Genomic DNA, 70,550 nt, shown 5'->3' with positions numbered 1-70,550 from the left:
ACAGGAAACAATCCCAGACACAGCCAGATGAAGGAAATTCAGTTCAGAATCAGCCACATTAAGGAAGGTTAGGAGACACCCAGCTGTCATTTCCTCAGAGCCTGTAGGGTTTGTCCCTGTTCTTACAGATATTTCTCACTGAATACATACCCAATCCTAAAGTAAATAAGTAACTTTATTTCAAATGGCATGCTGATTTTGATCAGCAGAGTCTCTGTTTCTTGCGGGTAAGAGGAATGTCGTATGCCCATGTTCTCACCTTAAATATTGAACATTTTCACATCCCTGCTCCTGACCTGGGGCTCTCTGTTGAAGCCATGCAGAGAAAGACTCCACAGAGCAATGCCATGCCAACCATGTTAGGGACCTGTGACAGAGCCTACTGTTCATACAAGGACCCAAAATGTCACCCCAAAACTCCTTTCTGTCCAGTTCCACCTGCTGCCCTGCAGCTGAGATCACACTTGCCACATCCTTTATGCTAGATTCTCCAAGCTTTTCTTCCACAGATACACTGGTCCTTCCACTCACTGGGACAACCTCTCCTGGTTCTGCCTCATTGTTTCCTCCCACTTTATCTTTTCTTTCTTTGAATAAAGCTCTCTTCTCCAGGGAATCCATGATGCTGAAGAAAAGGGCTGGCTGAACCTAAAGGAAATGTCTCCCCTAACACCATCAATGGGATGATGGGAAAGATGACATCATAGGAGGAAGGGACCTGCCACTGTCAGAGGACAGACCCACTTGCTCATCTTTCATGGCACTGCAGAAAGAAGTCAGACAAAGAATGTAAGTTTTTTTCCAGTCCCTTCAGGCCTGAAAACCTGGGATCTATAACACTCTGATCTCGCCTCTGCGTAGATCCAGCTCTGTGATTTCTATCAGCATCAGTATCTGACAACAATGGGTGAGAGGAAATGTCCTCGAGATGCACTAGGGGAGGTTTAGATTGGATATTAGGAAAAATTTCTTCACTGAAAGGATTATCAAGCATTGGAACAGGCTGCCCAGGGAAGTGGTGGACTTGTCAGTGTTAGGCTTATGGTTGGACTCAATGATCTTAAAGGACTTTTCCAACCTAAGTGATTCCATGATTCTATTCTATCCACAGTTCTGTACGGAGATCGTCCTCTATCCAGTTCAATGAGAAGAGGTGAGCTAGCTCACCACCTCTGATGCTGCCTGGGATCTAGGGCTGGGATTCTTCTCAGCTACTTTTCGGGCACAACTGAGTTACCTAAAAATAAGCTTCTGATAATATTTTGGAGGACCTGAAGTATTCTCTACTGCTAACACTCCTGTAGGACATGGGTCTCCTGTACCTTACCTGCCAGCTCCCATGTGACCATGTCTTATCCAATGACACAAGATGCTCGTATTTAAGCAATTCAGCCCAAACCTAAAGAGAGGGAATAATTAACTCACCCAGCTTTATGATTCTAAGGACTACAAAACGAAGTCAACCTAGAGCACTTATACTCTCACTTGAGCCAGGGCAGCAAGGCAGGCAGGGTCCATCCACTTGGCAGTCACATAACACCAACATTTCTGGACAGAAGTGTTAGAGAAAGGAAACAATTCTCTCCGGATGTCCATTTCTCTACACTGCACATCAGGGAGGAAAGGTTCCAGGTTGACTACTGGCATTTAGAAATAATATTTTTAGCTTTTCTAGTTATACACAGATCTGAGGTCAGCCTCACTGCAAAACTGAAGGTGTTAATTACAGACAGTTATCAGGATAGGCAATCACCTCTTATTGTGGGCAGTCACAGCCTGGCTCTGGAGCAATGGGATCCACCTGCTACTCATGTTCTCCTCATCAGCGCAGCTGAACTCTGCAGTGCTCCTGGAGAAAGTCTGTGGGATCCTGAGCACACAGGTTCTCCCAGCCCTCATCCCTGTCTCAGTGAGGCAGATTCAAAGCACTGAAGTGCCTCAAGTCAGCATCTCTCCATAGCTGCTGAGCGGTACCCCAAAGGACCCAAGGATGAACAGCGGATGGGCTCCTTTTCCCACCACACTTGAGAGGTGTCACTCACAGCAGTGGAAAGGGAGAACTGAAACAAGAAGCGAAAGGGTTGTCAAAGAGAACTGGAAAGCAGTGAACTTGGTGGGCACCTCACAACAAGCAAAGGCCACATTTCTCACCTTTCTTTTTGAAGAAAAAGGCTCAATTTCATCCCATTGCAGTGAAAGTTTTGTGTTTCATTCATCGTCAAAGGAATCATTGTGAAACCTCTTTTTCTCTCTTATTTAATGTGAATACAGGCTTTGCAGAAGACTGCATATTTCGCAATGCTTACCACCTTCTCAGGTCAGGGGACAGGGTGGCAATGTCTATGAAACAAATGAGAAAGCCCACAAACTAACCCTTCTGAATTTTTTTATGGGAACTCCTCCTTTTCCTCTTGGGAATTATTCCTATTCCAGTCTCCTTCTCTTTTAGAGTCCGAACTAGGTATTACAAAAGATGAGTAGACTTTATTTCTTTGTTCCACCCATATTGTTAGAGTTTTTTATAATATCATCTCTGGTACATAAGCTGAGAACTTTTTACTTCATGCCATCTGGAACGATTGCTTTGTGTTTATGTCTGAACTTCTCAAGGATCAAAAATTAGAGACTTTTTGACTGGTGAGCCTGGCACAGTAATAGACAAGTTGTTTAGTTATATAACAAATGAGTTATGCCCAGGAATTTCTCCTTGGTTTTTTATTGCATTAGTTAAGTTCAGCCTTGGACCAGAGCTGCCTATCTTCCTATTCAGTCCTCATTCACCTGTGTTGATGTATTTAATTAAAGAACAACTAAAATTTTGTGAATTACCTGAAACCTTACTCTTGATTTCAACTTTTAGGAAAGAAAGAGCATTTGGAAATAAAAGTGCTCTCCACGAGCCAAGTCAGATTGCCCACTCTAAAGAATCACAGAATCATTCAGGTTGGAAAAGACCCTTGGGATGATCGACTCCAACCATGAGCCCTACTCTACAAAGTTCTCCCCTACACCATATCCCCCAACATCTCATCTAAATGACCCTTAAACACATCCAGGGATGGTGAGTCCACCACCTCCCTGGGCAGCCTATTCCACTCTCTGACCACTCTTTCTGTGAAAAACTTTTTCCTAATGTCCAGTCTAAACCTCCCCTGTCTCAGTTTAAAGCCATTCCCTCTTGTTCTGTCACTAATCTCCTGTGAGAAGAGACCAGCACCAACCTCTCTACAATGTCCTTTCAGGTAGTTGTAGAGAGTGATGAGGTCTCCCCTCAGCCTTCTCCTCCTCAAACTAAACAGTCCCAGCTCCTTCAATCTCTCCTCACAGGATTTATTCTCCAGGCCCTTCATCAGCTTCGTTGCCCTCCTCTGCACTCACTCAGCACCTCGAGATCTCTCTTGTATTGAGGTGCCCAAAACTGGACACAACACTCCAGGTGTGGCCTCACCCGTGCAGAGTATAGGGGGACTATCACCTCCCTACTCCTGCTGGTCACACTATTTCTAATACAAGCCAGGATGCCGTTGGCTTTCTTGGCCACCCGGGCACACTGCCAGCTCATGTTCAGATGCTTGTGAATTAGAACCCCCAGATCCTTCTCTTCCAGACAGCTCCAGCCACACCTCCCCAAGCCTGTAGCCATGCAGGGGGTTGTTGTGGCCCAAGGGCGGGACCTGGCACTTGGCCTTGTTGAAGCTCATCCTGTTCACGTTGGCCCATCGATCCAAGTCTCTCTGTAGAGCCTCCCTATCCTCATGCAGATCGACAGTCCCGCTTAACTTGGTGTCATCTGTGAACTTACTGATGATACACTCTATGTCCTTATCAAGATCATCATTAAAATGCTGAACAGAAATGGTCCCAACACTGAGCCCTGAGGAACACCACTTGTGACTGGCCACCAGCTGGATTTAGCTCCACTGACCACCACTCTCTGGGACCATCCATCCTGCTTGACCCAGCAGACCATTCACTCATCCAGGCCATGGGCAGCCAGTTTTTCTATGAGAATTCTATGGGGAACTGTGTCAAATGGTTTTTGAAAATCCAGGTAGACAATATCCACAGCTTTTCCCTCATCCAATAGTCCGGTCATCTTGTCATAGAAGGAGATCAGCTTTGTCAGGCAGGACCTGCCTTTCATTAACCCATGCTGACTAGGCCTGATCCCCTGGTTGTCCCTTATATGACTTGTAAAGGCACTCGAGATGACCTGCTCCATGACCTTCCCTGGCACCGAGGTCACACTGACAGGTCTGTAGTTTCCTGGATCTCCTTTCTGCCTTTCTTGTACATGGGTGTCACATTTGCCACCCTCCAGTCCAATGGGACTCCCCAGTTAGCCATGACTTCAGGTAAATCATGGAAAGTGACTTGGCGAGCACATCTGCCAACTCCCTCAGCACCCTTGGGTGTAACCCATCCGGTCCCACAGACTTGTGTGCAGCCAAGCGGTGTAGCAGGTCTCTGACCATTTCCTCTGTAATTGTGATGACCTCATTCTGCTTCCCCTCCCCATCCTCTAGCTCATGAGGCTGGGTGTCCAGGGAACAGCCAGTTCCACTGCTAAAGACTGAGGCAAAGTAGGCGTTGAGCACCTCAGCCTTTTCCTCATTCTTAGTTACCATGTTTCCCTCTGCATCCAGTAAAGGAGGGAGATTTTCCCTAATCCTCCTTTTGCTGTTAATGAATTTATAGAAACATTTTTTATTATCTTTAACAGCTGCAGGCAGGTTGAGCTCTAGCTGTGCTTTGGCTCTCCTAATGCTCTCCCTGCATAACTTCACTTCATCTTTATAGTCTTCATGAAAGATCTGCCCCCTCTTCAAAAGGTCAAAGATTTTCCTTTTGTTCTTGAGATCCAGCCAAAGGTCCCTGTTTAGCCAGGCCGGTCTCCTTCCCCGCCTCCTTGTTTTCCGGCACACAGGAACAGCCCGCTCCTGTGCCTTTAAGACTTCTCTCTTGAAGTATGTCCAGCCTTCCTGGACTCCCATTTCCTTCAGGGCAGCCTCCCAAGGGATTTTGTTAATCAGTCTTTTGAACAGGTCAAAGTCTGTCCTGCAGAAGTCTAAGGTGGCAGTTTTACTAACCCCTCTCTTTGTTTCTCCAAGGATCCAAAACTCAATCATCTCATGATCAGTGCACCCCAGACGGCCTCCAACCTTTACCTCCCCCACAAGCTCTTCCCTGTTCACAAGAAGCAGGTCCAGGAGGGCACCTTCCCTGCTCGGCTCACTCACCAGCTGTGTGAGGAAGTTATCCTCCACACATTCCAGGAACCTCCTGGATTGTTGCCTCTCTGCTGTGTTGTGATCCCAGCAGATACCCAGGAGGTTAAAGTCCCCCACAAGAACAATGGCAGGTGACCGCAAGATTTCTCCCAACTGTTTGTAGAAAGCTTCATCCCCCTCACTGCTTTGGTTGGGGGGTCTATAGCAGACTCCCGCCGCAAGATCTGCTTTACTGGCCCTTAACCTAATCCAAACACTCTCAACCCCGTTATCACTATACTTGATTTCTGAGCTCTCATAGCATTCTCTAACATGCAGGGCCACACCACCACCTCTCCTTCCCTGTCTATCCCTCCTGAAGAGCTTGTAACCATCGATTGCAGCACTCCAGTTGTGTGAGGCATCCCACCACGTTTCTGTGGTAGCTACGATGTCATAGTTCTCGTGCTGTATCATGGCTTCAGGGTCCCCCCTGTTTGTTGCTCATACTGCGTGCATGAAAGAGACACAAGATGCTCGTGTGTGATTTTGTCTCCTTTTCATTTCATTTCATTTGCTGGGTGAAACACTGTCTTTTGCAGCACATATTAAAGGGTTCTGATGAAGAAACACTAAAGAAAGCTGAAACTGTAACTTGCTCAGTTCCCTCATCTACATTTGACTTCAGTAGCTAGAAATAATGCAGATAATATCTGTGACTCAAGACAGACCTAACCATAAACTTCTGACCTCACCCATACTGCAAAATACTCCTCTCCCTAACCATCCTCACTGATATTGAGCTTAACCACAAGTGAACAAGATGTTTAATGGGAAGAAACTGTAAAGCCCACTTCTGCTGCAATACTGTTGCACTCTGCTCTAGGACATCGTGTAGAAGGTGAAGGTACAGGATGCTTAAACTGGAATGATGGCTTCAAACCATGGATGGAACAGACCTCTGAAGGTCTAGCTCCCACTCATGGCTGGGCCAACTTCAAATATCCAACAGGTTGTTCATGGCTTTGATCAGACAGGCTGGTTTTGAACTATCATCACCAAGATTGTTTTTCCTCATATCTACTCAGAATGAAAAATAAACAAATTATTATTTCCAGGGTGATTCCTGTGATCCAGATCATCTCCCACTGTGATGCCAGTTCATCTCTCTTCCCCTGTGATGGCAGCACAGGGGTAGGTGGACAACTCAGTTTGAAGTGTCTAAAATGATATTAGGAGCTCAGACTTGGATGAAGAGCTTTATTTTTAAGGACAATGCAGATTAAACACACCTAGCTGAAGTACCGATAAACACACGCAGCTCAGCATGTGTAAACCAGTCTCTCAGACTGACTGACTGGCAGACTGGTGATGTCCATAACCTCAGTAGGGCCTGGACCACTATTCCACCTATATTCTGATAATATGCCCAGGCGAATTCTCCCACAATGCTGGGAGCAGGCAGCAGCATTGTAAGGTCAGGGATGCATCCATGCATGGGACCACTCCCTGTGGTGCTGATTTTGGATCCAAAATTCCCAGGTCTGAGAAAGCCTGCAAGCCTGATGTAATGAAGTTGCATTGCACTGGCCTACAAGTGTCCCAGATGAAACTGGGGAATACCCTGCCCAGCTGCTCTGGACAGGGAATTCACTGGGGAGCGCTGGTGGAAGGAATCTGAAGCAGGAGCAAAGCAGATCAAGTAGTAATCCATGAAAAGTCAGTGATGACAGCTAAGGTGAGATGAGGGGAGGAGTAAATGGAAGACTTCATGCAATGCCCAATTTACTGTCACTTCTGAATGGATGCCCAAAGTTTGTTTCCTCTCATGCCAAAGCAGAGGGAGCTTCTGGAGGTGGCAGTGTCTGAAGGGCTGGTGACCCAGAGGGTACCTTGCTGTAAGGTCTGAACTGGGCTCTATGGGAAGCAGCTACAGCAGCTCCCACCAGATCTCCCTGGTGTGGCTGAGACCTTCCAGGCACACACAAATGTGCACCCCAGGCACAACTGCATATACACACCAGGGACATGGATGAAGGCAGATAGATAGAAACACCCTGCACGCACACCAGCACCCACACCTAGGCACAGGGGTCCCCCAGCAGCACTAAGACACTCAGCCTTAGACACTCTGTCGACTCAGGAGCCACCCTGGATCCCAGGTCTCCCAGTTGCTGGCATCTGTGCAGGCAAGTCCCTGAGGCCCCCAACTCCACGCCAGCTGCTGGGACACAGACCCACTTGCACAGACAGACACATCAACAGACATTCATGTGTGATGTGTTCCCCCAGTAACCAGCCTTAGACACTCAGCGTACACAACAGATGGCCCTTGGATCCTCCCATCTCCACTTGTCTCACACATGCAGTCACACACACAGACGGATCTCTCAGGTGACGGCCAGACCTCGTGGTCTCTGCAGTGGTTGGCTTGGTCCTGCTGGTCCCTCCAGTAGCCAGCTCTTGAACTCTGGGTATGTCTGGTACCCACCCCAAACTTATGACCACTTCAACACCTGGTTTACAAGTCTCTTACCCTACTCAGGCTGGCTGGCTGGCCTCTCCAGTTCCTGGCACACCAGCCACAGGGGGACTGGGACTCATGGTCCCCACTTTCAGACAAGACTTTAATCTTTTTAATCTTCCCCACTCAGACAAGACTTTAATCTTTAACCAATCTTTAACCAATCTTCCACCTCTGAGCAGTCGGGTCTTCCTGTAGGGTTTCAATAATTAAAGCACACCCTGCTGCAGCCAGGCAATGGTAAAAAGGCACTGGCAAACCAAACAGCTTCCTGTGAAAGACCCATGCTCAGTTGACAAGGTTGGGCTTTATCTTCAAGATAAGGCAGGTATTTCTATTCTCATGCTAAGTTGTGTCTGGAGGAGTTCTCAAGTTTTACATTTTGTGACCAGGACAAACAACCCTTGTGTCTTTCCTGGATGGAGCCGTACATTGTAAGAAAGTGGCACAAACCCAAAATGGCATTTTTTCCACCTTCAGGTTGATCCAGCCTTTCCATATTTTTTCTATCCTTTCAGCCTTCTTTTGGTTGTAGAGATTGAATCAGCATGTTCTTCCCCTTGTGCCCTGTAGGAATGATTGTGCTTCAAGTTTCACACTGAATTTGTGCCTTCTTGTTTTCTTATCCAGGCAGAAATCATAAAAACGTTAAAATCAACATAGAGCTTGATCTCTCACTTTGGGTTCAAACACCATAAGAGTGTGAAAAGCTGTGGAAATCATTGCAAATGATGAAAGGAAGAGGCTGACATTCTTTCAGGAAAAGTAAATATGTCTGAGGTAAAGAAGATGCCTGTCTGAATAAACCTTGTGGTCTAGTGATGGGGAAGGGAGGGGCAGAAGAAAGTCTCATGTAGCACGTATATGTGCTCTGTCAGTTCGCACAGCGCTGTGACAGAAGCACGGTTCGTGTTCTTCTCATGGGCTTGGGGCTTAGACAACTCATTCTTAAAATCATTAGAGATGGAGTTTCATGAGAAGACATAGCCAGACAGTTGCACTGACAGCCACCTGTTTATACACAACCAGCTCCTTTTATCCCCCTTTCCCACAAATGTTTCTCCTTAGGCCATCGTAGTCCCATCCCTTTGCCCACCTTTGACCATTGCTTTAAACATCCCATAGTATCTTTTCTACAATTCCAAAATTCTGCTCCTGGCATCCCATAGCAGGTCCCTTCAGCCTGCAGGCAGTAAGGTTCCTCAGCCTTCAAGGGGCCTAAATTAAAGAGAAAGTCATGTGAGACAAACCACAGGTCAGAGCTGGCTTCTCAGCTTAGCCATTGGTTGTGTTGCTGCTGAAAGACAGAGTCTCCCCCTTCTCAGACAGAGTGCAAAGCCAAGCACAGAGACATAGTGGAGGGACCCTTCTCTCTCCTCCATGTAGCCCCAATCCTACCAGTTAGTGTGGTGTGGAAACCTGGGAGGCCACCTGGCCAAGCTCTCACACTGTAGAAGGAATGAGAGTCGAACACGTGTCCTAATTTTCTGGCTCCTGTGGTTTCCTTAAATGAAGGTATCGTTGCAGCTCTGTGACTCTGAAGTTTGAATTCAATGTTCCAGTGAAGGGTTTGTTGTGGGCACAACTGGATGCACATCCTCGTCCTGAGTAGGGCAGCCAGACCCCTTGCAGCCCCTGGAAAGGCAGAGGCCTGGACAATTTAGAATTGTGAACAAACTGGTAGAGTTTCAGTGATTAAAAGGCACTGTGCTGCAGCCAGGAGAGGGTAAAACGGTATGTGAAAAGCCAGGAGGGCTACTTGCCCAAGAGAAGCAGGACCAGGAATCCCATTCAGAGCTCTGTCTTCTCAGCCTCTCACCTCCACCCTCTGCCAAAGCTACTGACTGCTCCACCACTCAGGCATTAGGAGTGAGACTTTCCCTTCCGATCACAACCAGGGGAGGACGCCTCTGCCTCTGCTGTGTATCAGCTGCAGTGCTTTGAAGGTGCCTTGTCCTCAGTCAGTACTTCCAATGACCACTTGCCTTTCATTTCATTTGCAGCAGTGGAAGGATGTGCCTGGATTCGCCTTGCTGAACTTCAGTCTTTTAAACGCCATCTACCTCTGGTACACTCTACTCCATTCACGGCAAAGGAGAGAGGATTTGTCTTCATTTTCATGAAAGTTAACTTCCACTTCATGCCCAGGTTCTGGTCCTCTGAGCACCCACAAAGCATGGGTGCATGCTCAGCCTGTGCTTTACAGCAACTCAACCAGGTACCTCCAAGCTGGGATTTCCCTGTGATTCTTGGAACAGTCAGCTCCAGGGATGCCTCCAGGTAGTTGGTGCAAATGGAGCAGCTCAGGTTTGTGTCTCTCAGTCCTCTGTGAGTGTCTGAGCAGGTACTGAGGTCTCAATCACCTCCCATATGCCTCCTGACACATCCCAAGAGGGGCAGTACGCATGCTCAGTGTTCACCTTCAGAAACATTGCCCTGGTAAGCTGCAACACAAACATGTCCACTCTGACCCTTCTGATATTTTGAACAGAAAAATTCTTGGGTGCACAGAAATATACTTGTATAATGGCACCACCGTGCAGGGCCCGGACACGCCCCAGCCCATGTGCCCAGTAGTGTGGTTGCACAGGCCCATTCAAGAGGTCACAAGCCTTGCAGCATATCTTCCTGCTTGGGAAGACAATCTCTTACTTTACAGTTGTTTGAGTTACCAGCCAAGAGAGGAATTGCGGAGAACATCAGCACTTTGCTGGAAATGTCAGAATACTGAAGAGGGTATGAGTTTGCTCAAGTGTTTCTTATCATTCAGTGCTGCAGCTTGGTCTTGTCTGGAATGTCTCCTCAGTTTGGGTCTGTGCTCATCTGATAACACAATCACACATATCACGGAAACCAAAGTGGTTTGCAGCTTTCTGCTTTATCTCTCTGTGGGACGGAAACTGGACTGTTAAAAAGTTTCCAGGAAACAGATTAACCCTGATTAGATGTCATGCTGGCACGTTCTGGAAGAATGAAAAGGTGGAAGTGAAAGCTGGCAACAGGAGAAGCAGACCTTTCCTAAGAAGTCTGGAAAAAGTCTTGAAGCACGTCTTGGAGCAAGTCTTCTTCTTATAATGCACGTTAGGGCATATGGGGGAGAGGAAGGGGACTGAACAGTTAATAAGCATTTACCAAGGGTAAAACAGGCCTGACCAACACGATTGCCTTCTCTAATTATGGCATTATGGATGGGGGAGAGCAGTGGATGTCATTTACCCTGACTTTAGCAAGGCTTTTGACACTGTCTCCCAGGATATTCTTCTGTCTAGCTTAGGATGTTACGATCTGAGTGGGTGGACAACTGGATGGGTATAAACAGATTGGATGATCGCGCTGAGAGAGTGGTGGTGGTGCTTAATAGGCCATACTCTCCCTGGACGCCTGTAAGAAGTGCAGTACCTTAGGGGTCTACACCGAGGAGAGGTTGAGGGACCTGGACTTGTTCAGACAGAAGGGGAGGGCTTGTGGGGGACCTAAGAGCAGCTTTCTGATACCTGCAAGCAACCACCAGGAAGATGGAACCTGGCTTTTCTCAGCAGCAAATGGTGGGAGCATGAGACAGGAAGATAACAGGTAGGCATTAATAACTAAATAATGAAATAAAAGAGGTTCAGGCTGTGTGTAAGAAAAAACATTTTCACCATGAGAACTGTGAAGCAAAGGAGTCAGTGGCCCAGAGAGGCTGTCCAGTCTCCATCCTCAGTGTCAGTGCCTTAAGTGCATTCCCCATCCTGGAGGTTTGACTGGCTGGGCTCATGGTCAACCTAGAGCCAGGGCAACTGAGGGCTGTGTCCCTTCCCCCTGGTAACACTGGGGCCAGCGTCCCAGGGGGGACTTCAGAGAGGCCTCAGCCAGGGCTGCTCCCCTTCGCATGGGATCTGCTTTGAAGAGGAGACTCTGACTCTGGTCCCCACCTGAGCTCCAGCTCCAGCTGTGTCTCAGCCGTGCCTGTGCCCGGCCATGTAACCTGCTGACCTGGACCTGGGCCCATGGACTGACTTCCCAGCATGACCTCAGACTTCCCTCATCACCATGGACTTGTCTGATGATCTAGAACACTAGTGCGAGGCTGTGAGTCTCCAGTAGGTCATGCGCCTTAGCTACTCCGACAGGTGATTTCTGATATCCCAAGGGCACCTCTGATGGTGTCAGCTGCTCTGATAAGAACCAGGACCTCTGCCTGACCCTGTTCAGCTCTCACTGTTCCTATCAGGGGACAGGGAAAAAAAGAAAAAAAATCCAAACAAAAACAACCCACATCTAGGATCCAAGGAGGCTCTTGCCAAGGGTCTCCAATGAGATATGCACTCAACAGGAGATTTCCCACTCCTCTCACTGCTGCCTGGGTACCAAGTACTCTGGGTACTCTGTACAAGCCTAGGGCTATCCAGATTTTGGAGGAGATGGTGACAAAAAACAGAGAATGTGACATGAACCCCTCACCAAACCACAGTCTGAGGTTTCCAAGAATAGAAGCAGCAGATGACACAAGCTGATGAGGTTTCCTGTTTCAGCCCAAAACTTCATATATATAGATTGCCATTCTGTACCTGTCTCCTGCCCGGCCATCACAACGGTTTTGGCTCTCCAGGGCAGTGGTGGAAGATGCTGCTTCTCCTTCTGCTCGCAAGTGCTTCTCTCCTTCTCCCATGGGCTGGGGCTGGTGAGTACAGAGAGATGGGATTTAGACAAGGACAGACAAGGGCAGAAATGGGCACTGAGTAGGCAATCTGCCTTGCCTACTCATATCTCTACTCTCTGCTCTACTCATATCTCTCAGCTCAGACTGCCTGAAACCAGTGATGCATTAAAGGTACTAGTGTAGTGCCCTTTGAGAGCATTTTAGACATCCAGAGGAGGTGTGGTCAGCCATCCCCAGGAAGTGTTGTGCGCTTTTCTCTCCATTGGGCATAAGCAATGCTTTGGACAGCCCAGGGAAGGAGAGTTATTGGCATCACTGGCCTATGATGCCGGAGGATGACCCTCTCTCCTCATGCAGCTCCAAATTTGATGGGAAATAGTGGCATGTGCGATATTAACACTTCTCATCTCTCTTCCAGGAAGGATCATTGGCGGATGGGAAGCTAAGCCCCACTCCAGGCCCTACATGGCTTATTTATCAATTAGAAGTGTGTCAGGGAACTATCAGTGTGGAGGGTTCCTGATTCGCCCAGATGCAGTGCTCTCAGCAGCTCACTGTGTGGCTGGTGAAACGTAAGGCTCTGTCTTTCTTGTACATGTGATTTTTTTGAGTCTCACACATTCACAAAGAGCCGCAGTCCTGGTCTGTGCTGAAAGAGTACTCTGTGTCTCCTCAGGCACAGCAGGGCTCTCTGTGAGCTGAGCCATGCCCTGTGAGTTGCAGGAATTGTCTGCCAGGGGCAGTGTTCCCCTGGGAACAGGACACCTCCGCAGTGGTCTCCTGATCTGTGGTTCCTCCCATGGGTCAGAGCTGCTGTTGGAGAAGAGAGGCTGGTGTCTCTCATTCCCTCCTCCCCTTTTGTCTGCAGAATGGGACACCTCAGAGCTATGTCAGCATGGGGTAAGGAACCCTCAGCTGAATGTGGAAGGAGCCCAGGCTACAGAGGGCAACTTGCTGAGAACTAATTTCTGGGGAGGCATATCCCACCACCACCTCCCTCAAACCACCTGCCATGGGGGCTGTGTCGCTGTGGTCAGTGTTGCTGGAATATGTTGGTGTTTCCTGGCAGGAAAGTGAATATCGCTGTGACCCTGGGAGCTCACAACATAAGTCAGAATGAACGGAGCCAGCAGAAATTCCACGTTGACCACTGGGTCATCCATCCCAACTATTCAAAAAAAACCCATGTAAATGACATCATGCTGCTGAAGGTATACCCACACACATCCTTGCTGCCTGAGAGATCTCCCCCTGCTCACTTCCCCAGCTCCATGAACTTGTTCCCATTCCTTTCCCTGCTCTAACCCTGTGTTCTCTCTACTTGGCAGCTGAACCCAAGGGCCAAGCTCACTAAGGAAGTGAGTTATATCCCTTTGCCCAGTCACAATGAGAGTGTGGGTCCAGGAACTACATGCGAAGTGGCTGGCTGGGGCTGGACATCACAGACACAGAATGAGACTAGTGTGCTGATGGAGGTGAACCTGAAGGTGCAGAGTAATGAAGAGTGTGAGAAATATTTTAAAAGCAGCTACGACCATCAGTCTATGGTCTGTGTTGGTGATGATGATCGCAAAAAATCAACTTGGAAGGTAAGTGTTAATTTGGGCTCCAAGCTTGGGATGAGGTTGGGACTAGACAGACAGGTTGCTTCTCAGCTGGGGATGCAGGGGATTACAATGTAGCAGATGCTTCAGGATGATGTGCTGAGGCTCCTCACAGGAGGTCTGAAGCTGACGTGCTGACCACCATGCAGTTGCCCCAACTGTCAGCATCATGTTCCTTTTCACATATCTGGCAATATTCTATCCATCCTAGCCACTGCTCCCGCAGGCTGCAGATCTCGTGCAAACCCTTTGTTATTTCCTCCCAACACAGTGGGATGGTTCAGATATTCCCACGTGTCTAAAGTAGGACTAGATTCTTCTTTTCAGGGATGTGAAGGCAGTTTTTGAATCTCAGATGGCCTCTAGGCCTGAATTGCTTCACAGATTGGCTTAGAGGAGTAGTAAGGCAGCTACAAGCCTTGAGGAGCTGGGCCTGGAGGGAGATGGTCCAAAGAGGAGGTTCTTCACACAGAGGGAGGCAAGAGGGCCAGTTTCTCCCTCAGGGCAGGGGGAGCTGTGCTCTGACATGTCTGACCCCTCCCACTCCTTTTACCTCACAGGGTGATTCTGGAGGCCCATTAGTCTGCAATGGCAAGGCTCATGGCATTGTTTCTTATGGACGGAAATGCTGCATCTTCCCTACAGTATTTACCAGAGTCCTCTATTTTGGGCCCTGGATACATGAAGAGCTGAGAAAGTTTGCGCTTCAAGACCTACCTGACTCTCCCTCCTCCGACTAAAATGCTCAGTGTCCCATTTCCACAATGTATCAAACATCTGCTGATGCTCAGAGGCTTCCAGGGGCAGCTGAAATGAAGTCAGGGATGCTCTCATGGCATATGCACAGGCTTCTGCCCTAAGGAATGTCTCCATGGCAAGGTAAAAACACAGATCCCAAGTACACACAGTTTCACATTACCCCTCCTCCCACTGCTGCGTGCTACCTCCTGCTTTGCTTTCTGGCCACCAATAAAAGCATGTTCACACCTGCTTGTGTGTGCAGCCTTCTTGGGAACAGATGGAACTCCTGAGGGTGAGAATGAGGAGGCTCAATGCAATGTGTTAGGACTGGTAGTGAGCCGATACCAGGAGGATATTGTGTTCTTTAATGTACAGAATGCCAAACAAAAGAAAGCTATTCTGTGTTATTTCCCTTAGCTGCTGTTAATGACAAAGTATAATCAGTAAATCCAAGGGACAAGAGTCCACTGAAAGTTACTGAACAGAAGGGAGAGAGGAATTAATTTTGCCAGTTCTAGACAAGTGGTCTAAGCTGTCTTTGGCATCACAGGGACACCAAAAGGGGGAGATGCAGACATTTCTGACATCCTGTTGCCAATTCTATGACATGAATCCCTACATGCTAAGCAGAATATCTTTCAGATGAAAAATGCCTTGAGCATGCTTACTTCTCCTTATTACTCAGAAAGTATATTGGGGCAATAATGTTTCCTGGGAATTTAGGGTCTTGTTACATGTCCCAGGCTATTCCATCTTGTCTGCAGCTGCTGCTCCTGAAGGTCTATGGTACATCCTGTGTTGTATCACCCAAACCATGACAATGACTCTGATAGCCTAAAACACTTCTATTTCAGCCATTTTTGAAACTCAGAAGGACAATTCCATGAGATGTTCTGGTATGTTCAGCTTGGCTTGCAGCACCTACTGTACAGAAGCTGCATCTTGTGGAGCCCCTAAACCATATCTACTAGCCCTGTTCATGTTGTAGTCCAGAGCATCTCAGGTACCACAGGATGCCAGCAGAAGAGAGTTCTTCACTAGGAAGTCAGAATGCCTTTCCGGTCCCCTAGGTGTTCCCTCAACAAATCCAAGGAAAAGACACCAGGTCTCTCAACCATGAAGGTGTCAGACACAAGTATGATTATGACAGCAACAGGTTTCTTCTCCTGTTCCAAACTCCACTGATCAGGAGCAGGGTTGTTTGACAGGTGTGCTGAACAACCCCCAACACATGAGTTGTTTCACCTGATATTCATCTCCCCTCCCACGTTCTTCCCCTTTACCACTAGCTACCTCTCCCAAATAAAAAGCCCACCCCTGCTTACCCCTTCCTCATTGGCCCAGTTTTTCTACATTTAAAGGCTTCTTTGACAGCATGTTTCCCACCTTCACTCACTGGATTATAGAGGTAGCTGACACTTTATCTGCTGAGGCTCAAACTGAACTATGTATACATCAGAGAAAGGTCTATCACATACCACTGAGGCTTGTGAGAATGGAAGGGTCAGGCATTTATTCACTGATAGCTGATGACATGTTTTTCCCACCGTCCCATCCCTTTCCATACTCTCTGATTCCATTCCATGGAAGGAAGAAACTGTTCTGTGTGTACAAATGGCTCCTTAAATGACACAGTGATGTTGTTCACATAAAGCCCTTCTCTTTGTTCTTCATGGGGACTTGGACTATCTGGTAAGAGAGTGATTTGTGGACTAGCCACCACTGTCCTAAATCATTCAACATGGAGAAAAGAAAATCAAGAAAGCTTGTGGGAAGAAAAAGGGAGGAGAAAGAACGGAAAGAACAGGTTTCAATAATTTACAAGATTATTGACAATTGTTTGTGGATGGATTGATGAATGGATGAATGCATGGGTGCATGGATGTGTAGGAATAGGTATGTCAGTGAATGGATGGATGTCTAAGGAGAGACAGAAATGTTATTAAATTATTTTCTTGCACATTCTCCATTGCATCCACATTCATCACCACCTCAGATTTCTGGGTGTTTAGAAATTACTATACTCTGATGCTCTCCCTTAAGGCCTCCTGAAACTGTGTGTTCCTCAAGCTATGGATGAATGAATTGAGCAGATGAGTGTCCTGGTTCCAGCTGCAATAAAGTTAATTTTCTTCCTAGTAACTGGTGTAGTGCTGTGCTTTGGATTTAAAGGGATAAAAATGTTTTGAGGGAAGTGCACAAAAAACAAATAGTGAGAGTCTCCAGAACCTTGTTCCTGAGATCAGTCAGTGTTTCCTTTTTACTGGGTGTTCTTCCAAAGAACAGGATTCATCAAGGCTCAGTAATATCTCCCTTCTGCATTGCCTGCTACTCCTCCTCACTGGTTTCTAAGATGATGTCTACACTGCCTTTCTGAGCAATACTCAAATTCAGTGCTAAGCATGTAAAGGCAAATGAATCCACGCTGTAGCAGAAACTCTGGAGTATGAAGCAGTGATCCTTCCTTCTTCTCCTTCTGTGTCTGATCTTCAGAGCCTAAAGAGATAGTTAAACAAAAATGGGACATGTGGAGTGGGAGTGGACAGTTGAAGGACTGGAGCTTTATGGTAGGTGACCCTGATATACCATGTAAGCATAGGCATACCCAAGGGGAGCTCTTAAAAGGAGCATCACTGATTGAACGTAGCCTTTATAAACACTTCCACTACCAAGGTTTAACTGAACCTTCCAACATTACTCCTTGCCCTTGTTGTCAGATTCTTAGTTAAATTCATCTTGCACAACTCTGCCTTACTAAAGATAAGGTGCTAAATCTAAGTAGGCTCCTAGTATCCAGTACTTTCAGAGACAAATTTGTTCCCTGATGAAGTGAACATGATTATTAGCCCCTGGATTTGCTGAGGAGTGATTCAAAGAACAGAGGAGTCTTTCACCAGAAAAAAAACCAACCAAACAAACAAACAAAAAAACCCCCAACCTAAAAACAATAGAAGGCAAGAGTCTGCTCATCCACCTTCAAGCATCTTTCCTTGTAGAGAGCTACATGATAAATTCATCTATAAACCCTTTTTGAACAATGGATATAAAAGGCATTTGTAGGAAATTATTTATCTCACACTAATGTAGATACCTTATTTACATGAGCAGAATTGGTTTCCTGGATTGCCTGTAACTATCCCTTAACCAAAAAAGGCAGAGATGTAGATTTCAGTTGAAGTGAGAAAAATCCCACCTGTGGTGAGTAACTTGCACCTGGGCAACTGGAATGGAACTCAGCTGCTTAAACATAGATGTCTAATTACATCTTAAGTACCACTGAGCATTCAGAACATTGATACAGTGCTGGCAGATTAGATATTTATTTATTGGTTTCTGCAACCTGGAGATGAAATGGGACATCATAAGGCACGTAAAATGCTACTGAGTTACTCTGCTGACTTTTACACATTGTCAGAAGGATCCATTTGAATTCCTAGACTAATGAGACATCTGCAGAGGAGTGGCAGACCCTGTGGAGGACCATTGTCCCTGGGGGACACAACTGAAGGCTGGTCAGGTAACCCTGAGACATTTCAAAAGAAATTAGACACCTGTATATATGCAACCAAATCAAGCATTTAATGCTGTCAAATACCCTAAATGAGGGGCCTAAAACATGTGCAAGTTTTGAGTCAGTTGCCGCAGGTTTTTCTAATTAAGCTGGATGGGAGAAGAATTAAAGAGAAGGACTCTCTCTAGTGAGTGGGACTCCATGCTTGAGCAGGGGAAGAGTGTGAGGAGGAAGCAGTGGCAGAGACAATGTGTTATGAACTGACCACAACCCCCATTCCCTGTCCCCTTGCACTGCTCAGGGGGAAGAGGTAGAGAATTCAGGAATGAAGTTGAGCCTGGGAAGAAAGGAGGGGTGGGGGGAAGGTGTTTTTAAACTTGTTCTTATTTATCATTATCCTTCTTTGATTTGATTGGCAATAAATGAAATTAATTTCCCCAAGCTGAGTCTGTTTTGCCCATGATGGTAACTGCTGAGTGATCTCCCTGTCCTTACCTCAATCCATGAGCCTTTTGTTATATTTTTTCTCTCTGTCCAGTTGAGAAAGGGGAGTGTTACAGTGGCGGCTTGTTGGGTACCTGGCAGCTAGCCAAGGTCATTCTATCACACACTGGTGATGGACCAAATGGACTGGTGATTCCTGACCCCCTGATGAGTTTGACTTGCATGCCTCCTTCTTTTTTTTTTAGATTTTAGACCTTCTGTGCAGTTTTTGTGTTGTTTTGAATCCTTCGGTTAGCAATGATCACATCTCCAGGATTCCACTTCTGTCCATAATCACACAGTACTCCTTTCTTCTCTACAGACTTCCTCACAGATCCTTTGTAGCTGTCTGAGTGATGACTACACAGCTGAGCCGTAACACAGCCATGCCTTAGATCCTTGGTACACAGGTAGCTGAATCCTGGCAAGGGTAGGGGCTTACAGAGATGAAATGGGAAATTACTTGATGAAAATCAGTTATCTTGGACCCTAGAGATCACAGCAGGCTGTGACCAGCATCTCCCCTGAGTTGGGACACCCCTCAGGCTCAGACTTCTCAAAGTTTGACGACTGTCTGCCCACAAAGCTGATGGAAGGCCAGAGTGAAGTTGGACTTCTTCCTGACTCTCAATTATCACCCGCTGAGGAAAACTGATGCATTGGGAGTATTTACTAAACTCAAGAAGAGGCAAATTTTAACTTTGAGCTAGCTTCTCTTTTACCCACTCTCTGCTTACCGATGTGTCTGGGTATTCACAGGTGTTTTCACGAGTGTAGGGACATGCAAAGTTTACTGGATCAAGATAATTTTGTCTGTCTGTGTGTTTGTACATTTTGTATTTGTGAATGTGCATGTATATATGTACAGATTTAACGTACCATATAATAAGTTAGTGCGAATCTTGTCATCTTGGAATCCGTAGTTAAATTGCTATTTTAATCATAGCATATTTTACTGAATTATTTTGTAAATCTTTAAATTAGTTAATGATTAAGTGCTGCTAGTCAATAATAAATACTGATTTGCTGCTAAATCATTACCATGTTAATACTTTCATCCACGACACCTTGGTGTTCACAAGATTGTTTCTCACAATTTGTTTTTCCTCACTCCTCACTGGCATGCAGGATTTTGCCCTTTTAGAAATATTTTTTCAGGGACATGCCACCACTTTTGCTGATTGGCTTGACCCTGGTCTGAGGTGAGTCCACTGTCAAGCTGGCTGGAGCTGTCTGTGTCTAACATGAGGGCAGCACGAAGGCAGCCCCTGGTCTCTTCTCATGGAGGCCACCCTGCTGAACACCACCTCCCTGCTGAACACCACTTCCATTTCCTACCCTGGTTGTATGACCCAAACCTTTGTTTTCTGTGCCGCAACCAGCTTAGCCTTTCTCACCATGATGACCTATGACTGTTAGGTCACTATCTGCAAACCACTGAACTATGAGTCATGAACAGGAAAGCTTGCATGCAGATAGATGGTCACCAGAGCATGGATTACAGCTGTTTTCTACTCTGTGTTGCACACTGACAATACCCTAGAATCACAGAATCACAGAATGGTTGAGGTGGGAAGGGACCTCCAGTGGTCATCTCATCCAACCCCCCTGCTCAAGCAGGGCCACCTACAGCCAGTTGCTCAGGACCGATTCCAGATAGTTTTTTTGAATATCTCCAGGCATCAAGACTACACAATGTCTCTGGACAACCTGTACCAGTGCTCGGTCACCCTCACAGTAAAACAAGTTTCCTGATGTTCAGACAGACCCTCTCATGTTTCAGTTTGTGCCCATTGCCTCTTGTCATCTCACTGCACACCACTGAAAAGAACCTAGCTCTGTCCCCTTTACAACCGACCTTCAGGTATTTATATACATGGATAAGATCCCACCAAAGCCTTCTCTTCTCCAGGGTAAACAGTCACAACTCTCAGCCATTCCTCACATGGGACATGTTCCAGTCCCTTCATCACCTCTATGCCACTTTGAGGGACTCTTCCCACTACGTCTATGAGTCTCTTTTACTGGGGAGCCCATAACGGCTCACAGTACTCCAGGTGTGGCCTCACCGGGGCTGAGTAGAGAGGAAGGATCACCTCCCTCAACCTGCTGGAAACACTCATAGAATCATAGAATAGTTTGTGTTGGAAGGGACCTATAAACGTCATCTAGTCCAACCCCCTCTGCAATGAGCAGGGACATCTTCAACTAGATCAGGTTCCTCAGAACCCCGTCCAACCTAACCTTGAATGTTTCCAGGAATGGGGCATCTACCACCTCTCTCTGGTTCCACCACGTCATCATAAAAAATTTCTTCCTTTTATCTAGTCTAAATCCATCCTCTTTTAGTTTAAAACATTACTGCTTATCCTATTGCTACAGGCCCTACTAAAAAGTCTGTCCCCATCTTTCTTATAAGCCCCCTTTAAGCACTGGGAGGCTGCAATAAGGTCTTCCCTGAACCTTCTTTTCTCCAGGCTGAGCAATGCCAACTCTCTCAGCCTTTCCTCAAGCAGAGGTGTTCCATCCCTCTGATCATCTTTGTGGCCCTCCTCTGGACTCGCCTCAACAGGTCTGTGTCTTTCCTGTACTGAGGACCCCAGATCAGTATTCCAGGTGGGGTCTCACCAGACCAGAGTAGAAGGGCAGAATCACCTCCTTGACCTGCTGGACACGCTTCTTTTAATGCAGCCCAGGACACGGTTGGCTTTCTGGGCTGCAAGCGCACATTGCCAGCTCATGTCCAGTTTTTTATCCACGAGTATTCCCAAGTCCTTCCCCACCGGGCTGCTCTCAATCCCTTCAGCCCCCACCCTGTATTACTACTGGGGGTTGCTCTGACCCATGGGCAGGACCTTGCACTTGGCCTTGCTGAACCTCATGAGATTCATTTAGGCTCACTTCTTGAGCTTGCCCAGGTCCCTCTGAATGGCATCCTGCCCCTCAGGTGTGTCAACCGCACCACTCAACTAGCTGTCATCATCAAATTTGCTGAGGGTGCGCTCGATCCCACTGTCTTTGTCATTGATTAATATATTAAAAGTACTGGTCCCAGTACAGACCCCTTAGGGACACCATTTGTCACTGATCTCCAGCTGGACACTGAGCCGTTGACCACTACCCTCTGGATGTGACCATCCAGCCAATTCCTTATCGACCAAATAGTCCACCCATCAAATCCATATCTCTCCAATTTAGAGAGAGGGATGTTGTGAGGGACCCTGTCAAAGGCCTCACGGAAGTCCAGATAGATGACATCCATAGCTCTTCCTTGTCCACTGATGTAGTCACTCCCTCATAGGAGGCCACTAGCTTGGCCAGGCAAGACTTGCCCTTGGTGAAGCCATGCTGGCTGTCCAAATCACCTCCCTGTCCTTCATGTGCCCAAATACAGCTTCTAGGAGGATCCGTTCCATGATCTTCCCAGGTACAGAGGTGAGGCTGACAGGTCAGTAGTTCCCAGAGCCCTCCTTTCTACCCTTCTTAAAAATGGGTGCAATGTTTCCCTTTTTCCAGTCACTGAGGACTTCACCTGACTGCCATGACTTTTCCAATATCATGGAAAGTGGCTTGGCAACTACATGAGCCAATTCCCTCAGGGTTCTGGGATGTATCTCAGCAGGTCCCATAGACTTACACATGTTCAGGTTCCTCAGGTGGTCTTGAGTCTCATCTTCTCTTACAGGGGGAGGGACTTTGTTCTCCCAGTCCCTGTCTTGCAGTCCATTCACTCAAGAGGTGTGGGAGGAGAGGTTGCCAGTGAAGACTGAGGCAAAAGGCCTTTTCCTTGGCTGTTGTTACCAGTTTACCAGCCAAGTTCATCGGGGGGATACACTTTCCTTGACCTTCTTTTTCTGGCTGACATACCTGTAGAAGCCCTTATTCTCTGTGTCCCTTGCCAAGTTCAGCTCCAGCCTCTCCTTGGCCTTCCTGACCCCATTCAACACAAGTCGGAAGTGTCCCTATACTTGTCCCTCCTTCTACTGCCTGTGCGTTTCCTTCTTGTCCTTTAGTGTGACTACGAGATCTTGACTCATCCATGCTGGTCTCTTGCCTTCCTTTCCTGATTTCTTACACCTGGGGACTGAGAGCTCTTGTGCTCTATGGAACTCCTCCTAATGCAGCCCAGGACACCATTAGCTGCCTTCGTTGCAAGGCCACATTATGATTTTGTTCATTAATTTCACGTGTGGAAATAATTTCATGACTTTAAGGATGCATCTCACTTATGGCTGGGTTTTGTAATATTGCTGTCTCCATGTGAGTTATGCCTCTACGCTTCAAATATACTCACTGGATAACAAGAAAATGAAAGGACTTGAGAGAAACATTCAGATTCCCATAGCAAGAAAACCTGTATTGACAGGTGAAGCATTTATCTGGCTCCACTGATTGTTCTGACCATCAGATGCCTGACTCACAAATAAATACCAGGATTTGGGAGCCCAGACGCAGGTCTATTAATGTCTCCTTGGGTCAGCTAGGAGGAGTCCCACCCAAGAACACCCACATAAGGTCAGGCTGAAGCCTCGCCTTGCTCAGTAACTTAATTCACCAGAAGAATAACTCAGTGTATACTGCTAGGGCTACAGAATATTTTGCTAGTCTCCAGAAACTGGTGCAGTATCACTGAATCACAGAATCCTCTCGGTTGGAAAAGGCCTTGAAGATCATCTAGTTCAACCATTAACCTCACACCAGATCCCTCAGTGTTATTTCAACACGAGTCTTAAACCCCTCTAGGGATGGGGACTCCCCGCCCTGCCCTGGGCAGACCATTCCAACGCCCAACAACCCCTTCTGGAAAGAAATACTTCCTAAGAGACAGTCTGACCCTGCCCTGGCGCAGCTTAAGGCCATTCCCTCTTGTCCTGTTGTTTGTTACTTGGTTAAAGAGGCTCATCCCCAGCTCTCTGCAACCTCCTTTCAGGTAGCTGTAGAGGGCCAGGAGGTCTCCCCTCAGCCTCCTGTTCTCCAGACTAAACCCCCCCAGTTCCCTCAGCCGCTCCCCATCAAACCTGTGCTCCAGACCCTGCACCAGCTCCGTTGCCCTTCTCTGGACATGCACGAGTCATTCAATGGCCTTTTTGGAGTGAGGGGCACAAAACTGAACACAATCATCGAGGTGCGGCCTCACCAGAGCTGAACACAGGGGTAAGATCCCTTCCCTGTCCCTGCTGGCCACACTATTTCTGATACAAGCCAGGATGCCATTGGCCTTCTTGGCAACCTGGGCACACTGCTCGCTCATGTTCAGCCGGCTGACAATCAACCCCCCCAGGTCCCTCTCTGACTGGCAGCTCTCCAGCCACTCCTCCCCAAGCCTGTAGCGCTGCTGGGGGTTGTTGTGGCCCAAGTGCAGCACCTGGCATTTGGCCTTATTGAAGCTCCTCCAGTTGGCCTCAGCCCATCGCTCCAGCCTGTCCAGAGCTCTCTGCAGAGCCTCCCTACCCTCGAGCAGATCAACACTCCCACCCATCTTGGTGTCGTCTGCAAACTGACTGAGGGTGCACTCGATCCCCTCGTCTAGATCATCAATAAAGATGTTAAACAGGAGTGGCCCCAAAACTGAGCCCTGGGGGACTTGTGACCAGCCGCCAACTGGATTTAACTCCATTCACCACAACTCTTTGGGCCCGGCCATCCAGCCAGTTTTTTACCCAACGAAGCGTGTGCCCATCCAAGCCACGAGCAGCCAGTATCACCAGGAGAATGCTGTGGGAAACAGTGTCAAAGGCCTTACTGAAGTCGAGGTAAACTACATCCACAGCCTTTCCCTCATCCAATAAGCAGGTCGCCCTGTCATAGAAGGAGATCAGGTTTGTCAAGCAGGACCTGCCTTTCATAAACCCATGCTGACTGGGCCTGATCATCTGGTTGTCCCACATGTGTTGTGTGATGGTGCTCAGGATGAGCTGCTCCATCAGCTTCCCAGGCACTGACGTTAAGCTGACAGGCCTGTAATTTCCTGGATCATCCTTCCAACCCTTCTTATAGATGGGCGTCACATTGGCCAGTTTCCAATCTGTTGGGACCTCCCTGGTCAGCCAGGACTGCTGGGAAATGATGGAAAGTGGCTTGGTGAGCACTCCAGCCAGCTCCTCCAGCACCCTTGTGTGTATCCCATCCAGTCCCATAGACTTGTGTGTGTCTATCTGATGCTGTAGGTCACTGACCTCCTGGGGGGTGGTGGGGTCATTCTCCCAGTCTCTGTCTTCTGGCTGAGGAGGTTGGATTCCCTCAATACAACTAGTCTTGTTATTAAAGACTGAGGCAAAGAAGCCATTAAGCACCTCAGCCTTCTCCTCATCACTTGTTACCATGTTTCCTCCTGCATCTAGCAGGGGATGGAGGCTCTCCCTGGTCGTTCTTTTGCTGTTGACATACTTATAGAAACATTTCTTGTTGTCCTTGATTGCTGAAGCCAGATTGATTTCTAGCTGGGCTTTAGACCTCCTGATTTCTGCCCTGCACAGCCTCATAGCATCTTTGTAATCATTGTGAGTGGCTAGCCCCTTCTTCCAAAGTCCAAGCATCTTTTCTGTGTACAAAGATAGAAATAAAGTTGTGAGAGCACTGAAATAAGTGAGTGCAACAGAGGTGTTGGAGCTGAAGTTTATCCGCTTCTTCAGCTGTATAAACACAACACGGTTTCCTGCACAACAAGAAAAGGACAGTTATTAACCATTCTGGCCATTGACAAGATAGGAATCTGGGTTGCAGTAGGAGAATGAGTCAGGTGACAAAATTTAGGTATCTAGGGCCACTGGACTTGCCTTGGGATAGCCAAGTGGGCCTCTACACATCACTCCAGAAGGACAAAAGTCCTCTTTCTGCTCCTTCTTGCCCAGCCCCACTGGGTTGTCTTCAGCTATCCTGAGACATCACAAAGGGCATCAGACATCTCACTGTAGGAAACCGAAACCTCATGTAGAACCCAGAGAGCTGTCTCTGAAGTAGAAATCTTTCTGCCAGTCAGACAAACCATGCCTGGAACTCAGATGGCTGCATTGGCTGGACCTCCAACCACTATCGGGAAATGTGCCTATAAATGCCTTAATGCAGATTTCTTAAATCCTGCCCATGAAGTTCTAATCTGATGAATTCCACCCCTTCTGAACTTCAAAACATGCTGTAGGTCCCCAAGTGCAGTTTCAACATTGTGCCTGTCAAAGACACCAGCATAGGCCCTAAGAAACGAGCAGTGGGTCCAAAACAGAAACCCAGAAAATGGGAAAAACAACTTCCCTGCTTCTCCCCAAACAATCCACAGGAGGCATTTCAGCACAAAGCCAGCAGTTTCTAATTATTTTGTACAATATGCAGTCGGCCTTCATCATCTGCAGGGCAGACTGCTGAGACAGGTTCAACACCCTGCTCACCAGCCTCCAGCCTGTCCTCTGGAGGGGGCTTATTTTGTCCCAGGTGCGAGACTTTGCAAGTGGCTGAAATTACCACAGGCTCTTCTATTATGTAAACACTGTAAGAAAGGCTTTTGGTGGATTTCGGCTAAATCCACTAAGTTCACTCAAAATACACCCTCAAGTCCAAGCTGCCTCTGTGGGCTGTCTCAAAAGTCAGTGCTGACAACATCAACTGCAGTCTTGTGCACTTTTCTAGAAAGGTCAGAACATGCAAGGCATGGAGAAGAAAGCTGCTTCAGTCCATCCCTGAAATAAGTACTGATACACAAAAGCAAAATGTTATGAACACTTTAATAACAAAAGCAAGAAAGAAACAGTTTCAGAAGGAAATACTACTTCACAAGATTTCTTCTACAATCCATACATTTTTAACTGTAGAAAATGTTGCTATTTTCCTCTTTCCCATCTGTCTGTTCTTTTGCTCATAATTGTATTTTTGTTTTGCTTTGCTGACAGTGGTTCTTGTGGCTATAAATAGTATATGAATTTTAAATGAACGGTTCCAACAATTACTTTGACATTTTAAAAAAATGCATCCCTCTGTTCCAGATGAATCCACTGTTCACATCTGAAATTTCTTTGTTATAACTTCCCATGGTCCTATCATGGAAGTGTTACAAAATGATGTTAACTTTAGAGAAAAAAAATCCATCCCAAGTGAGTGCTTCTATCTGTAGCTCTGCCTCATTAACTCTGTAATTCCTGAACCAGTCAAGTCAATAGATACCCAGTTGTCCTGCACATCTGCTAAATTATCTGACAAGTCAGTGACATTCTCTTCTGTATGTGCATTCAGTTTTTCTTAATTTACTTCTCTTTATTCCACTGTTTAAAAATTCCTTAGTCTGATTAACTCTGCAAATTTCTATCACCTGTCCATCTCTCCACTGAGCCAGCTCTTTTCAGGGTTCATGTCCTGAGGAAACTGGAGTTCAGGGGGACCAGAGTAAAAGATATGACTTTTTTAAAATTAAGATTTTTCCTTTCTTTCATTCAAAAAGGCCTTGAAATTCTTTTGCGATGGTGATGAATATTCCTTGTGTTTCTGTGCATGGTGAGTACAACAGGTAAAGACACTGCTATTAGAGCAGACCAAGGCTTTGCAAATAAAGCCCTTGACACTGCCGTGGGCTGCAGTGGCAGGAGAACAGACTGTAACAAGGACTGTCTTACTCCCAGCACACGAATCAAAGTTTGACTCTGGCCACTTGTTGCTTGATCACAAAGATACTTTCCCTCTCTCTGCCTGATCCCCATCAGGGTATAAGCTGGACTAATTTCCTTTGAGAATTTCTTCGTTTCCATTCTTCTTGTTATACATAATTAAAACAAATGACAAACGAAAATTATGCTGTAGGTATTCACTGAAACACATCTGGGAGCTCCCTAATTAGCACAATGCTTACAGCTCTATGGGGAGTTGCAGAAAACCAAACACAGAGCTCATTATGGCTGTCAGCATTTTAATGAGCCCCTTGAGGCTACCTCCCTGCTGCTTTGTGGCTGTGGCAAAATCTGGCAAGCTGCCCCGAGGAAATGACAGGCAGAAGCAGAAAGAAAAGTTACTTGGAGTTTTAATGGAGCCCAGCATGAGCTGTGAGACCAGAAACTTAGTTGGACAATGTGTTCCCACCAGGGCTCATTAGAGCAGAAACTCACAGACTTTGATTGCAGGCCGCAGACAAAGCCATAGACTTCTCCCGCATCAAACTTCCCTTGCAGAAGGCAAACAGCAATCCCCAGTGCCGGGAAGGTGCTCCTTTCAGCCAGCAATCTGCACACACAGCGCGTGGAAAGGAAATGCCATGGACCCACCTTTCCACACCCGCTCTTCCAGGACACTGGCAGATGCACAGGTCCTGCTCTCCAGGCTTCAGTTACAGTGATCAGCCAAGACACTGTGACTGCAACACTCACCGCTGACACCTGCATGAACCACAAGCCATCCCAACTCACAGCTCCCTCCTTCCACCCCGATCTGGGTCATCTCTGGATTCAAACACACACAGGCCTAAATGTTGCACCTCAGCCCCCATCCTCTGTTACATTAGGCCTTGAACACCTCCTTCTCTGCTCCCTGAGATCAAAACCATGAGCTTAACGGCTTCTCTTGATGTCCATGTATCCCACTACCTCTTGCCAGAGCTCTGGTAATGCTCCAAGTAAGGAACTACAATAGTCTACCCTATGACTGATGTAAGAACAGATCCCAGCAATGTCCATTATCTCCTTGTTACAATGCAGATAAAACAGACTGAACAAAGGACCCCTTGGCACTGCCCCACTGCTTCCCAAGTTCTGCTCCCTGACGCTCACGGAATACACCCACACATGATCGTCACCTGTCACCATCGCTGAATCAGCATTTGTTTGCTCCTTTGCAGTAAACCTCAAGTCAACCTCACAACAAAAGCAGAATATGGCCTTGCAAATAGTTTGAGACGCCCTGGAGTACCCCACCTAACATCCAACTGCCCATTCAGAAGAGTGTGGTTTTCTTATGGTTTCTACATCACATTTAGTGGATTGATGAGAATGACCAGGTACCCCAGGGCACCTCAAATGTTTGGACAGGTGAACTGAGCTCTGTACAGCTTGCTTAGGCAACCCAAAGATGGGTGGAATGATTTGCATGAATTTCAGAAGCTAAACAGAGTTCTTTCCATCCTGGCTGCTGTAATGGTCACAACTAGATCACCAGAACCGGCCTGAGAATTATCTTTTCAATCTATGATATAGCAAAGGTGATATATGAGTCTGGAGTAGTCATGTTGGCTCTAGCTAGAGAGAGAGGAACATCTCCAGAAGACAGCTCTTTCCACGTGTCCTTGAGACATCCCCTGCCACTATACGCATCAGGCACCCTTTTCTCTGCTCCATGTCTAGATTTGATGCATTGTTATTTTTTAGCTGTACTGTGGCTGACCTTTACTTGTCACGTTACAGGGTCCCTCTAGATGCACGGGGCGCAACCAGGGTGTGAATCACGTAAGTTTTCACTCCATACCTGAATTCCAAGTTCAGACTGTCCACAACGAGGCAAACTTCATTCAGTCCTGGGATCCAATAAATCCACAAATTCCCTCTGTGTTGTGGTGGGACGCTCCAGCTTGTTCCAGGGACCACAGACAACAGGAACACAACCGAGTCACTTGGCTCCCTCTACAGTTCTCTATCAGTACTGCAGAAAGTCTTGCAAATCCATACACTGCTGGTTGCCTTTACACATACCATAATTGTTAAAACAGTTCCTCACATTTTCCTTGTTCATCCTTTTACAACTAATGTAGCAATAGAAGTTCTTCTTGTGCCCTTGACATTCCTTGCAAAGATGAACTTGAGGTGAGCACGGGCTTTCCTAACACTGTGCCTACATGCCCTGGCAATGTTTCTAAATCTTATTTCGTAGTCTGTTCCTGCTGGCCACACCCATTTGATCAAACTCTTCTAGCTGCCAAAATTGAGATGCCCCACCCAAATTGCCTGCTGGGAGTACACTTTTGCAGGTGCTAAATCCTGACTCATTCCTGGGGGTTTCCCTGGACTGATGACCAGTCCCAGGAACATGCTGACAGTTTAGGAGTGCAGACCCTTGTGTGCCAGTGCCTGCGGGTGTGGAATTACTACTGCAGCAGCAACTTCCAAGCAGAGTTCTTTTTCACCCTGGTCCTAGGGCTAGCATTAAGACCTTGCCTGAATTACTTCTATTAACACCAGTGAAAATCTGGGTCTTAAATATGCAGTGGGAAAGACAGGAAAGCAAGAGAAAAAGCAAAGAATTCAGGCAGCGCTCATGTGGCCTACAGCTACCACTCCAGAAGGGCACATTTCCTCTAGATCATATCTCATAGCTTCCAGCCCCATGCAGATGTCTTCAATAGCCTAAAATCTTGTTCAAGACCGATGTTTAGGGACTAGAGTGGCACTCTAGGTATGCCTAATGTGGTGTGGGTGCCTAAACTCTCTTCCTGGCCATGGGGAACTTCAAAACACAGTCACTGCAGTGAGTTGTTCAGCACTGCCCTAGCAGACAATGTCTGGCTGGATGAACCATCCTTTGAATCCAGCCATGGCAGTGACTAAATCCCCACTGATGACACTGTGAATTCAGATTCCGTGGCTGCCATGGAGATTCTCTCATGAAATGTGCACATTTGGATGTCCTCATCCAGTGCTAAACGCTACCAAAGTGTCTTTGTTGGAATGAACCTTGGGATTGTGACTCACTCAATAGCTATGAGATGGAAAAGGTTTCCTGCTGAGGGCAACTGGGTTCCCTCCGGTACTCTTAGGTTCTCTGGGTGTTGTAGAGATGGTCCTGATTCTTGATGCAAGGTTGTATGGTTCCTTCCCAAAGTCCTTCTGGAACTCTGGGTATCCCCCAATGGTCCTATGTGTCCCTAGTTATAGGATTGGGTAGAGAACACCTTTCTGATGAGTAGTCCATTCCAATTGCACTGTCATTTTTTGATTTGCTGTCACTAGTTTTGACACTCCCAATGACAGGTGTGGACAGGTGTGCTGGTTTTGGCTGGGTTAGAGTTAATTTTCTCCATAGTAGCTAGTATATGGGTCTATGTTTCGGATTTGTGCTGAAAACAGTGTTGATAACACAGGGATACTTCAGTTACTGCTGAGCAGGGCTTACACAGAGTCAAGGCCTTCTCTGCTTCTCACACCACCCCACCAGCGAGTAGGGTGGAGGTACACAAGAAGCTGGGAGGGGACACAGCTAGGACACAAGTGACCAAAGGGATATTCCATATTGCACGATGTCATGCTCAGCATATAAAGCTGGGGGGAAGAGGAAGGAAGGGGGCATGTTTGGAGTGATGGCATTTGTCTTCCCAAGTAACATGATGGAGCCCTGCTCTCATGGAGATGGCTGAACGCCTGCCTGCCCATGGGAAGTGGTGAATAAATACTCTGTGTTGCTTTTGCTTGCATGAGCAGCTTTTCCTTTACCTGTTAAACTGTCTTTATCTCAACCCACAGGTTTTCTCACTTTTACTCCACTGATTGTCCCCCCCATCCCACTGAGGGGAGGTGAGGGAGTGGCTGTGTGGGGCTTAGTTGCTGGCTGGGGTTAAACCACAACAATAGGGAACACTGAATTATGGAGCTTCTTGGGGCATTTTAGACACAGGGAGAGATTATTGTGGGGTTTTTTTAATTTTCTTTTATGCAAATTTTTTAACAAAATGGTTTCCTTGGCTTTGCAAACCATCACACAGAACTACATTGGGATGTTTTGATAACTTACACTACACCAGACCAGTACAACCAGTAAGATGCATTTTCAAGGAACCGGACAGACTGATGAGTGTTTGTGGATACTGAACTTGACAAAAAACTGAAATATGCAGAAAAATGTTGAGGAAAATATTGAAAGGTATCGTTTATCTCACTTGGCAATATTTTTTGAAACCTGCGGGGTCAGAAAGTGATATTCCATCTGTCCTGGTTTCAGCCAGGATAGAGTTAACTTTCCTTGGGCTGGGAGGGAGCACAGCTGGAGGGCCGGGCCACATTGATCATTGGAGCATTCCATATCATGTGACGTCATGCTCAGTATACAGGCAGACGGTGCTCTCTCGTTTTCCATTTTGGTTTTGGTTTCCCAGTCGGTGGCGGGATTTCTGGTGCGGTCGGGTCGCTGCGGGGGGCGGGCTGTGTACCAGTCGCCGGTCAGTGAGCCACTGCTGTATTTTACCCATTTGGACTTACTATTGTTACAGTTGTTTCGTCACTATTACTAAATTATTTTTTTTTTATTTAACCTACAAATTTCATTTTTTTGTCCCTCCCCTATTTCACTGGGGGGGGGAGGGGGGGGGAAGCAAATGACTGGCCACGTGGTGATTGGCTACTGGTCGAGTTCAAACCACGACACCAGCCAACAGAAACGAGCTATGATTTAGAAACCTTCAGCCAGATGAAGAAAGGAAAAGAGGCATTCTTGGGTGGGTGACCATTTCATCACCTAAGATGACAAATACCAACGTAGGAAATAGATACTGAAGGAAATCACGAGAAGAAATGGATTTTTGATTTTAATGCACTGACAGTTATTAAAACGGTGAATTTATCTTCTTTCTCTCCCTCCCTTATCTCCTTTTTTCCTTTATTTCTAAGTGTTGGGGATTGGTTTTGATCTTTTTTGTTGTTTGTTTTTTTCAGGTTCTTTCTGTTAAAGCATTCCTCCAGAAGCTAAAAGAACACAAGGCTGAGGAACAAGAAAGTGTTCCTCACTCACAAGAAATCTGCCAGGGAACTGGTGTTACTTGTTAAACTAAATCTTGTGGCACACACAATTAACCTCAGTGCAGACACACATATCTGGACATACTAATCCCACCGTCAGAGTTCGAAGTAATTGAGATGAACTACACTGTTAGAGGATTTTTTTTCTCTCTCATTATTGACCACAGACTACTGTCTTAGTTCTGGACAATCATATTGAAATATCTTTATTTCATTCAGATAGAATATCCAAAAGAGTAACATTCAAAATAGAATTAAAATTATTCTTGTTTCACCATATTTTAGTAGAAAAAATCAGAGGAAAATTTCCCACCTACCTTGCTGCAGGACAGTTTGCATTTGTAATTCTTACAGGCAGACTGCTAAGGCTATCAGTGGAATTTCTTCCCTTCTTATCCCAAAATACACTGTGCAAATGGAAAGTAAAAAAAATATCTAAGGTGATTTGGTATTCAATTACACTACAGTGAATATCTAACAGATTGACAGCATGCTTGTTTTTCTATTCATCCTTCCTGCTGTAATTTTCTTCATAGTTGTGCATTAATGTCCACCCTAATATTTTCACCCTGGACCAGACTTAGAGGATAGAAGAGAGTTATAAAATAACCTTTTCTAATTTGAACAAAATTAATCTCATTTACCTGTTAGAAATGTGATTTCCGCCTTGCCTGATATTAAAGGGGAAATTCTAATTTTAACTGCTCAGCAGCAGTAACTTGTGACCAAGGAGTGATCTGGCATGGAGGGCAAGAAGGCCCAACCACAAGAAGGCTGGAAGCAGGAACGCCAGAGACAAAGCAGACTCCTTCCAGGGGAGTGCAGTTTCCCTTGGTGGTGAGGTAAGAAACAGCCTCAGCATTGTCTTGTAGCCATCCTAGAATGGGAGCACTGAGGGGCCCAAGCTCAGGGGCCACCTTTGGGCAGCAGAGCTGGGCTGGGGGATGGACCCATGGCCAGGCTGAGATGCCCCATGCACCCGCCCACAGGAGCACTGCTGGTGCAAATGGATGTAAGGAACCTGCTTCTGACACAGCTTGGCAGACTCCATGTAGAACTGCATATTGCAGTAGGACTCTGCCCAATGCATTGTTCATTAACTTTTTATTTTATATTTAAGCACAAACATGTGTTTAATTCACCTCGAAGGGTACCATAACAATTTCTCAATATGATGCACCCCCACCTGAAGCGCTTTCGCTCTGTAGCTGAATCAGGTCTTCCAGTGCAGAAACCTTCTCCAGATGGCTGGGACTCTGCTCTGCCTGTCTGTGCACTGCTGAAGGATGAACCTCCATCTGGAACTGGTTCAAGATCGGTCAGTTGTCCCACTGTTTATTTTTCCTGCTGGAATAGCAAGTGTCCATTGGCATTAGTGCATTTGGGAATTTACCATTAACGACACACAACACCTCATATGTTTTGCAGAATTTTCAGACTATGACACAACTAGAACAGGGTGAAAACAGAATTTTCCATCTGAAATAAGATCTTCACATAGTAATTTTCCTATTCATCTTTATAATTTATTTTCTCTGTTATTTTGTTTCCCATTATCAGTCAAAATGGCAAGAAGCTGCTTGTTTTTCTGTGACTATTATTGACATTAAAACTATTTGGCTTTCCTAAACTGTGTTCTACAGATGTCTATGTTTTGACTGTGTATACACATGTATTTTACACATTGGCAACTGCATCTTACATCTTAAACCAGATTGGAACAGGCCAGAGCCTTCAAACTCACATCAATCATGTTTAAATTTCAGTTAATTACTGAAATTCCACATGTGCCCTTACTTCACGAACATTTGTGTGCATTGTCATTGAAAGCAGAAAAAATAAGAATGGTCATGGATGAAATAACATTATAACCATTATAACAAGAACCTTTTTGAAACCAAATGTATGGAAATGTTTCTGCACATTGCAAAAAAAAAGGGGGACCAAGTTTTGACATTACAAGTTCCTCAAAGTTTGCTGAAGGAAACAACCTTTAGTGCTCAAGTACTCCCGAGGACACTGTAGTTCTTGTAATCCCATCAATCTCAAAAGACCTGTTGGGCCTGTGAACTGTAAGAGGGCCCTGGAAGGAGTACAAGGAGTACAGCTGAAGTAGTGCTCAAGTGCAGTTACAGACCGAAGGGTGGAGTCATGTGTTGAGGTAGAGTTGTTGAAAGATTTGTTGCCAGAGGCACTCCTGTTTCTGACCAGTGACTCAAGATGATTAGTTGAGATGGACTCTGGAATGCCAGTTGGAGTGATGAGTCCCAACCAGTGTTTACTTTGGTTTTCCTTGTCCAGGTCTGGTGCTGACGCTGAGTTGTTAGAAGAAATTGCACACTGTGCCATTAGATATTCTCTGAACTGCAGGGATGCTTTTCTTACCCGTTATCCTGCTTCTCCTGCTTTTTGTCTTTCCATTCACAGCTCTGGGGTTTGAATGTCTCAGCTGCCTTAGGCAGGCATTTAGTCATCTAATATGATTTTCTAACACCATACTTGGCACTACAGGGTATTTCACACAACCTTCAGCTGATGCTGCAGAAGGCTTTGCTATCTGCCAAGCTTATCTGGACAGCTGGGGCATTCCAGGTGGTAAAAAGCACCTACGTTGAGGGAACTGCATTTCCCAACCTTTATCTCAAACAGAAGCCCATCCCCAGTATTTGATGCAATATTTAAGTTGCAATATTTGCTGTCTACCTTACGCAGGTAACTCATCTGTGGCCAGGCTTCAGTTTTGTTGCAGTGTTTAAGCCTCCCCTTAGCCTTTGGTGCTCTACCCTGGCCTGGCTAGTCCTTGGCATGGCTGTAGTCTAATCTAGCTCTGGGACTAGCTAGATTAGAATCAGAGATTCTGAATAAATTTTCAAAGCCCACTTGTTATCTCCAGAAATAGTCTGAGACATTTATTTGGCCTGTGATTACTAGGAAATCATGTTTGGGGCTTCACATGTCCTTAAAAAATTTACATCCCTTATTTACAAGCTAAACAAGACTCCATATGGTCTTTTGATCTACACCCAGAAGTTAATCCTGCCCTCTGAGAACAGTTCTCTGGGCATGGATGACCATGCGTTCACACTGATGACATACTTTGGAGAGCATTGGCCATATCCACACACGTAGGACTTGTCCAGAGATCTCTTCTCAGATCCACATGGTTCAAATACACACTAGTGCCCCAAATTATGGAAAGGTTTGTTCAAACGATAAAATGAAAAGAACTTGAAAATTGGGCTTCCTGTTTGTTCTCACCTTTACACAGATCTGGGAATAAAGGCCACTGCAGAGTGAAATGTGTTTTCCTCTGCATGCTGTCTGTGGTCAGAAGCTCCAGAGGCCTCAACTCATAACGACATCCCTCCTTTTTATTTTCTCCTGATGGGTAGTTTATTCTGCTTGCCATCCAGGCTCCCTGACAACTCTCAACCCTTTACTTCACGTAGTCAGGGTGATTCAGTTGTCTGTGCAATGGGACCTAGAGACATCTGAGACATCCTTAGGTGCCCCAGCTGGCCTCCAGCCCCTGTCACAAAGGGTGCAAGATTCCTGCAGTTGCATACATCAGTCCTATACAGGTGACTTGAACATACCGCAGCACCAAAAGAGCATGTGTGTGCGTGTGAGACATGGAGGGGTGGCTACAGTAATCCCCTCCGCAGCAGCACACAGCTGCCCTCCAGCCCTGTGGCAACTTCTTGTACCACTGTCACCAGTTGGGTTGTTCACCCGGCTGCTTCCTATTCTGGATGCCCCAGGCTCTGCCGTTTTGTCTGGACAGAAAGTATGTGAAGCATCTGGGCAGACTACCTTTATGCTGCACTAAGACCAAGTGTTATTGCTTTGCACTTCAAGAGGCCCAGACGTGAGGGGGTTGACATCCTCCAGAGATGCTCAGAAGATACTGGAGGTCCAGCACCCCAAAACCATTCACAGCCACCAAGTGGTCTCCATCAAGAGTCAGTGAGAACCTTCAGCATCCCAGCTGGACAGAAGCTTGGGAAGGTGAAGCTGGGTTAAGGGGTCAGCAGTTCAGTATTTGTGGCACTTTTTGACCAAGCGTGACTCATCACCTGGGGTGAGGAAAGGAAGATCCAAGAGGCAGGGAAGTGTTCCCTAGCTGCTCAGATGCAGCATGTACATCTACACCTGTGGCTCATTTGTCTGTTCATAAGCATCAGAACTATTGGAGACAACGTGAGGTGTTCCACCAGTTCCTAAAAGTAGTCATGGGCCACATCTACCAGCAGCATGTGAATGTCAGTTCACCCACTTCCTCAAAGAACTCGATCCCACGGGTGTAATGAGACTGGACACACCGTGGCAGAATTCGAACAAAGGCAGCTAGAACTGTCCGTGCTGATCGAGGCTGTCACACTGTCAGGACAGCCTGGGAGTGGCCTTGTCTGAGAATCACAGCAGTCCTGAGAGGCAGACTGCAGGAAGCTGCACAGGTTTGCTGGAGGAGTGAGAGTTCAGCGCTACGCACACTCCCAGGGAGAGACAGCCAGGCTGTGCTCTGGGAGCAACACATCTGAAGTCAAACGCGATTTGGCCCCTTGAGTGTCCAGAGGCCACCAGTGAGGTGAGTTGTCTCAACCGGGGCCTGGCTGCCAGGGAGGCATGAGCGTGGCTGGCACACGGGAGGAAGGTGGAGACAGAGCATCCCAATCCAGCAGATGAGAGGAAACACCCATGTCAAAAGGAGGTTTATGAGTTTGAGCTTGTCTGCCAGCCCTTCCCATTCCTCAGCTGGCCAGTATGTTGGTTTTGCTGCTTCGCAGTGTGGGAGTTAAGCACTGGTGGTTAACAAAATGTAAACTGACCTTGAGGTTAGAAGAATGATTGTGGGAAACCGAGGCAACCTTCGGAACACCGTGTTGGAGCGTCAGAAAGAGCAGGAACACCGGCTGCAGAATGCATGGTGAGCGTGTGAGCAGTAAACAGATAAAACCTGAAGGTCAGCAGGATGGAGAAGTAAAAACAAACCCATGTAAACTGTTGGGAATAAATTGGGAGCTGGCAGACAGTGCAGCGGCACCTGCTCTCGGCAATGTCCCCCCTTCAACAAACTGGTGTGAGTTTGTCTTTCTTCTGCGCGTCGCCCCGATCCCGGCCGGACCGAGGCCAACACGCAGTCCACCACCCAGACGCCAGCCTGGCACTAATCAGCGTGTGGACCTGAGCCCAGCCTCCAAATCTGCAGCCAGTGCTGCAGGCCTGGCAGGGGACAGGCTCCTGGAGGGACGAGCGCCACCTCCTCAGGCACACAGAAGATGCCGCCCTGGTTGCAGGGAGCCCCTGGCAGCTGCTGCCATTCGCATCAGACGTGAGGAGAGAGCGGAAGGCCTGGGCGGCGGGGGAGGTTCGGCAGACTCTGCTTGGCCAGGAGCAGCCCCGCTGAGGGGTCGGCAGCCCCTTCCTCGGCTCTGCCTGGAGCACCCTGCGGCACCCGGGACCCCACCCCAGCCGGGCGCTGGCGGGGCTGGGGGCACAGACACTCCCGTTGTAGCCTGAACAAATGTTTCTCATCGAGTACAAGGACATATAGGACATATTGTAGTCCGTGCAAATGTTTCTCATCCAATACAGGGACGTATAGGGCGTATCAGTTAGGTCAGCCTGTTCTTTAAACTGTCAGCAGTGATTTAGTGAGGAACTTCTAATCAGGAGCTACTGTGCTGGAAGAAGAACCTGAAATATGGAAGCTCATTCAAATTGTGTATCGTAAATCAGCTTAATTAGAGATTAGAGTGTCCTTGTGAGGAACTATCCTCATTACAACAGTACAACTCCCGCCCCCTGCTCGGAAGACCCCTGCCCGAAGAAAGACCCTCAGCCTTTGAGCTTGCGCAGAACAATTAAAACGGGCTGTAACGTTAAATCGAGAGGAGGCTGGTACTGACCAGCGAGGGATGAAGCGGTCAGAAACTGAGCAATGGGCGTTACGGGAAATGTGTGTTCGTGTAGGCTGCAGCGTGGAAATACCCTGCAGACCCCCCGTGTGGTGCCGGCTGGGTGGAATCCCCCCCTCGCACCCCTCTGCGCCAGTGCGGCATGAACGGGTGCCCCGGCGCTGTCTCGGAGATTGGCTTTCGCACCCCGGGAGCGAACCCTCTTCGCGGGACCCGCGGGGCGGCAGCTCATGCGGGGCGGCCCCCGCAGCCCAGCCTGCCGACGCTGCCGAGGGGGCGGGGGGTGCAGGGACCCCCCTCAGATCCCCTCCCCCGGGGGTGGCCCCTCTCCCCTCCATCCCCCCGCCTCCCCGGCACCCAGGACCGCCGCTGCCCGCGCAGACCCGCGGAACCAGCCGCCCGGCTGCTCGGGAGGGGGTTTGCAGCGATGTGTCCCCGCCCCCCCGGCGCTGCCCCCCCCGCCCGTCCGTCTGTCCGCCGGCCCCTCCTCCTCTCTCGCCATCCCGGCCACCCCTCTGCAGCCGCAGCCCGGCGCCTCCCTGTCCGCCCGAACGCCTCTTGCTCTGTCTCTCCATCCCTCCCTCCTGTCCCTGGGCCTCCCCGCTCTGCCCCTTCCTCTCTCTCCCCCTTCCTCTTCCCTCTCTCCCTCCGGCCATCGGAGTGCCAGTCCGCCCTGCTGGCCTTGATCCTGGTGAGTGTCGGCTTCTTTGTGCTTCCCCTCGTTATTCTGCCCTTACTCTCTGTTCCTTCTCTCTGTTCACGGGGGGAGCCCGCCCCTGTTCAATCCATCCCTCTGTCCATCCTTCACCCCTACTCCCGCGAGGACTTACACCCTATTTGCTCTGTCTGCCCACCCTGTCAGCATGATGGGGGGGTGGGGACTTTCCTGGTGCTCCCCACCCTCTCACCCCAGAGCGGGAACTGGGGAGATTGAGGCAAATGTGTCTGAACCAGAGAGATTGATGTGGATGGGTTTGGGGGGGAGGGCAGGCCCCTTCACCTCCTGGCACTTGGCCAGAAGACGCCCAGGTGTCACCTGAACTACACCCTCCCCCAGTGCCTCTCTGAAGTGCTAAGGCTTGGACAATAAGCCCAAGCCAGAGTTGACCTATAGATGAATCCTGTACATTTTATAACCAATAATCATTGTACTAATAGGTATTATACTAAGTTATAGCAAACCACCTATTTTGATGTAAAAGGTGGAAATACTGAAGCCTGAGCAACAGGCCCTGAACTGAAACTGCTAACTCCGTATGTAGTCATTAGTGAAATATGCATAGAAGATGTAGTTTAAACAGCATAAAACATGTCTATCCTGAATGTATCCTTATATTTCTTTATGTGTGAGCAAGATAACAAGGCCACGGAAACAGTTGTCTGGCCTTGTGACCTTGCTCATAAATTAACTAGATAAGCAGGGAAACTCCCTTAGCTTCTCTCTTAAGCCCTGGCCAGGCTCTGGGGGGAACCTAACTGAGATGAAAACCAGATATTTCCGCTTAAAACAAAGGTGTCAGCTATTTTGGCTTACTGATTTTTAGGTATATAAGGCTGGGCCCGCTCACAGCGACTTTGGAAGCCTCACCTACGGGTGGACGCACCGCGTAGGATTTCCCACTTGCAGGGAAAGGTTCTCCAAATCCTCGCTGTAACCGGGGCTGCCCAGCGACTGCGGCTCTGGATGATGGTAACGTATGCAAGTGGTGATGTATCTTTCTTAATCACTATTCTCTCTCTCAGGCAGTAATGATTTGATGCATTACCCTGTATTTTCCTATTCGTTTAAGTGCGCTACTTTGTCTTTTCTTACTGTATGTTTTCTATATTATTCTGTTATATTATTTAGTTATTTCTAGTAAATACACCTGCTCTTTTCACTCTGGTGTCTGAGTTTAATTGATATCCCTGATCAGCAAAACACTCTCTGGGGTTTGCTCTGCAGTCATGGAATAGCTGTCCCTGGCCTCATTTCTCTCTCCATCGTGTTCCCCCTTATCATCTGGACTTTCAACCTGCCCTCACAGGTGCTCTCTCTTGTGCAGCTCCATTCACACAATACTGTTGGTGATGGGCACCTGCTCATCTCTTCTAAAATGGACCCCTCCACCTGTCCACCCATCGCTTTCAACAAAAATTCTGGTGTCTCTCTCTTTGTTTACTTATGTGTCCATCTGTCCCAAAATGGACCTCGTCTGCCAATCTATCCATCCAGCCATGGGTGGATAGCCATGCATTGTTCATCCCAGTACAGTCCCACCCATCCGTCCATCCACCCACCCATCCATCCACCCATCCATCCATCCATCCATCCATCCATCCACTCTTGCTTTCTCACCTTCTTCCCCCCATCTCCCTTTGTTATCCCTTAGTTCTCTTCAAGATCCCCCCAGAGTGGGGGTGGGGGGTGCAGACCTCCTCAATGCAGAGATACTCCTGGTGACATCCCAGTGCTCCTGAACACGGGTTTCTGAATCCTTGAGTTTGCTCTGGCTCTACATGGTGGGTTGGGGCTTCCAGCTATGTATGTAGGAGAAATGTCAAGGAATTGTCATCGAATAGGGGCTGCCTGGTGGTTTCTGTGGATCTCTCCTCTTACAGGAGACTTGTCTGTAGGTCTCCAGAAATGTGGCGTCAGAGCTTTGGACTTCTAGGAAAATCCTACACCCATGACGGTGAGCTGGGGATCAGACAGCTGAGGGACATCTGGGGAATGGGGAGTGCTCCCAAAGGGGGACAAAGAAAGGAGAAGGATAGGCAGCCACAGGGGAAATAATCTGGATGGGATCTTCCCAGAGTGAAACAAGGATGGGAATGGGCAAGAGCTCTACAGGAAATGGGTGGGGAACAGAGGAATGGGAAAAAGGGAAATTGGAGGGGTGGGAGGCAGATACTGTTCCACGTCAGGCTCACACTAGACCCTCAGTAACGTTGGTCACCTAGTCTTGGTTTCCAGGGTGGGAACAGCCACATACTTGAAGCAGCCCCAGTCACCTCCTTGTGTCGTTCATGTGTGCTGATGGACAGGTTGCATCTCTCTCAACAGCAACAGGATCCTTTTTGCTGGGGAAGTGGCTCCACGTACCCCTGTACTCGGTGCCTCTGTGTAGTGCTGTGGTGGATGTTGCTATCCAGGATTATGTGGCTGACGTGACTGCCGAACTCATCTACCAGAACAAGAGTCAGATCTCCACAGAAGTCATTTTTGTCTTCCCCCTGGGCTCCCACATGGCCATCTACTCCTTCCAGGCCTGCAGTGAGGATGCCAAGGTCCAGGCCGTGCTGCGGGATGAGGTACCAGAGTCCAGGGACAAATGGGCGAACCACCACAGGGCATAGCATGAGCAGCCCATGGCCTGCCTGGTGATCAACTGTCTGTCCTTCCCCTTCCCACCCAGGCCCAGCAGCTGCACGAAGCTACAGCGGGCTGGGAGAATCTGGAATACCTTCAGAATCAGTCTAGTTGCCCAGGTGAGGTGTTTGCCTGCTTCCTGGGCACCCTGTCCGCTGGCAGGGAGGTGGTCGTGACCTTGCGCTATGTCCAAGAGCTGCCACGGAAGCCAGATGGAGCAGCCCATTTTGTGCTGGCACCCACACTGCATCCCCACACAAAACACTATGGTGAGTGACCCCACAAGGAACCTGCCCTCCCAGTCACACACCCCACACAAGGGCCACAGACTCCCCGTGTACTTTACAAACAGACACAATGCAACTTCCCTTCGCGCCCACAGGGGGACCCACATTTTGCCCCCATGCAGCCCCTGGACAGATCCACATATTCCTCCTTGTGCTCCATGAGGGGATCCACACCTCCCACACCCATTCCCCGTAAACAGACTCATGGACACCTCCATACGCCTTATTGACAAGCCCCAAATCTCTCCATATGGCCTATATATGGATGCCAAATCCTGCCCCTCCCACCCCCCACCCCTGCAGGGAGAGCCTTTGCCCACCCCAGTGCCATGTTTCTCCCTACCCCAGTGCCATGTTTCTCCCTGCAGCCTGCAATTGTCTCACTAGCAAGCTGCCCTACAGCCTGCTGCTCACCGCTAGCCTGCAGTCCCCCCATGGAGTGGCCAATGTCCAGGCCAACTTCTCCCTCACCCCTTTGCTCTACACTGCCCAGGACCGCAGCACAGCACAGGTATGCCCTCCTGGGTGCCAGGACCCCGGGGGGGAGCTGGGGAGGGCTGTCATCACTGAGAAAAAGGGGATGCACTGAGATCAGTGCCTCTGCGCCTGGCCCGGTGCTGGGTCGGGTCCCCTCCTCCCATGTCTGGTCAGGCACCTCTTCTCCAGGTCTCACTGTCTGGCAGCCCCCCAGATCATCAGGATTTGGAGCTGCTGGTGTATTTTGGAGAACCCACGGCAGTCAGTGCTGTGGTAGAGAAGGGAGACCCCACAGCCCCTCCAGGTGAGTGCAGCTGCGGAGGGAACATGAGGGCACCTCTGGGTTGCAGGAGGCATTGGGGCACGGGGACACACTGGGGGTTCTGGGGGGCGAGATGTCATTGGACACTGGGATAGGAATGGGAGGCATTCAGATGGGATAGTCTGGGTCCTGGGGTTCCAGGGTGGGGTGTTAGGGACACTGTGATGGGGTGTCAGATACAGCAGGATGCGTGCAGGGAGTTCTGAGTTACGGCTCACTGGGTAGCTCTGTTGGAGGCACTGGGTTGGAATACATGGGGCACTGGGCTGTGCAGTTGGTGAACAGTACAGTAGGGTATTGAGGTACCAGTGTGGGGCATCACGGGCTCTGGGATGGTGGAAGCTGAAAGCACAATGAGAATCAGAACCAGGATGAGGAGGGGGGTGCCTGTCTGGCCTTCATCCGATCCCATACCTCCTCCAGGTTCTCTGCTTGGTGACCCCATGGTGTTGGTGACGCTGGCACCCAGCATCCCTGAGACAGTGCCTGGGCAGCGCCAGTCTGGAGAGTTCATCTTCCTCCTGGACACCACTTTTCTTGAGCATGCTCAGGTACCCCTGCAGAACAGGGACCAGGATGGGGTGGAGGAGCAGGTTGAGGGGGAGCAGGCCAGGGCAGGCATTTACAGAGGGACAGAGATGTGAGGGGGGACTGGTGGGGCCTGAAATGGTCCTGAAGTATCTCGGGAGCCCAGGGAACTTCAGGGCACTGGCTCAGGTCATACAGGGGAGTCCAGAGGCTTTAGGAGGACCAGACTACGGGCAAAGGCATCTGTACCCCACACCAGTGCCTCCCAAGTCCTGCCTGCTGTGTCTTTCCACAGGACTCCCTGCTCTTCCTTCTCAAAAGCCTGCCCCTGGGCTGCTACTTCAACATCTACTGCTATGGAACAACATCTGTGGGCATCTACCCGTGAGCAAACATGAGCAGGCTGGGTGCTATGGGGCTGGAATAGGTGCTGGTTGGTAGGGCTGGATACTGCGGGGCATGGCTGGGTGCTGTGGGGCTGGAATGGGTGCTATGGGGCAGGGTTAGATGCTGGAGGGCAGGTGTGCATGCTCTGAAATCGGCTGGCTGGTACAGGGCAATGTTGGGTGCCAGAGGGCACGACTGACTACTGTAGGGCAGGGATGGATTCTGGGGATGGGATCTTTGTGGCACTGTGGGATAGCACCTCTTGGGGTGATGTTGAGCTGAATCTTGTAGGAACTATGAAGCCATGTCTCTTCAAGAACTACTGTGGGGCAGGGACTTGCAGAGGACCCTAGGGCATAGCTGTGGGAAGCGCTGTGGGGCAGGATCTCAGGGAGCACTAGGGCTGGCACAGAGCAATGTGCTCTCCAAACATGCCGTGCCCCCCACAGGCAAAGTGTTGAATATACTCAGGACAACCTGACCGAGGCCATGCGGCGCATCCCCCCGACCGGCTCCAGCCTGGGTGACACCGATCTGCTGGAAACCCTCCGCTCAGTCTACAATACCCCCCGCCCCCGCGGGCATACACGCCAGGTCTGGGTGCAGGGGCATGGAGGGGTGGGATAGGTGTCCCAGGGGGAGAGGGGGTGGGAATAGGGATGGAAGGAGCCACCCAAGGTATGTGGTGGTCACAAGGGAACAAGAAGGATACCATGGGGTGTGGGGGAATGGAGAAGTGGGTCTATATCTGTGGGGGTTTCTGTCCCTGAGTGGATCTCTCTCCCTGGGGTCGTCTCGCTACAGGGTATCTCTCTCCTGGGCCCCTCTCTCCATTTCAGGGGCCTGCTCTCCACATTTTGGGGTTCCTGTGCAGGACCCCACCACTCATGTCCCCTGTCTCTCAGCTCTTCATCTTCATGGCCAGGCTACCCCTTGACAAAGAAGCCATCGTCGCTGAGGTCTGCCGTCACCGCAACAGCCACCGGTAACGGGGACTCTCTGCCCCCAGTCCTCCAGTCACACTTTGGTTGTCCAGTCATTTCTATCCCTGATGAGGGCCCGTGTTCACCAGTGCCCGCCCCAATCCTTGGGCCCCTCCAGTGTCCCAAAGACCCTTCCCGCCCTGCACAGCTCTCCTGTGCCAAGCCCCCATGTGAGACTCTTCGCTTACTACTCCCACAACCAAGGCACCCTTCACAGAGCAGGAAAACTCAGGCACAGGGTTTGTACACCCTGATGTGCCCCCAAACTCTACCCCAGCCCCACTAGACTGACCCTAGCTCTGCCGCAAGTCCCAGCTCTCCTCTGCCAGCTCCCTGTCTAACCCCAGATCCAACCCCAGTCCCTCACTCTACTCCCTGCTCTTCTTCCTGCCCCCTTGTTCTGCACCCCAGCTTTGTTCCCCCAGCTTTAACTCCAGCCTGTGTTCTCCAGCTCTAGCCCAGCATCCTTGCACTCACTTACGGCTCTCATTTCTCACACTTTTCTCTGCCTCCCCATAGGTGTTTCTCCTTCTGCTTTTCTGAGGAAAGTGCTGCCCTGGCTACAGCCCTGGCCAGGGAAACAGGGGGTGAAGCTACCTACGTCTCCTCTGACAACACTGTGGCATCTGTGGTAGGAACCTAGGAGCCCTGGCAGGTCCCCCTCTAGTCCACAGACACACGGACTTTGAAGCCCCCCAGCACCTGAACTGCCCTCACACAGCTGCCCGAGGAACCCAGGCACTCAAGCTTCCCCTGACTCTACCCCACCACCCACCCCACTGAGGACCGAGGTGCCCGGGCTTCTGCCCCGCTATAACCCACAGACTGACTGTGCCCAGGGAACCCAGCTGGTGCAGGCTACCCCACACACCTCAGTGTCCCCCAGGGAACTCCAGCACCAGGCGCCGTGGGCTGAGCCCTGGTGGATCTGTGAACTAGGGTGTCCTGTTGTCTGTCCCCAGGTGCTGAAGTTCCTGAAGCAGGCTCTCAAGCCAGCAGCTGCGGAAGTGTCTCTGAGCTGGACCCTGCCCCGTGGCCTGGAGGTTGAGGTGCTGCGTGGCACCCCTCAGTCCATCTTTCAGGGTCAGCACAGCCTCCTCTATGCCCAGATCCATGGACAGGCACAGGTGAGGGCTGGGACCACAGACATCCCCAGCTACCTCCCAGTAGCCTCCCAGTAACCACCAGCAATCTTTCAGTAACTTCCCAATATTCCCCAGTAACCATCTTATGTCCCCAGTATCTTCCAGTAGCTTCCTATGTGTTCCCAGGATGCAACGCTGGCCAAGGGGGTCATGACCTTGCAGTACAGCTTGGACGGCCAGGATGTCACTCACACGATTGAATTCCCACTGTGCCCACAGGGAGACGGCCGGTGAGACCCTGCCCTAAGGGAAGATGCATGCATCCCCCTCATTGCTGACATGGACTCCAGCTGAGAGGGGGCCCAGATAGCTTGTGCATTCCCATCTTCCACACACAATCCTAAACTGGCAGAGAACCCAGGTGTCCAAGCATGCCCTCCTTCCCTGCTTTGACCCCACAGGGGTAGGACCCAGGAACCTGGGCATCACTTCCCTCCAGAGAGACGAGGACCCAGGCATGCAGGTTTTCCCTCTGCCCACCCTCATCCCTGAAGGGAGAGACCCAGGGTCCAGGCTCTCCCTGTCCACCTTTCCCCAGCATGGAGATGAGCCAGGTGGCCGGGCCTCACCCGCCTCTGTCCCCAGGCTGGCTGGGCACCGTCTGGCTGCGAGATGCTTGCTGGAGAGGTTGTTGCCAGAGGCTGCGAGTGGGTCAAGCGATGAACCCAGGCATCGTGCAGTTGAGATCAGCCTCACTTCGGGGATCATCTGCCCCTTTACCAGCTATGTGGGGGTTCGCACATCAGACAGGGTCACCTGGTACCGAGGTAAGGAAAGACACTTGCAGGAAAGAGCTGGTGAGGCAGCTCCATGGGATGTTCTCATTCCACTGGAACTAGAACCCCAGCCACAGGGCACCCCCAGTCTCACGGGGTAGGCCCCATCACCACCAGGTGCTTCTTTCCCATGTGCTTAATTCAGTTCTTTTCCCTGTTTGCCCTCAAAGGGCCCCTGGCACTGTTGCCACCCCGCCAGTCACTCGTCACCTGCCAGATCATTAAGCTTTGTGGCCGTGGTAACACCTCTTCCTGCTATCCTGTGACCATCTGGGTCCCACCTGGCTGGCTGACAGCAGTGCGTCAGTCACGGCTTGCCCTCCGGCGACTCACTCATGGCATTGCTGCCCTGACCCAGCAGGGGGCTTCCTCAAAAGGTATGGGATAATCTAATATGGGATAATCTAATCTCTTATAGGAGGGTTATGCTGCCATGTCTTGACCATGGCATGGAAACCAATGACTTTTGCCTTTAACCTTTCCCTTAGTTACCATTAAACGTGAAAGTCCTTCAGCAAGTATGAGACCCAGCTCAGGGACACCCAGGGAGGGGACAGGGATGGTGCTAGATCATAAATACACATTTGGATGAGATGCGTTGGAGGGCTATCAAGAGAGGTCTTGGGACATGGCTGAGCAGGAATGCCGGGAGAAGAGGCAACGGTCAATGGTGGGGGTGAGTTAGTGGTGTCCAGAAGGGCTGTGGATGGGAGTGCTTTGGGGACAGGCAGGAAGGAGCTTAGACTGCAGGTAACTGCCTAAAGAAGAGCAGAGATAATGTTCTGGGGCATTGCACAGAGGAGTAGAGGGGTCAGCTTCCTGTCATTCTCCCAACCCTCCTGTTCACATCTCCCACAGCATGTAAACCACCACCACCACCTGTTTCTTCTCTCAAGAATGTGGATCACAGGGAAGTTTTTTGGTGCTCTCCAATTTTTGGGCCTTGGTTCACCAAAGCCTTTGCTGAGTGCCAGGAGCTGGTGGCTCTGCAGAACGTAGATGGTTCCTGGGCCCTCAGCTCAGGACTGGCCTCTGTTCTGGAAATTGATGAGGCTGAAATCAAGGGAAAGATGCCTGGTGAGGTAAGAGGAAAACTGCTTATGGTGGTAGTGTGTCATCCTGGGACAGTGGGAAGCCCTTGGCTGGTGGCAACACTGGCATCCCAGGGGCAGCCAGAGAGCGAATGAAGGAATCAGAAACCAGAAGCCACAAAGGAAGGGGTGGGAAGCAGTGAAGGGGCAGGGAGGATGCTCAGCACTGCGTGCTGGCCTGACTCATTGTTCTCCTACAGGCCACAGAGCCAAGCATCTGGGCCACAATGCTGGCTGTGACCTGGCTGCACAGAAACGACAAGTGTTACCAGGACCTCTGTGAGCTGCTGGAGGCCAAGGCTGTGACTTGGCTGTGCAGCCGAGCTGGTGAGTCTTGAGGGTCCTTTCCCTGCTGATCCCCACAGCACAGCCTCCTCCCTTCTGTCTCCAGTGGGACCTGCCTCACCCCTTCGCAGGACCACAGTTTCCTGGGGGCAGGTGAAGGAGTCCTGTGTCCCCTTTCTCCTTCCCATCTGTGGACTCCCCCTCCTGCCTGACTCGCTCAGTGCCTCTGTCTCTCCCTGACTGCAGTGTCCCAGCTGGACAAGTGCCTGGAGGCTGCCAACACCCTCCTTGGGAGCAACGTGAAGCCAAGTGTCTTCAGGCTCTGAGCTCAACACGTGCCTTGTGCTACAGACAGGCAGCACCTGCAGGTGCCAGAAAGTACAGCCTAAATTCACCTACTGTGCTGGGATACCAGTGTTGTTACCAGCTGGGGTCCTACATTACAGATGAATTCTCACTGCTTCTGTCTTATACTGGTGGGGCTGAACCTGTATCATGCTGAACTCCTCAAGACAAAAGCTCTAGTTCAGAGCCTCCAGTGTGTTTGGTTTGGGTGGAGGTGGGAGAGGGAAGGAAATATCACATTCCCCAGCGGTTGCCCTTCCCAAATTCAGCTTTGGCAAAATGGGCTACGGGCCCCCACAAAGATGGAGCTTAGGGACACAGTTTAGTGGTGGACTTGGTAGTGTTAGGTTAACAGTTGGCCTCGATGATCTTAGGGGGCTTTTCCAACCTAAACCATCCTATGATTCTATGGTTTCCGTCTTGACAAGAGAGCGCTGTGCACACTAGAAAAATGAGTCTTTAGAGGTGTCAACAGCAGGCGCAATAGCAGTGGCTCCCAATGAAGGACTCCTCTTGCATCCCACTTGCTGACCTCTTCACTGAACAAAAGTCCAGGCTGTGTTAGGAACTCCCATACCTGCATTGCCATGTAAACCAATCGTTTTGGAAGTAAAACTCTCATCTACACCAGACCCAGCCCATCATGTCCAAGAGAACTCATGTGGGGCAGGATTGCTTTGAAAACTATCAGCACGTTGGAGGTGGAACTGCAGGAGCTTTTCCTTACCAAACCAGTCATGCAGTGTACTCTCTCCTGCCCCAGGGCCCTGAATTCATGGGTCTCACTCCATGTTGGCAAAGTCTCTGATTCATTTTCCAATAAATATTGAATATTCTGCAAGACAAAAGGTGTGACATAGCCTTTATTTCAGTTGGGCCTATGATCCTTCCTTCCAGGGGCCATCTATAAGTCACCAGGAGGGGCATGAAAGGATGTTGCTTCCCAGAGAGCTGTGTATTGTAATACACTAAATAAGGTGCTGCCATTGCTCTTGGAAGAGCACAGACCTGTTCTAGGTTAGCAAGACAAGAGCTGAGGACTTGCCAGGCTTTTTCTAGACTACTTTTAGCTTGAACTTATTTGAGCTTGATCTTAGTGGTAGCAGCTGTAGCAACCCTTTGCCCAGCAGACAAGTGACTGATGTCTAACTTACCCTAGCTGTAAGAGAAAAGTTGTCAGGTGATTAATGTCCAACTTGGTTTTAGCTTTAACTTTTTGACTCCGTCGGAGCATGCGACTCCAAAAAGAAATGCTGCTCTCCCTTTAAGCTTTGCCTCTGCTGTCTGGAGCAGATGCAGCCCATTGTGCACTGGGAACTCCCTCCTGCCCTGGAGGTCAGTGGGGAGACAGAGGAGTCACCTTCCCCAGAGATGCAAATGGGACTGGGCTGAGAGGAATGTGCCCTCCCATGCTCCTTGGGGTGTAGAAGGAGGAAAGAGGGGCATTGAGGACCTCACATTTTGGCGAGGTGAATCCTGACTGTGAGGAAATACTGGTACCTCAGCTTACTTCAGCCACCAACAGATGTACTGTTGCTCCAGGGAGAGGTTTTGGCTTCTTCCCTCCAAGAGACTCCCAAGGGTGACTCATCTGATCATACTTTGTTGGTCTCCATAGCCTGGAGGAAATACCAGACTCTGCTTCTTTCCTCCCTGTTGACCACTGGCAGAGGCTGAAAAGGCAACCTCGGTCACCTCAGCTGCCTAATTCTGAAGGAGTCAACCCCATTATAGTCTTCTGCAGGATGTGAGCTGAATCCCCTTTCCAGAGCCCCACCAGGCTCTGCTGCATCTGTTTGGAAAAGCCTGTGCTTGTTGCACCACCTCAGTTTCTCTTTTTCTCAGAGCAGGCTGAAATGCTTTGGAGGCCTAGGAAGGGACAGCTGTTACCCAAAGTGTTGAAATAGTTTTCACCCTTGGCAGGGATAGATACACTTACGCAGTTCACCCTCCCTGAAATCCCAAGGGAGACACCCTCCAGGACACTGATTATTTCCATAACACTAGGAAATGGCATTGAGGTGCTTTGGGCCCAGAGCTCCATCTGTGGAAGGAAGAGTGAAAGAGATGAACTTTCTTTTGGCCTTCCTGTGAGATAAGGGTTTTCAGAGCAAATAGGGAGGGAAGCCATATGGGGCAGAACAGGTGACACCCAGACCTGAGTCTTTGTTCCCGGCACCATCACAGGAAAGGTCCTCACACTCTTCATTCAGTGTTCATTGGGGGAATCTCTCCTAATTGCACTTGTCATCACCATCTCCAGACACAATTCATCCCCGCCTAGGGGAAAGCTGTATTAAGAGTTTTTGGTGCATTACATTTTTTGAGCAGCCTATCCTGTGGACCTATGGATTTCTATGGACCACCTAGGTGTTTTCCTTCACCATCTGTGTGTCCCTCTAAAGGCTCAAAAGGTGTGGGAGAAAATCAGCAGGGACATCATTGTGCTTATCCACAACGTTGGGAAAACCCTAGGATGGAGTCTGGGTAGAGGTTTCTGTTCCTCAGGCGTGGACTCGGGTGTGTAATGGGTATTGACCACAAGCATGCACTAGAGGATGCTCCTGCCCCACTTCACCCTCTGTTTGCTCAGCCTCTTACTGGCACTACGGAGCAGAGAGCCCCAAAACCACAGTGGAAAACTCAGAGGTACTCAATACCTGCAGTGCTGATTCTTCTACAGGAGAAAGGGCATCTGGTATGATATGTCACCAGTTGTGCGTTTTCCTCGGTTTTTGGGGAGGAAAGTGTAAAGCAGTATTAGCCAGTGAGGAAAGGAATTGTGGCTGTAAGAAGCGTATCTGTAATACCTCACACAGACTGGCATGTGGTCATGATAATCACAGCAATAGCAGGTGCATTTATGTCAGTTCTGTTTGTTTAAACTTGCCAGTATGCGTCTACAGTACAGCCGTGATGTGATTAACTCTGACAGTTGGCAGTGGAGACTCGTCATGGAGTCACGGTCACTACTAGCGGTACAGGGCTCCAGTTACGCAGGCACCTGCAGATGCCTTAGGACAAGCACTCTCAGATCCCTGAGAGCTGCCAACCTGCTGAGGTCCACAAGACCTGCGTACTGGCCCTTAGCGTCCACACTCGGGCCACGGGGGTTTCAAGATCATCCCACCCGGCATGTTGAGGTGGCCTGGAGAAGACCTTTGCCTCCTGTTGTGCATTGGGAGGTGCTGCTTTGCTCCAATCCCAGTAAGAAAAGTCCTCAGACCCTGTAAACTGCCAAACTAACTCTGTAAAGAAAGAGGGGATGATACAGAAAATGTCATTTCCCTTCGGATGTTGGAAACACCAAGCTGTAAAGCACCAGTGGGGTCTCCAGGCAGGGTGCAGCCCCCAGCACAGATCCCATGCATGGAAGGGTCACTCGAGCTCCTGGAGGATTTTCCTACAGGAAAACAACTGTATTCATCATTTCTGCTGTCAGACAGAAAGGATGTTCACGTGTTCACACGAGAACTTCCCGCCGCACTTTCAAGCAAGGACGGCCCAGCCCTGCTCGGGCCTGAGCCTCCTCGGGTTAACGGGTACGTGAACCACTAACTCGAGCTGGCCTTCCATCCCCTCCGATTTCATTGCCCGCTGGCTCTCTGCACTCCCTCAGTGTCTCCAGGCAGGTGGTTGCTGTTTGTCCCTGTTGGGTCAGCTCTGTCTCCTGAAGAGTCGGCTCCGAGACTGACCCAGAGGCACTCGGCCGCTTTGCCCTTGTTCTGCCGTTGTTCTGTCAGTGCCGTTATTGCAGTGTCCATCCCGCGACGCAATAATGAGCTGGATACACCCACGCAGCAATTCAGCAAGGGCTGGGAGCTTCTGCCTCGCCATACACAAAGCTGAGCGTACTTGTGCTGCTCCCTCTTTCTCTTACCATGGATCTGAGATATAAATCTCTCTCACACTGAGGTGTCTTTCTCCTGCTGACAGTAGAAGGAGAAACCTTTTACACCTGTGAAGAGCGTCCTGGGAATAACTTCAGGCACAGCAACTGCGCTGCTGAAGTCTGAGCAAATGCCCATTCCCTTTTTATTCCACAGGCAGTAACAAGGACCTTCATGGGGCGACTCATCTGCTTGGTGGAAAGGTGCGCTCCTAGGACGAGCCCTCTCCAGCAACCCACTCTTCTTCTTGCACTGTGTGGAGCCCCTAAACGTGAATATGATACCTGAAATAACGACTCTTGAAACCAAGATTAGTTTAGGGAGGAGATATTGCTTTATTCTGTGCAGGGTGCTAGGTGGAAAGAGTCCACAAATCAAGCACCCACAAAAGAACTTCGAAGTATTTATACACTCCAAACTACATGATTACATATTTACTATAATGATTATTGGTTAATTACTTATCACTTCTATCCCTCATTGGTTAGTTACGTGCTCGCTCTGATTCAAAGTTACAGTGGGGTTTTAATTTTCTGCACAAGCTCAAAGGGTGAGGGTCTGTATTGGGGCAGGTTCTTAAACTGGTTTACATAAAACAATTTTAACAAGCTTCCATGTTCCAGGATGTTTCTCCTCTTCAAGGACGGTAGCTCCTGATTAGAAGTTCCTTACTAATTATTGTTGACTGAAGAACAGACTGACCTATCTGATGTATCCAATTTGTCCTTGTATTTGAGGAGAAACATTTGTATGGACAGTAATACATACTATGTGTCCTTGGGTGCGATGAGAAGCATTTGTGGGGCCTGCAATGTGCCATGAGAAGCAGTTTTGCGGCCGATGATTCCCGGTAAACAATACATTCTTTCCCATGGGTAGCAAGCACATAATATTTAAGCAACTCTGAACAAGACCTCTTGTTCCGGGTAACCAGTACAGCCTGATTTGTACAAAACACTGCTTTCCCTCTGGTAATGCTTCCTTTCACAAATATTCCCTCTCTCAGAGGTGCCCTTTCTGACAAGAGGGGAAAAGAAAGATCAAGAATACTGCATGGAGAAAGGGGAATGGGAAAAACAGACGTCACCAGGAGAGTTTCTGCTGCTGGGGTTCGGGAAAGCGCCTGATTCCAGGTGCCTCTTCCTCCTCTCTCTCGTTGTCTGTGCAGAGGTTGTGCTTGGGAACGGCATCACTGTGTTGGTGGTGACACCAGCATTTCCACAGCCCGATGTATTTCTTTCTGGTGAATTTGAGCAGCTCAGAGATGTGCTGTACTTCCATCAACCTGCCCGGGCTGCTGGCCAACTTCCTGACAGGGGAAGGACCACCTCTGCTCAGGACTGCACGGCTCAGCTCCATTTCTTTGGATCTCGTGCAGTCTCCGAGTGTTACCCGCTGGCCACCATGTCCTACAATCACTCCCTGGCCATATGTCACCCCGTGCTCTGTACAGGATGATGAACTGGAAGGTGTTTTTCCAGCTGGCAGCTGGCTCTTGGCTTGGGGCACTGACTAGTTTCACAATCATCACAGACTTCTCAAGCCAATTGAAGTGTTGTGGCCCAGCTGACCACTTCTGTGATGTGATGTCTTTGCTGGACCTCTCCTGCAGTGACAGGCCGCTGTCATGTCTATCTGAGCTGTAGTCTTGCTGGTTTTGTTCACTCTGGCAGCTCATGTCTGCATAACAGATGCCACCCTGAGGAAGCCATCGAGCGTGGGGAGGCAGGAGACCTTCTTCACCATGTGTGAGGAGTGAAAGCCACGCACACACCACTGTGGTCAGCATTTTCTAAGGGACAGTTCTTACTGCCTATTTGCTGCCGGGGACACCACCGCTGAGAAACCTGAACAACATTTCCACACCATCCTCACAGCCCTGGTCAACCCCCTGTAGCCTGAGGAGCAGAGAGGTCAGGCAAGCCCTGGGAAAAGCTGTCAGGAAAGCTGTGGCCTGCACTGAGAGTGCACACTGGCTGTGCACCAATGGCTACAAAACACTCCTATTTCTCCTCAAAACTGTAGGGATGATGTGGAGGGAATATGTTATGTACCAGGCATATCTCTGGAGGTGTCTGGCTTTCAGAACACTTTTAGAAAGGCCTGGGGGAGAGGGAAGAATTCTTTTCAGAAACATGAGTCTTCACTAAAAGGTAGCGGAAGAAAATGTCTTTGCCTTATTCCTTTGAGGTAAAGAGAACGTTCTTGCATGTGGGAACTGTATACACAAACTATAATCTTCCTGCATACAATACCAGGAAAGACCATCCAGAAAGCTACTGGGGGTAATCAGGGATGTGCATCTTGAAAACCAGCAGTTTCAGCAACCTGGCAGTGCTGTTTGTAGAGGCTGCTCCAGATGTGTGCTCTGAGTTGCAGGTTTTGGGATTGCGCTGGCTGTGGTGGGGGTAGCCATGAAAAATGAGCTAGACCTGAGAACAAGGAGTTAGAAAAAGAAAAGGATATTTGGTGAAGGTTTCACCCTCCCCCAAGTAGAAGTTCTCAGTTTAGTTGCTAAAACTTCTTCATCTCATCTGTTTTTTGATTTGCTTGGTTCTGTTGTTTGGTTTGAGGTTTTTTGTTTTGTTTTGTTTTGTTTTTACAGGCATTAATCTTTACTGTTCTTGTTTGCTTATGCATTTGCAAAACAACCACATCTATTTGCAAATTTGTGTCTTCTGGGTGTCTGACACCTTTCTTTGAAAAGCAGCCTATTCAGCTAAGGACAGGTACCTGCTTGTGTGACTGTCCGAGTCAGAACCTGCAGGGAGCTCTGGCTGCAGGGAGATATCTCGGGAGCTCTGGCTTTTCCGTGTGAGCAAGGTCTGATTCACTGCCAGAAGGTTTATGGAAGCAGTGAACAGCAGGTTTCTCAAGTGTCTGGTGAAGTGATGCGTGACACTTTCTTCTGGCCTCAGGTTATTCAGGTGCAAATAGAATGTGCCGATAAGACCATTGGTGCTCACTGTGATCCTCCTTTTAAGACTTTCAGGGCAGAATCTTTTTAAATTATGCACCACGATGCATGCAGTCCACTGCAGCTGATTCCCAGTACCACGGGATAATTAATGCGTGGGCCTCTTTGCTTCCACTTCAGACGGGACACACGAGATTTCAGATCATATTCCTGCTGAAAAACTGAATGCCCTAAGGGCCCAGAGAAATGGGACACGGGTCACCTTCCAGGAGACCGAGGTGTTCTGAGATGCACTGAAGAAAACTGATACCCAAGGTAACAAGAATGTCCCTCTGAGCTGGCTCACAGGAAGACAAAGCTGGAGACAGAATTGGTGATGGGTCTCACCAGTTCTCACCAATTCACCAAGTCAAACGCCAACTCCCTGTCCAGCCTGTTGTACTTTCAGGAGAACCAAGTACTGGAAGGACACATGTCATTTGCGTACAGATAACGAAGGGCTGTTAAAGGCCCTTGAGGTGGGAAGGAGATGCAGTATTGCCCGCTGTTCTGTTGTCTTGCACACTCTTTGTTTTACTGACGTGTTCTCGTGGTTGGGAAAATTGCTGATAATAGAACAGACCAGTCTGCGACCCAACCGAAACTAAATCATTAGTGGGAGCAACAGGGAGGAACAAAAAACATGATTAATCCTCCCAGAGTGCTTAAGTGTTCTGCTGGCAATCCAAATATCCGCTGGTCATTTTTCCCAGTACTAATAACAATACATGTAAAAAATGTCTGTTAGGCTGTGATTGCATTTGTGCATCTTGCATATCAGGAGGAGAGGAAAAGCAGCATCCTTAACATAAATGCCTCTGGTAGGAGTAAGGGCTCATGATCCAACCCTTTGTCTGGGTCTGAGGTAAATGTTGAGTCTCTGATGGTGTTCTTGAGGGCTGTCTCTCTGCTGGGGACTGACTGGGGTCTGTGATCTAATGATCTGTTACTTATTGAAGGTCTTGTGCATACTTTGATAAGCATCTCTTTTCACCCTCCAAACTACAAAGCCCGATCACTAGTCCTGCTGTTAGAGCCATTTACACCCCTTATTATCCTTCTATCATTCTGTTAAGATCTTTGCAATCCTATTGATCCAATTTAGACAAGGATTTACTAGCACAAGCCCCAATTTGATGTCCACATAGTAAGAAGTCTGGTTACAGAAGTCTTTAGAAGTCTGGTTACAACTTAATCACTGTGTGCTTATTAACAAAGGATCACTCCCCCATAACATGAGGATTATATACATGTACTCTCAGGAATACTGACACCTCAACTAAATCATGCTGATTATGAAACTGTTAAAGTATGTCAGAAGTGGCTTCCATCTCCAGCATCCTCCACCCAGAACCCTCCTGCCTGGCTGCTGGATCCCAGCCCAGTGCCCCCATTCCAGAGATGTCTGCCCAGGATGAAGGATGCAGCTGCTACTTTTTCATCTGCAGGTTCAACTGGTAGCAAAGCTGAGCACATGTCCCATACACACACATGCACAGACATAAAAGGACATTGGCAGAAAAAGTGCTACCCTCAAACAAGTTTGCCATTTACAGCACCTACATACAGGACTTGAATAACACATGACCTCATCAATTAGTGTAACTGACCAGGTTTGGTTCAAATCACTGCCTCCCTTATCATTTGTCAGTCATGTTTGTGTCCCTGCATGTTATTGTTTATGGCTTCCTCATATTATTCTCTTTTTGTGTTGGTCCCCCCTGTATGGGTATGTGGAAGGACAATGACTTCTCCCTTAAGGGTGTCAGTGCAGTGCTGTTCTTCGGTACCTGAGCTGTGTGGTACAGAGTGCTGTGCTATTGTTTGGTACCTGAGCCTCACCAGAGCCATTAGAGATAACCACATAGCTACTGTCAGAAAAGATGGATGGCAACTGTTGCCATAACATCGATGAAGAAATCATGAACTTTAGACGAACTTTGCTTCATTATAATACCAAAACACACTTCCTGGTTGAAGGCTACCTGCCTCCAAGACTGACCACGCCTCGGATGCTCCTCCTCGTGCAGGCGCGGTAGCCTCACTCAAGAAGGGCGGAGATCCCTGAGGCAGAGGAGGAGCAAGGTGTGTCACTAAGCATAAAAGATGAGTTCTGAAAAACAAAAATCCGAAGCTTCCCCACCAAGGATCACGACGATTGAAATGGAGCATTAGCTGGACCCAGGACTGTTAAGACGTCTTGAGATCAGCGGTGGTAGCTATAACCTCTCCTTCTCTTTCTCTAAACTTAACTTTACTTTTCCCCTTTCTTTCACCCTTCTCTAACTATTGCATGCCGCTTCACGGGCAACACAATAAAGTTTCAGTGTTTGATTGATGCTATCCCCTTTGGTGTTGGTCACCTTAATTTTGCACTTTCAAGACCATAGCAAACAAACCATCACAAGTCCACCAAGTAGACCGTGACACCAGGTCAGCTATGGCCCTTGCACACCCAGACCTGTAAGAATGTTGCTGGTTCTGAACCCCAGCGCTGAATTTCACTCACTTGTTTATCTGCAGGAACATGTTTTGCCTAAGCCAGTCACCTGGGAGGAATTCCTCTCCTCTGTTTTCATATATCTACAAAACATTTGTCTACATCTGAGCTTGCCAGCACAATGCCTTTAAATCAGGCTGGAGAAATAAGGCCTCTGGGGATCTTCCACCTCTGACCCTCCGTTAGACCATTGCTTCAGGAAGAGAGGACTCCTGCCTGCTACTCCCGTGATGAGATCTCCTCTGTCTGTAGTGCAGTGCCAAGGGATGAGCTTAAGAATACAATTCAGCATCCTCAGCCTAGGCAGCTACTGCCTTACTTGTGTTCTGGGGCACAGACCTGGCCACCAACTGTGGCCCCAGCTGGTTGTGTGTCTCTGGGTGTCCCTGTGCCGTGTCTGCCAGCCCAGTGCAGTCATCTGGGATACCCTAGAGAGCAGCAACCCTTGAGGCACTCCTGAAGTGGGACAGGCACCTCACAAATGTAGGTTTGTCTCAAGTGAACTGCCCACAAGTGTTGTCCGCTTCTCTCCATTGACCACAGAGCGAACTAACTAGTTAAGACCTGACTGAATATTACCTGCCTCAAGTCGTGGGGCTGTGCTGTGCTTACAATATATACAGTCTCAGCTACTGCACAGAAAATGCCCACCTTAGTTCTGCTCCATTTACCACAAGGTTCTTGCATCTGCACGTAGTCCTGATCCACACGAACAAAGTGAGCACTCCAAGAACTGCAAGAACTTTTTAATTAGCTCCATGGTGACAGAATCTCAAATCTGCTAATTATTGTTATTCTTTTTTCAATGACCAGAAGCTCAGAGTGGTTTGAGATTTTGTTTTCTTCTTGAATCCCAGCACTTAGCTTAACACAGGCACCTGGAATCCTATGAGGGAAGGTTGCTGGAGTCTTCTGTTGGAGGTGGGTTTGCATCCCCTGCTCCTCTGAGTAGGGCTATGCTGCATTATCTTGTAACTTGACCATGACATCTAGGAGCTTCTCTGAAGTTGGATCACAGAAACAGCAGGTTGCTGGAGGTATTTACTCTTTCTGACAGAAATACTGAAAAGACAACTAATTCCACACACTGCCCATGACAGTGTATATACAGAGGAAAGAGTATCACTAGGAAAGAGAAAATCACCTGAAAATGCTTGCTTACCACTTGTAATCTATCTTACTTAACGCTGAAAGCTTCAGAGGCGCTACCCACGTGTTGGGGCAGGTCTGAAGGAAGACAGTCTATGCTGCACCGTTGATAGCTGCCTTACAGCATTTCTGTCTGTCAGATTTTTACCAGAGCTCGATCTAAGTCTTATGTAGGGAGATTTCTCAGACAAAAGAGAAAGTTCGGGTTTGAATTGAAAGCAGATTGCCTTCTCTTCTCTCCCCCAATACTTCTGCAAAAATACTCTGTTCTCACAGAAAATGAAAACAAAGAAATCTCTATACAGTACTATCTGTGGATTGTTACAAAACAGGTTTTCACACCAAAAGTGGGTTTCCTTTTTGGACCTGTGGAAAAAACTGCACTTTGCAAGCAGAAAAGAGGAGTATGTTTATAAGGATTTAGAATGCAATTCTTCACTGACACTGAGGAGCTGTTTCCCATCACCGACACTGTGATGGGAAACAAAGTACAGAATCCTTGCAGAGCATTCACCAAAGGCAATGGAAATGTGCAGAAAGTTCTGGTCTCTACAGTTCTCTGAATTTCTGTTTTGAGAATAAATTACCAGTTTGCAGGGGAAAATAGAAAAGTCCTGGTTTGTTCTGCATATGTCTTTTCCTTGTAAGAAATTCCTTTTCTTTTTCAACTGAATCAAAGGCAGTAACTTCCCATCAGGGCAATGTTGCAGATAGGTTTGCATCTCCTGCTGCTTGGAGTAGAGCTATGCTATATTATTGTGACATCTAGGCTCAGAGGTGATCTCATCAATGTACATAAATATCTGAAGGGAGGGTGCAAAGGGGACAGAGCCAGGCATTTCTCAGTGGTGCCTAGTGACATGACCAAAGGTAATGAGCACAAGCAGAAACACAAGAAAATATGTCTGAACATAAGAACCGTTTTTATTCTGAGGGTGACTTGATCACTGGAACAGGTTTCCAACAGGGACTGTAGAGTGGCTCTCCTTGGAGACATTCAAAACCCAAGTGGACATGGTCCTACGCAACATGCTCTAGGTGACCTGCTTGATTAGAGGGGTTGGATCAGATGACCTCTAGTGGTCCCTTCCAACCTCAAGTGTTCTGTGACTCATTCCATGATTCTGCAAACCAGCTGTCCCCAAAACCTGCCCACAAAAGTGATGTGTCACAAGCAGTGTCATCAGGAAATTTCAGTGCCTAATTATTCCCTAAGCTGGAAGACAGAAGAGAAATGTAGGACTACTGGGAAGAATAAAATGTGGATCTAGAGAAAGAAGGCTCAACTGATGTACTCCATGTCAGAAAGAGGTAAATGTGAGACACAATATAATCTGTAGGACAGGTGGCTGTGCTTCAGTTATTGGTGTTCCTCTGGGATGACTGAAGACAAGAGAGACATCATCAATGGGCAGGTGACCTTTCCAGTTAATGGAGTGAACTTCCAGTGCAGGGTTCATCTCATGCTAAAATAAAGCCCTAAAACAGTTCAGAAGGCACGCATAGTGATTGTGAAACAGTGGCTATGAGCATGCTAATGGGAGTTTGAAGGCTTGAGATCACATTAAACTGAAATGATTTGCAGGCTGCTTATGAAATCCTTGCTATCTCCTCAACAGATCATTGTTGCTTTTTTTTGCTTTTTTTTTCCCTTTTATTTTTTTCCCTAGGAGTATTTATTAAGGGGAATTAATGAACAAAAAAAAATTAAATAAAATAATTTATTAATATTTTTTCAGGGAATGCCATTTGTGCACAAGAGTTATTCTGTTTTTCATTGTATTTCTAAAATGTGATGAAGAGACCTTGCCACCGCACTGCCACCTGGAAACTGATACAGACTGGTAACCCACAGGAATTTGGGGAGCTATTGTTTTTATGTTACCATAAATATGGGGAAATGTGATTAAAAAGTAGAGCACTAAAACTGGTATTTGTCTGCTAAATCAGGAAGTCAGCCTGGAAAATAGAAATTAGTCAGAAATGTTAAAGAATGCTTGCAGATCCTGACCTGTGGTACCACAAATAAGACAAGGGAGGATTTAAATCTCTTCTTATCATCTAGGGTCAGTATCTTCAAGAGTGAACACATGCCAGTACTTCAGACACTCAGCTTAAGATCTACAGAAAATCTCTCTGGAGGTATTGAATCTCTGCCTTTGACAACGCAGCAGATACTGAGGAATATACAGGTACTTAGGCAAGTATCAATCTACAGACAGGTGACATGAATCACATTCAAGATTTCTATGGAAAAGGGTATGCTGTCTCATTTGGAATCTGTCCTCAAAGGTACTATAATGCATGGGCTCTGGGGTTTGTAATGGATACTAGTAAGAAAGGTACTCAGATTCTGTAAGGTATGAATTAAAATACCATTTTTTGAAGCTAATATGAAAAGGGAAAGAGAATAGTATAGATAATCTTATGACTCTTAAGATGCTGGGAACGCACAGTTGTGAAATATTGGATGGATTACTAGCCAAGGCACAGACCATTGCACTGATCCTGTCTGTGGAGTAATTCCCACACATTATGGTATTTAAAGGTCTTACCAGATTTTCTTAAGAATTATAAAATGCTATTCATGATTTCTACTGTCCAGCAAAAGGATGTCCACATGAGAACATGCTGCTTCACTTTAAGATGAGGACAAGAACATGCTGGTGGTGTCATCACTGGTCCCAAGTGGGAGCTGCCTAAAGGCTGCTTACTTATGATTTGCCAGCTAAGTTTGTCCTGTGGCCAAGTGATATGTGCAGCACAGCCAGGTACCTACTCAGGTCAACCGTTATGAAGATCACTCACTATTTGGCTTACAATAGTCTTCCAGTTAGGACCACCACATGCACCACCTGATTAGGATTTCATTTCTTCTTCTTGGAACATCTTTAACATCTTCTTTTTAACTATTTTACAGCTTTCAGATATGAATCAGACAACAGTGGAGTTCGTTCTCTTAGGACTCACTAGCAATCACTTTTTGGAGACCATCCTATTTGCCACTCTCTTTGTTGCCTTCCTCCTGATCCTCCTTGGAAACATCGTTGTCATCACCATCACACTGGTGGACCAACACCTTCACATCCCCATGTATTTCTTTCTCAGGAATTTCTCCCTCGTGGAAATCTGCTTCACTTCTACCTTCATGCCAAGAACACTCTACAGCCTCCTCACAGGAGTAAAAACAATTTCCCACTCTGGATGTTTCCTACAGTTATCCCTCTTCTTCATCCTGGGTATCTGCACTTTCCTCCATATAGCTCTTATGTCCTTTGACCGCTACGTGGCCATCTGCCGTCCTTTGCATTATGCTACCTTCATGAACAATAGATTTTGTCTCCAGCTGGTGCTGGGCTGCTGGGTGGCAAGTTTTTTCTTGATGTTCTCCCCACTCACAATTATATTCCATTTGCCATTCTGTGGGTCCAACATCATCAACCACTTCTACTGCGATATAGCGCCATTGCTCCAGCTGTCCTGCACGGACACAGGCCTCATTGAGAAACTAATGCTAGTGACAAGTGTTCTAGTATTACCTGGCACCTTATCAGTAACTGCTTTTTCCTACGCCTACATCATCCATACTGTCACACACATCCAGTCTTCAGCAAGCAGGAAAAAAGCCTTTTCCACATGCTCTGCTCATCTCATTGTGGTCACTATTCTGTACAGCAGCTCCATCTTCAGGTACATCCGACCAAGCCAGCGGGGTGGAAGGGATTTTGACAAAGTTGTGTCTTTCCTCTACTGTGTGATTACTCAGCTATGTAACCCTTACATCTACACTCTCCAAAATGAACAAGTCAAACAGGCCTTGAAAGATCTGGTAGCAAGGTGTTTTGTAGGCTCTGGTGATATTTTGATATCCAGAGCCACAAAGCAGTGAGTTCATGTGAATGACTTCCTAGCAGAGTTCCCAGTACCCTGGGGGGAAGGGGGGTGGGAATAAAGATGATGTGTGGGGATTAATTAGGTGGAATTCACCTCACCTGAGTGTATAAAGACTATGACGATGCCTGCTTCTCTGCCCTGGCTACATATAGCATCTCTTTGACTTAATCAGTAGCAAGTAGCCACATTTGATCCATTTGAACTGAGTTGTGATGAAATCCAAGCCAGACAACACTGATGTGTTAATAAACTCTTTAGACTTCTATAGGAAATTAAAATAAATACTGTTTATACCTCAGACAGAGATGCTTAACCTTCAAAACAGATGACACATCATCACACAGAAAGTTCCTGTCATAATGCCATTTACAGACAGGTACGTGGAGGTGAGTGACTGATTCCTCTCTGATTTCTGCAAGTAGATGTTTTGCATGGTGAAAGCTGGAAGTTCATGCCTCACTAAACTATCTTCCAATGCAAAGGTCATTTTAATGTGTAAGTTAACAAACTGTCAGGACCCTAATCACGCTAGTAGGCCCTTATGTCCATCACCAGTCTCACCTGGGGCCTCCACTCACACCCTTTGCACATGGATGCAGGGGTCTCATTTAAGCACAGGCCTGGGCATTCAGTCCCTACCTGACCTATGCTGTAGCAGTCCCCGTCTTCATTTCAGTCACAGTCATGTTCATGTCCCAAAGTCCACACAAACAACCCTTCATTATTATCAAGTTCTTCCAATAAATTGTTTCTGTCTCCATGTCTGCTTCAGTAGAATAGAGCTTAGGGGTTCTCAGGATGGCCTGGGGGTGGTTTTGATCTCCTTGTGTTGTTCCATACATCAACATCCCCTGCCTTTGGTTTTCTACTCAGCTGCTTGGGAAAGAAACTTTATTTCTCTTTTCTGCTTGCAGAGGGCTGACCAGAGTGAAGGGCTGATCAAAGGGAAGTACTTTGATCTTTAGGCATTTCCACAACATAAAAGTATATTACTGTAACAGGAAAAAAAGTAAGCAAGGACTTTGGCACTGACAGCAGTGTTTTATATTTTCATGCTACTATTTGAGTTCATACTCTTTTTCGGAATTGCATATAACCTTAGGAAACAACTCTTTAGGTCTGATCACTCCTCCCATGGATGTGCTCTGTGCAGGAACCCCTGGGATTCATTCAGAGTTCAGGGTATGGGTACAGGAATAATGCCACCTAGGTAAGCCATATAAAATTAAGAAAGTCTCAGCCGGTGGAAGGAAGGAAGGAAGGAAGGAAGGAAGGAAGGAAGGAAGGAAGGAAGGAAGGAAGGAAGGAAGGAAGGAAGGAAGGAAGGAAGGAAGGAAGGAAGGAAGGAAGGAAGGAAGGAAGGAAGGAAGGAAGGAAGGAAGGAAGGAAGGGAGGAAGGGAGGAAGGGAGGAAGGGAGGAAGGGAGGAAGGGAGGAAGGGAGGAAGGGAGGAAGGAAGGGAGGAAGGAAGGAAGGAAGGAAGGAAGGAAGGAAGGAAGGAAGGAAGGAAGGAAGGAAGGAAGGAAGGAAGGAAGGAAGGAAGGAAGGAAGGAAGATTGTGGTGTGGGATGGGGACAGAAAGCCAGGCCTGCACCAATATGTGAACATGTGCACATGGCTCTGTGGCTCTGCTACTGGATGAAGTAGGTCATGGGTAGACTAGGAATGATGTTGTTTGTCACTGAGGCCTAGCAGTTAATGGCTGCTCACTGTTGCTTCTCCCATCTTTCCTTCTGCCTCTCCCTAACATTTTGTCTACCAGGAATTGTATGACAGAGAGGACCACCTAAAAGCTGTTTCACTTCCTTTACCTGACTTGTGACATATATTTGACACAAGACCTGTTCGTCCTGTTCCCATGACTTACTGAATTTCTGAATAATTACCTTCACTGGGATAACTGCTTAAGTCTGTATTTCCTGCCTATTTCCCATTGTAGTAACTCATGATGAGATCAATTTATACCAGAAGTCATGTGCTTCTGCTGTTATCCTTAATCCATTGGGCAGTTTGTCAGCTCTCCCACAGATTTTCCGGTCTTGGTGAGTCATCACCAGTTCTTTGAGTGGTTGTAGAACCACAGGGAGTCAAAATGAGTTTTCCATAATTCTCCATAGAACTGCAGATATTAAATGGACAGTTGAACATTTCATTTTATGGCAGGCAATTTTTTGTCTTTAATACTTGCTTCTTTAAACAAGTGTGTTTTACTATGTCATATGTCATGAAGCAGAGATCCTTTTAATGAACACAGAACAAGGCAGGGTTTTTTAATGGTTCCTTTAAAAAAACAATTTTGGAGGTAACAGGCTCTCATTGCAGATATCAGAACAGACATAGGGAAGAAACCCAACCAACCAAATGAAAAGAACTGAGAGAGGAGAAGAAAGAGATAAAGACAGAGGAAGCAAGTCAGAAAACACATACAAGCCATCTATAGAAATGGTTTATGCCTGATAAAAACTCCTCTAATAACAAAGGATGTTTGCAATAATAGTAGGTCGCATAACCCAATGCTATAACAGGGATCTTTCTAACAATTCTGCAACATAGAAAATCATATTCCTGTGCCCAGGGCTATTCCCTGGCACTATTTAATTACATAGTATGGGTATATCCTCAGAAGCCCAAGGAAATGTTAAATGAAAACAATATATTCTATGTCCAGGTAGAATGAATCCCCATATCTGGAATAAAAGTGGATATGAAGGCCCGGATGTAGTCTTTGTAGAAACATCAAAGTAGACACATCAAAATTAGTATCTTGGTTATGTGGGTGCTGTCCAAGGGTCCACCTCTAAGGTGAATGAACTCTTAAGTCTCAAATAGGTTTTTGGAGGTGCCTGTCACTTGCTCATGACTATTAAAGGAGACCCAGGTGATGAAATTCCTCATACAGATTTCTGAAATTGGCTGAAACAAATAATAATTCCAAGGGATTAGCTATATATTTTTACACCTAATTATCAGAGAACCAGTCCACAGTGGTTTGTGTGATGTCCAGATTTTACAAATGCAGGAAGTGGAAGTGCAAGGCAAGAACGTCTATGATACAGCTGGAGATGAAATCCATGACTCCCAGGTCCACACTTTGTCCACAAAATTTTCTGTAAAATGTGCTCCAACCTCACTCATATCTCCAAGATAAACTCAGTATTTAAAGTAACAAAAAAATCCCTGAAACATAATATCATCTTTTGAGTGACAATCCCAGCTCAAGCCCAGGCCTTAAACTGCACTGTTCTTTTCAAAGCTTTTTTCACCTCTTTGTTCCTCAGAGAATAAATGAAAGGATTCAGCAAAGGTGTGACAATAGTGTTAAGTACATGGACAGTTTTAGTCAAATCTAGTGAGTCCTTTATGGAAGGTTTGACATGGAGAAAAATGGTAGAACCATACCAAATAATCACAACAATGAGATGGGAAGAGCAAGTGGAAAAGGCCCTTTGTTGGTCTATAGCTGATGGGATTCTCAGTATGGTAGAGATGATGTAAATATAGGACACCAGGGTTATAGTGCATGAGCCAAGGATGACAATGAATGAGGTTATGAAGGCCGCTAACTCAACCAGGCTGGTATCTGTGCAAGAGAGAACTATCCATGGGGCTATGTCACAGAAAAAATGATTAATAACATTAGAGCCACAGAAAGACAATGTGCTAATCATATATGTAGGTATGGTTATGGACAAGAAACCACAAAACCATGATCCGAAGACAAGTTGGATTAAAAGGGTGCAATTCATGATGGAGTTATAATGTAAGGGGAAACAGATTGCCAGACAACGGTCATATGCCATGGCAGCCAGGAGAAAATACTCTGTGCAGCCCAAAGAGAAAACAAAGTACATCTGTAGAAGGTAATTTTCAAAGGAAATGGTTGGGTCTCCACCCGAGAGGACTGCTAGAGCTTTGGGGACACAAGCTGTGGTGTACCAGATCTCCAGGAAGGACAGATTGCAGAGGAAAAAGTACATGGGGGTATGAAGTTGTGGATGGCTTCTCACTAAGACCACGATGGAAAAGTTTCCCAAGAGTGCCAAGATGTACATGATGAAAGAAAGCACGAACAAAGACATTTTCAGATACTGATGGCCAGGAAAACCCAGGAGGATGAATACAGGTGTGTCACTATGGTTTCCTCTTTGAACATCAGACAAAAGACTCATCTAAACAACACAAGACAATAAAAAACCAGAACATTGTTTACTGTATTGCTACTTATTTTCTGCCTTACATATTAGAATTCATAACCCAGATGACCCAAAAATGTACTGAAAAAAAAATATTTCTTTAAAATGTGCAAGGAAGTCAAAGCTTTTTTCTTCTTTTTTCAGTTTGTTTTTTTTTTTTTAATCCATTCCAGGGAAAAGTAGTTTTTCCCTCTCATAGGCTGCTATGAGCATGGTCACCAATACTCATAGTACTAAAAAGGAAGAGAAGTCCAAAAGAAATGAAAGGTCCCCCCTGTTACTTCATTCTTTGAGACAATTAACTTGATATGTATTAAAAAAAGTCTGATTTTTGAAAAATGTTCAATATTTTAACTGGGATTCATCCGCATCCACTTTAGACACCTGAAAATAAGGCATATGGTGTTTTATTCAGTTGTCTACACATAGATAACTTCCCCCCGCCCCCCCCCCTTTTTAAGTCTGGCATATTTCAATATGACACAGAAAACAATCAGGATATGAATGTTTCTGACAGATGGAGGCTGGACTGGACAGATGAATCCCACCATGAGTCTTTGGACAGGCAAGGCAAGGAAGACTGACAGAAAGACTGACATATAGAAATTGAGTCAATCAACTGAGTGGAGAATCATATGGTAATGAACTATATACAGAAGAGGGAAGAAGAAAGAGAGGTGCTGCAGCATACACAGGAGTAGATGAATAGTTATACAGACAGAATGGATGCATAAGCTCAGAAATGGAGAACAAAGAACAAAGATAGGTGTAATGCACACACACCCACACACAACCCCTTGCATCAATATGAAAGGATAGATGGAAAGGTGAAGAGGCAATATATGCATATAAAATCAGAATAATTCCAATTGGAAGAGATCTCAGAAGGACCTCCTGGTCAGCTACAATTTCAGGGCTTTATATGCACAGGGATGGATAAAGGAAGAGAAAAATAAATGTATATACAGTGACAGAGAGACAAAGCAGAGGCAAACAGAATTAAAGAGAATTTATCTTTCATTTTCATAATATTTAAAAGCTCTACTGCCGGATACGACTTGAAGGACTCAGACAGAACGGCCTGTACTGCTCCGTTGTTAGAGGGGGATGTACTGGAACTTGTAGGCTACAAACTTTGGGAGGCCTGATAAAGGAAAGAGAAAAGCACTGGGAAAAGTGCTGATATGGTGAAGAATTGCTAACCTGTGAGTCATGCTTGATAAACGGCCAAAGACGGTGCAGACAGCAAGGAATTTAGAGTTTTTTATAGGAGCGGCTTAGTTGCTATTAGTCCAATTGCTAAATGTTAAGTAGCTACCAATTAGCGCGCGCTGATAAGAATTCTGAAGCATAGCAACCAATCAATTTAACACACGCATCTTCTGATTTTCTATGAAAATGAGTGTTACATGTAATAAAGTGGAGAACTTTGCTTGCATCAAGCCTGCCTCCCGTCTCTCAATCGCGGCACTCTACATCAGAACTCACCAGAAGATTAATGTCTTAGATATTTGTGGAGTACTTCTCATTATGTCCTTTGTCCTCTTCTCTGATAATTTCTAGCATGCATCACTGTGTAATTATTTTTATATAAACTCCACAGAAATGTTTTCACAATATTCAGAGAATAATGTGAGTTTCATCTTACCACAGGTAAACACCTGCAAAGTACAGAGCTATTTCTGTATGGGTGGACAGGCCATAAAAGATATGGTAGCTGCAATTCACTTGATCTGTATGCCAAACCTACCTTAAAATTACATGACAAACATTCTGAGAAATACCTCTAAAAAAAAAAAAAAAAGAAAAAGAAAAAAAAGGATGGAATTATTTGGAGGATTGACTCAGACCTGAAAGATAGATACGAATTTTTGGGTAAGTGATAAGAAGTCATATTGGCCTTCCAGTAACACACACAATATCAAAGCTACTGCTAGATTTCATTTAATATAATTCATAAACTTTTCAAATATTTATATTTTTGGCTATCAGTCTTTTCAAGGCTTGCTTCACCTCTCTGTTCCTCAAGCTGTAAACCAAGGGGTTCATCATTGGAGGCATCAGTATGTAAGAGAGAGAAAACAGTCTGTTACTGCTGCTTGAATAGAAAGCTTTGAGTCTCAGGTAGGTCACAACGGCAGATCCATAAAACAGAGTGACCACAACCAGGTGAGATGAGCAGGTAGACAATGTTTTCCTCTTGCCCCCAGATGGTGTAGTCTTGAAGATGGTGTGGAGAATCCAGGCATATGACACAACTGTGACACAGAGGATTGCTATTTTGTAGGTGGTGATTTCATTCTTGTAGGTGTCCACACTAGCCAGCTTCAGCAGAGGCGGCAGGTCACAGAAGAAGTGATTGATCCTGTTGGGCCCACAATATGGAAGGGTAAAGATGAAAGTTGTCTGCCCTAAGGCCACCAAGACCCCAATAAGCTAAGATACAGCTGTAAGCAGGAAGCACATGTTCCAGCTCATCATGGTCATGTAGCGCAGGGGACGGCATATGGCCACATAACGATCAAAGGCCATGGCAGCCAGCAGACAACATTCTGTGATCCCTAAGAGGCACAGCCCAGAAAGGATATGCCTTTCCTTTTTGTGAGGAAGTTCACTAACATCTTGGGGATTGTGGATGTAGTGTAGCCAATCTCCAGGAAGGACAAGTTCTTGAGATAAAAATACATGGGGGAGTGAAGGGCAACATCTACCATAGTGATCAGAGTGGTGAGAATGTTTCCCAGCAAAGTACTGACGTACATGAGCAATACCAGACAAAAGAGAGAGACTTGGATTTCTGGAATGCTGGAGAAAGGTAAAAATTGGAAATAGGTCACCACTGTGTGGTTCATGCTGGTCATGTCCCTCAGGTGTTTTTTTTTAACTGCAGAAGTCATAGCATACATGTTTTCTAGTTAACTTAGAGAAATGCAAAATAGTAAATTAAGTATTTATATAGATTACTTTGTAATAGGACAATATCCCAGAAGAGGAAATGATATTTTACTGTTGTGTTCAGGTATTTCTAGAGCTAAAGATTGTTTAGAGGGGGGAGGGAAGGTGGTTCCCTTCACATAGCCTTTGATAAGTAAGAACAACTTTTCCAAATGAGTGTACTTCACTTCCAGTGATATGTCTTCTTCATGATGGCAGAATATTTTACTCTTCCTGCCTTTCAGGATGAGGATTGTACTCTAGCACTGACATAGCGCTGAGGGTCCTGGTGGAGTTGAGAACGGTCAGTGTTAGGTTAATGGTTGGACTAGATGATCTTCAAGGTCTTTTCCAAGCTAGACGATTCTGTGATTCTACTGTCCCAGTCTCTGAAATGGACTTTTCTCCCATTATCCAGCTGAGCTCTGCTATCCTAACACTTGCTTCTAAGCAAAGAAGATGGTCCTTAAAACACAGAAATGGTTAATTTATTGATAGAGCGGGTTTTTTGGCAGTGAGTCCCTCTTGCTATCCTTATGTGGATGTGATTCATTCTAGAAAAGAATCATCAACTGCACACGGATAATCCTGTATACGCTCCACAGTACCACACATGATTACTGTATTCAGTGTGTGTCTTCACGTCTATCCCACCTGCACACTATATAAAAACAAAAGCAGTACAAGTCCACAAAAAAAACTACAACTGAGAGCACATGCTAACCTTTTGTTTCTC

General features: G+C 47.4%; 4 protein-coding genes across 9 annotated transcripts; 2 read left to right on the top strand and 2 right to left on the bottom strand.

The window, feature by feature from the left end:
* The first annotated feature begins 38,858 nt into the window (after positions 1–38,858).
* LOC141953604 (von Willebrand factor A domain-containing protein 5A-like) lies at positions 38,859–49,147 on the top strand. Of its 6 annotated transcripts, none has more exons than XM_074892305.1 (19): positions 38,859–39,012; positions 40,938–40,996; positions 41,374–41,615; positions 41,720–41,942; positions 42,329–42,471; positions 42,627–42,741; positions 43,183–43,310; positions 43,583–43,671; positions 44,124–44,268; positions 44,580–44,659; positions 45,177–45,288; positions 45,620–45,784; positions 45,929–46,032; positions 46,204–46,257; positions 46,388–46,569; positions 46,749–46,955; positions 47,437–47,660; positions 47,870–47,996; positions 48,201–49,147. In XM_074892305.1, the coding sequence occupies exons 2-19, from the start codon at positions 40,948–40,950 to the stop codon at positions 48,278–48,280; spliced, it is 2,469 nt and encodes an 822-aa protein (XP_074748406.1). In that variant the 5' UTR covers positions 38,859–39,012; positions 40,938–40,947; the 3' UTR covers positions 48,281–49,147. The 6 variants fall into 6 exon arrangements, with proteins under 6 accessions (XP_074748406.1, XP_074748403.1, XP_074748404.1 ...); XM_074892302.1 differs by having other exon boundaries at positions 41,368–41,615; XM_074892303.1 differs by having other exon boundaries at positions 40,923–40,996; positions 41,368–41,615.
* Positions 49,148–60,884: 11,737 nt separating this feature from the next.
* LOC141953253 (olfactory receptor 6C4-like) lies at positions 60,885–62,683 on the top strand. The gene is made up of 2 exons (XM_074891727.1): positions 60,885–60,986; positions 61,715–62,683. Exons 1-2 carry the CDS (start codon positions 60,885–60,887, stop codon positions 62,681–62,683), a joined length of 1,071 nt encoding a protein of 356 aa, XP_074747828.1.
* A 3,219-nt stretch (positions 62,684–65,902) lies between these two features.
* On the bottom strand, positions 65,903–66,856 carry LOC141953252 (olfactory receptor 6F1-like). The gene has a single exon (XM_074891726.1). The coding sequence runs from the start codon at positions 66,854–66,856 to the stop codon at positions 65,903–65,905; it is 954 nt and encodes a 317-aa protein (XP_074747827.1).
* A 1,989-nt stretch (positions 66,857–68,845) lies between these two features.
* On the bottom strand, positions 68,846–69,741 carry LOC141953251 (olfactory receptor 10A7-like). Its single transcript, XM_074891725.1, is given in 2 exon segments — positions 68,846–69,444; positions 69,447–69,741. Coding segments are annotated over 2 exon segments (894 nt in total).
* Between the last annotated feature and the right edge of the window lie 809 nt (positions 69,742–70,550).

This window comes from Strix uralensis, chromosome 22, assembly GCF_047716275.1.
Source record: "Strix uralensis isolate ZFMK-TIS-50842 chromosome 22, bStrUra1, whole genome shotgun sequence".
NCBI classification, from domain to species: domain Eukaryota; kingdom Metazoa; phylum Chordata; class Aves; order Strigiformes; family Strigidae; genus Strix; species Strix uralensis.
Note: the sequence above shows the minus strand (reverse complement) of the source record. Positions and strands in the feature narration are given on the sequence as shown.

What these genes read in the sequence shown, in the direction of transcription:
- LOC141953252 (XM_074891726.1), bottom strand. Translation starts at nt 66,856, where the DNA reads ATGAGTCTTTTGTCTGATGTTCAAAGAGGAAACCATAGTGACACACCT.
- LOC141953253 (XM_074891727.1), top strand. Translation starts at nt 60,885, where the DNA reads ATGCCAGTACTTCAGACACTCAGCTTAAGATCTACAGAAAATCTCTCT. An exon ending in AGATACTGAGGAATATACAG is followed by an intron (nt 60,987 to 61,714) that starts GTACTTAGGCAA and finishes ACTATTTTACAG; the next exon opens with CTTTCAGATATGAATCAGAC.
- LOC141953604 (XM_074892302.1), top strand. Translation starts at nt 40,948, where the DNA reads ATGTGGCGTCAGAGCTTTGGACTTCTAGGAAAATCCTACACCCATGAC. An exon ending in AGACCCCACAGCCCCTCCAG is followed by an intron (nt 42,742 to 43,182) that starts GTGAGTGCAGCT and finishes TACCTCCTCCAG; the next exon opens with GTTCTCTGCTTGGTGACCCC. An exon ending in GCAGGGGGCTTCCTCAAAAG is followed by an intron (nt 46,956 to 47,436) that starts GTATGGGATAAT and finishes CATCTCCCACAG; the next exon opens with CATGTAAACCACCACCACCA.